This window comes from Mobula hypostoma, chromosome 24 (assembly GCF_963921235.1).
Source record: "Mobula hypostoma chromosome 24, sMobHyp1.1, whole genome shotgun sequence".
In the NCBI taxonomy this organism is placed as follows: Eukaryota; Metazoa; Chordata; class Chondrichthyes; order Myliobatiformes; family Myliobatidae; genus Mobula; species Mobula hypostoma.
Window position 1 is genome coordinate 49,707,235 of NC_086120.1, and position 60,948 is coordinate 49,768,182.

A 60,948-nucleotide genomic window follows, 5' to 3' on the forward strand; every position below is an offset into this window, starting at 1 on the left:
ATGACTGGTACAAGGTGCCAGTGGAAGCGGCGGATGCCGGTTTGATTTCAGCATTTAAGATAAATATATTTAGATACATGAAAAGGAGGAACATGCTGTGCATTAGTCTAGGTGTAGGGCAATGATATGTGGCAGTTTCATAATTTGACATGCTGGAGATAGACAGGAAGAAATGTTTCTGAGCAGAACTGTTCTTTGAATCAATTCCTCTGCCGTCCATTGCAATTAAACAGGGATTTAAATCCCTATCCACAGATTGTCCACATCCCGCAATTCTCTCCACATTCATGTGCCCATCTGAGAGCTCCTTGAAAATCTCTTCTCATGTTTGACCCCACTACCATCCCTGGCAGTGCCTTCCAGGCAACTAACACTTTAAGATAAAAGGTTTGTCCTGGGCATAACACATTCTTACCCTACACATCTCCTTTGCACTTATGTACGCTCAACTGGAATTAATACACTTTTCTTTTGGACATTTTGACCCTGACAACACCCTCAGCATCCATGGTTTCAGCTCCACAGTTAGCCACACAATCCATTATGGTGCTCTGAAAGACTGCAAATTAGGACTGTAAACAAATTTAGGGAAATGCACAGGAAGTCATAGACAACAGGAGATCTGTAGGTTGATGCAATGTTGCAACAAACCCGTCGGCCACTCCAGTTTGTGGGACCATTCACTAATACTGCAGGAATCACATTAATTCTTTCCCCCATATTGTCATCAACTGAACGCAACTTCTCAAACTCCCTATTCACAGGGGCGCTTCACAGCAGCCACTTCACCAAAAATCTTTCCTTGTTGATTCAAGTTGAAAACTCCTTTCCTTCACAAGGTCCAACAGCATCCGAAATATTCCAATATTACAATGTCTGGCATCTTGACTAATCCTTCATTCAGCTATGTGATACAAATAAGTTAACAACACTGTATTTTTGAATTCACTGACATATATTTTTCCATTTTCCAAAACAGCCACATCACCAACACAGACCACTTCTTCAAGTTTGGAAGGAGGTCCTTTTGATTTTAACGTCACCTTCATTGCAAATAATTTGTCCCCGGTACCAGAATTGCAAGATCCCAATTCTCAATTCTTCAAATCTGCAGGAAGTAATATTACTTCCCAGGTCAGTAGACTAATGATTAATTCATATCCGACTTAATTGCTGCTCAATTCGTTTATCTAACTCTCCAACTCCTTTTTCACAGCTCAATAACGTGTTTAGCAGCAGCAGTATCAACAATACATTCATCAGCTGCAGTGTTCTCTCATTCAGGTAAGTAACTAAGTTATAATTGCCTTGATTAATATTTCTTTCAAAATTGATTGAAAATATTCTGGACTGGTATTTGCAAAAACATTGTGATGTCTTCAGTAACAGTACTAGTCACTGTGTGACTTCAAAGTCATTTCATCTTTTCCACAGCCCAGCCAACGTGCAGGACACCAGAGTGTTTGCAAACTGCATTTTCAGAAATGATTCAGACCCTCGGGAAGTTAACCGCGTCACTGTCTACCATGTGTTCAGAAACCAGACAAATGGCATCACCACCTTACCACCATATTCTCTGGACAGTAACAGCCTCTATGTGAACGGTATTTATCACTGACAGGAATATGCTATTCTCTGCTGTTTTATTACATACATGTGATCAAATATAAAGGCCTTCATGAAAGAATTGATATTTATTCATCATCTAGTGGTGACATTTCATCTAATATATGATGCCTTTTAAATTTTTCAGGTTACCATGAACCCACAGCATCAACCAGTGAGTACTGATTCTGTCTCATTAACTTTTCCATTCTTAACAGGGAATAACACCAATGAATAATTTGTGCTAAGTGCATGCAAAAAATTACAAAAATGCGGTCTCCATATCAGTGATGTCGTGATGGACGGCAATTGTCTGGCGATAAGTGGAACTTATTCAACAAAGCTGTCTTTGAGAACGACTGGTTCTTCGGCCCACAATGTTGTTTTGATGGATATACGTAGAGTTAAATATAGTAGGGTTTTGCATTGAGTTTACAAGAGCCTAGCACTAGAGGTCATGGGTTAAAGTGAAGTAGTGCAATGTTGAAGGGGAACATGAGGTGAAACTCATCACTCAGAGTGTTGATTATGACTGGTACAAGGTGCCAGTGGAAGCGGCGGATGCCGGTTTGATTTCAGCATTTAAGATAAATATATTTAGATACATGAAAAGGAGGAACATGCTGTGCATTAGTCTAGGTGTAGGGCAATGATATGTGGCAGTTTCATAATTTGACATGCTGGAGATAGACAGGAAGAAATGTTTCTGAGCAGAACTGTTCTTTGAATCAATTCCTCTGCCGTCCATTGCAATTAAACAGGGATTTAAATCCCTATCCACAGATTGTCCACATCCCGCAATTCTCTCCACATTCATGTGCCCATCTGAGAGCTCCTTGAAAATCTCTTCTCATGTTTGACCCCACTACCATCCCTGGCAGTGCCTTCCAGGCAACTAACACTTTAAGATAAAAGGTTTGTCCTGGGCATAACACATTCTTACCCTACACATCTCCTTTGCACTTATGTACGCTCAACTGGAATTAATACACTTTTCTTTTGGACATTTTGACCCTGACAACACCCTCAGCATCCATGGTTTCAGCTCCACAGTTAGCCACACAATCCATTATGGTGCTCTGAAAGACTGCAAATTAGGACTGTAAACAAATTTAGGGAAATGCACAGGAAGTCATAGACAACAGGAGATCTGTAGGTTGATGCAATGTTGCAACAAACCCGTCGGCCACTCCAGTTTGTGGGACCATTCACTAATACTGCAGGAATCACATTAATTCTTTCCCCCATATTGTCATCAACTGAACGCAACTTCTCAAACTCCCTATTCACAGGGGCGCTTCACAGCAGCCACTTCACCAAAAATCTTTCCTTGTTGATTCAAGTTGAAAACTCCTTTCCTTCACAAGGTCCAACAGCATCCGAAATATTCCAATATTACAATGTCTGGCATCTTGACTAATCCTTCATTCAGCTATGTGATACAAATAAGTTAACAACACTGTATTTTTGAATTCACTGACATATATTTTTCCATTTTCCAAAACAGCCACATCACCAACACAGACCACTTCTTCAAGTTTGGAAGGAGGTCCTTTTGATTTTAACGTCACCTTCATTGCAAATAATTTGTCCCCGGTACCAGAATTGCAAGATCCCAATTCTCAATTCTTCAAATCTGCAGGAAGTAATATTACTTCCCAGGTCAGTAGACTAATGATTAATTCATATCCGACTTAATTGCTGCTCAATTCGTTTATCTAACTCTCCAACTCCTTTTTCACAGCTCAATAACGTGTTTAGCAGCAGCAGTATCAACAATACATTCATCAGCTGCAGTGTTCTCTCATTCAGGTAAGTAACTAAGTTATAATTGCCTTGATTAATATTTCTTTCAAAATTGATTGAAAATATTCTGGACTGGTATTTGCAAAAACATTGTGATGTCTTCAGTAACAGTACTAGTCACTGTGTGACTTCAAAGTCATTTCATCTTTTCCACAGCCCAGCCAACGTGCAGGACACCAGAGTGTTTGCAAACTGCATTTTCAGAAATGATTCAGACCCTCGGGAAGTTAACCGCGTCACTGTCTACCATGTGTTCAGAAACCAGACAAATGGCATCACCACCTTACCACCATATTCTCTGGACAGTAACAGCCTCTATGTGAACGGTATTTATCACTGACAGGAATATGCTATTCTCTGCTGTTTTATTACATACATGTGATCAAATATAAAGGCCTTCATGAAAGAATTGATATTTATTCATCATCTAGTGGTGACATTTCATCTAATATATGATGCCTTTTAAATTTTTCAGGTTACCATGAACCCACAGCATCAACCAGTGAGTACTGATTCTGTCTCATTAACTTTTCCATTCTTAACAGGGAATAACACCAATGAATAATTTGTGCTAAGTGCATGCAAAAAATTACAAAAATGCGGTCTCCATATCAGTGATGTCGTGATGGACGGCAATTGTCTGGCGATAAGTGGAACTTATTCAACAAAGCTGTCTTTGAGAACGACTGGTTCTTCGGCCCACAATGTTGTTTTGATGGATATACGTAGAGTTAAATATAGTAGGGTTTTGCATTGAGTTTACAAGAGCCTAGCACTAGAGGTCATGGGTTAAAGTGAAGTAGTGCAATGTTGAAGGGGAACATGAGGTGAAACTCATCACTCAGAGTGTTGATTATGACTGGTACAAGGTGCCAGTGGAAGCGGCGGATGCCGGTTTGATTTCAGCATTTAAGATAAATATATTTAGATACATGAAAAGGAGGAACATGCTGTGCATTAGTCTAGGTGTAGGGCAATGATATGTGGCAGTTTCATAATTTGACATGCTGGAGATAGACAGGAAGAAATGTTTCTGAGCAGAACTGTTCTTTGAATCAATTCCTCTGCCGTCCATTGCAATTAAACAGGGATTTAAATCCCTATCCACAGATTGTCCACATCCCGCAATTCTCTCCACATTCATGTGCCCATCTGAGAGCTCCTTGAAAATCTCTTCTCATGTTTGACCCCACTACCATCCCTGGCAGTGCCTTCCAGGCAACTAACACTTTAAGATAAAAGGTTTGTCCTGGGCATAACACATTCTTACCCTACACATCTCCTTTGCACTTATGTACGCTCAACTGGAATTAATACACTTTTCTTTTGGACATTTTGACCCTGACAACACCCTCAGCATCCATGGTTTCAGCTCCACAGTTAGCCACACAATCCATTATGGTGCTCTGAAAGACTGCAAATTAGGACTGTAAACAAATTTAGGGAAATGCACAGGAAGTCATAGACAACAGGAGATCTGTAGGTTGATGCAATGTTGCAACAAACCCGTCGGCCACTCCAGTTTGTGGGACCATTCACTAATACTGCAGGAATCACATTAATTCTTTCCCCCATATTGTCATCAACTGAACGCAACTTCTCAAACTCCCTATTCACAGGGGCGCTTCACAGCAGCCACTTCACCAAAAATCTTTCCTTGTTGATTCAAGTTGAAAACTCCTTTCCTTCACAAGGTCCAACAGCATCCGAAATATTCCAATATTACAATGTCTGGCATCTTGACTAATCCTTCATTCAGCTATGTGATACAAATAAGTTAACAACACTGTATTTTTGAATTCACTGACATATATTTTTCCATTTTCCAAAACAGCCACATCACCAACACAGACCACTTCTTCAAGTTTGGAAGGAGGTCCTTTTGATTTTAACGTCACCTTCATTGCAAATAATTTGTCCCCGGTACCAGAATTGCAAGATCCCAATTCTCAATTCTTCAAATCTGCAGGAAGTAATATTACTTCCCAGGTCAGTAGACTAATGATTAATTCATATCCGACTTAATTGCTGCTCAATTCGTTTATCTAACTCTCCAACTCCTTTTTCACAGCTCAATAACGTGTTTAGCAGCAGCAGTATCAACAATACATTCATCAGCTGCAGTGTTCTCTCATTCAGGTAAGTAACTAAGTTATAATTGCCTTGATTAATATTTCTTTCAAAATTGATTGAAAATATTCTGGACTGGTATTTGCAAAAACATTGTGATGTCTTCAGTAACAGTACTAGTCACTGTGTGACTTCAAAGTCATTTCATCTTTTCCACAGCCCAGCCAACGTGCAGGACACCAGAGTGTTTGCAAACTGCATTTTCAGAAATGATTCAGACCCTCGGGAAGTTAACCGCGTCACTGTCTACCATGTGTTCAGAAACCAGACAAATGGCATCACCACCTTACCACCATATTCTCTGGACAGTAACAGCCTCTATGTGAACGGTATTTATCACTGACAGGAATATGCTATTCTCTGCTGTTTTATTACATACATGTGATCAAATATAAAGGCCTTCATGAAAGAATTGATATTTATTCATCATCTAGTGGTGACATTTCATCTAATATATGATGCCTTTTAAATTTTTCAGGTTACCATGAACCCACAGCATCAACCAGTGAGTACTGATTCTGTCTCATTAACTTTTCCATTCTTAACAGGGAATAACACCAATGAATAATTTGTGCTAAGTGCATGCAAAAAATTACAAAAATGCGGTCTCCATATCAGTGATGTCGTGATGGACGGCAATTGTCTGGCGATAAGTGGAACTTATTCAACAAAGCTGTCTTTGAGAACGACTGGTTCTTCGGCCCACAATGTTGTTTTGATGGATATACGTAGAGTTAAATATAGTAGGGTTTTGCATTGAGTTTACAAGAGCCTAGCACTAGAGGTCATGGGTTAAAGTGAAGTAGTGCAATGTTGAAGGGGAACATGAGGTGAAACTCATCACTCAGAGTGTTGATTATGACTGGTACAAGGTGCCAGTGGAAGCGGCGGATGCCGGTTTGATTTCAGCATTTAAGATAAATATATTTAGATACATGAAAAGGAGGAACATGCTGTGCATTAGTCTAGGTGTAGGGCAATGATATGTGGCAGTTTCATAATTTGACATGCTGGAGATAGACAGGAAGAAATGTTTCTGAGCAGAACTGTTCTTTGAATCAATTCCTCTGCCGTCCATTGCAATTAAACAGGGATTTAAATCCCTATCCACAGATTGTCCACATCCCGCAATTCTCTCCACATTCATGTGCCCATCTGAGAGCTCCTTGAAAATCTCTTCTCATGTTTGACCCCACTACCATCCCTGGCAGTGCCTTCCAGGCAACTAACACTTTAAGATAAAAGGTTTGTCCTGGGCATAACACATTCTTACCCTACACATCTCCTTTGCACTTATGTACGCTCAACTGGAATTAATACACTTTTCTTTTGGACATTTTGACCCTGACAACACCCTCAGCATCCATGGTTTCAGCTCCACAGTTAGCCACACAATCCATTATGGTGCTCTGAAAGACTGCAAATTAGGACTGTAAACAAATTTAGGGAAATGCACAGGAAGTCATAGACAACAGGAGATCTGTAGGTTGATGCAATGTTGCAACAAACCCGTCGGCCACTCCAGTTTGTGGGACCATTCACTAATACTGCAGGAATCACATTAATTCTTTCCCCCATATTGTCATCAACTGAACGCAACTTCTCAAACTCCCTATTCACAGGGGCGCTTCACAGCAGCCACTTCACCAAAAATCTTTCCTTGTTGATTCAAGTTGAAAACTCCTTTCCTTCACAAGGTCCAACAGCATCCGAAATATTCCAATATTACAATGTCTGGCATCTTGACTAATCCTTCATTCAGCTATGTGATACAAATAAGTTAACAACACTGTATTTTTGAATTCACTGACATATATTTTTCCATTTTCCAAAACAGCCACATCACCAACACAGACCACTTCTTCAAGTTTGGAAGGAGGTCCTTTTGATTTTAACGTCACCTTCATTGCAAATAATTTGTCCCCGGTACCAGAATTGCAAGATCCCAATTCTCAATTCTTCAAATCTGCAGGAAGTAATATTACTTCCCAGGTCAGTAGACTAATGATTAATTCATATCCGACTTAATTGCTGCTCAATTCGTTTATCTAACTCTCCAACTCCTTTTTCACAGCTCAATAACGTGTTTAGCAGCAGCAGTATCAACAATACATTCATCAGCTGCAGTGTTCTCTCATTCAGGTAAGTAACTAAGTTATAATTGCCTTGATTAATATTTCTTTCAAAATTGATTGAAAATATTCTGGACTGGTATTTGCAAAAACATTGTGATGTCTTCAGTAACAGTACTAGTCACTGTGTGACTTCAAAGTCATTTCATCTTTTCCACAGCCCAGCCAACGTGCAGGACACCAGAGTGTTTGCAAACTGCATTTTCAGAAATGATTCAGACCCTCGGGAAGTTAACCGCGTCACTGTCTACCATGTGTTCAGAAACCAGACAAATGGCATCACCACCTTACCACCATATTCTCTGGACAGTAACAGCCTCTATGTGAACGGTATTTATCACTGACAGGAATATGCTATTCTCTGCTGTTTTATTACATACATGTGATCAAATATAAAGGCCTTCATGAAAGAATTGATATTTATTCATCATCTAGTGGTGACATTTCATCTAATATATGATGCCTTTTAAATTTTTCAGGTTACCATGAACCCACAGCATCAACCAGTGAGTACTGATTCTGTCTCATTAACTTTTCCATTCTTAACAGGGAATAACACCAATGAATAATTTGTGCTAAGTGCATGCAAAAAATTACAAAAATGCGGTCTCCATATCAGTGATGTCGTGATGGACGGCAATTGTCTGGCGATAAGTGGAACTTATTCAACAAAGCTGTCTTTGAGAACGACTGGTTCTTCGGCCCACAATGTTGTTTTGATGGATATACGTAGAGTTAAATATAGTAGGGTTTTGCATTGAGTTTACAAGAGCCTAGCACTAGAGGTCATGGGTTAAAGTGAAGTAGTGCAATGTTGAAGGGGAACATGAGGTGAAACTCATCACTCAGAGTGTTGATTATGACTGGTACAAGGTGCCAGTGGAAGCGGCGGATGCCGGTTTGATTTCAGCATTTAAGATAAATATATTTAGATACATGAAAAGGAGGAACATGCTGTGCATTAGTCTAGGTGTAGGGCAATGATATGTGGCAGTTTCATAATTTGACATGCTGGAGATAGACAGGAAGAAATGTTTCTGAGCAGAACTGTTCTTTGAATCAATTCCTCTGCCGTCCATTGCAATTAAACAGGGATTTAAATCCCTATCCACAGATTGTCCACATCCCGCAATTCTCTCCACATTCATGTGCCCATCTGAGAGCTCCTTGAAAATCTCTTCTCATGTTTGACCCCACTACCATCCCTGGCAGTGCCTTCCAGGCAACTAACACTTTAAGATAAAAGGTTTGTCCTGGGCATAACACATTCTTACCCTACACATCTCCTTTGCACTTATGTACGCTCAACTGGAATTAATACACTTTTCTTTTGGACATTTTGACCCTGACAACACCCTCAGCATCCATGGTTTCAGCTCCACAGTTAGCCACACAATCCATTATGGTGCTCTGAAAGACTGCAAATTAGGACTGTAAACAAATTTAGGGAAATGCACAGGAAGTCATAGACAACAGGAGATCTGTAGGTTGATGCAATGTTGCAACAAACCCGTCGGCCACTCCAGTTTGTGGGACCATTCACTAATACTGCAGGAATCACATTAATTCTTTCCCCCATATTGTCATCAACTGAACGCAACTTCTCAAACTCCCTATTCACAGGGGCGCTTCACAGCAGCCACTTCACCAAAAATCTTTCCTTGTTGATTCAAGTTGAAAACTCCTTTCCTTCACAAGGTCCAACAGCATCCGAAATATTCCAATATTACAATGTCTGGCATCTTGACTAATCCTTCATTCAGCTATGTGATACAAATAAGTTAACAACACTGTATTTTTGAATTCACTGACATATATTTTTCCATTTTCCAAAACAGCCACATCACCAACACAGACCACTTCTTCAAGTTTGGAAGGAGGTCCTTTTGATTTTAACGTCACCTTCATTGCAAATAATTTGTCCCCGGTACCAGAATTGCAAGATCCCAATTCTCAATTCTTCAAATCTGCAGGAAGTAATATTACTTCCCAGGTCAGTAGACTAATGATTAATTCATATCCGACTTAATTGCTGCTCAATTCGTTTATCTAACTCTCCAACTCCTTTTTCACAGCTCAATAACGTGTTTAGCAGCAGCAGTATCAACAATACATTCATCAGCTGCAGTGTTCTCTCATTCAGGTAAGTAACTAAGTTATAATTGCCTTGATTAATATTTCTTTCAAAATTGATTGAAAATATTCTGGACTGGTATTTGCAAAAACATTGTGATGTCTTCAGTAACAGTACTAGTCACTGTGTGACTTCAAAGTCATTTCATCTTTTCCACAGCCCAGCCAACGTGCAGGACACCAGAGTGTTTGCAAACTGCATTTTCAGAAATGATTCAGACCCTCGGGAAGTTAACCGCGTCACTGTCTACCATGTGTTCAGAAACCAGACAAATGGCATCACCACCTTACCACCATATTCTCTGGACAGTAACAGCCTCTATGTGAACGGTATTTATCACTGACAGGAATATGCTATTCTCTGCTGTTTTATTACATACATGTGATCAAATATAAAGGCCTTCATGAAAGAATTGATATTTATTCATCATCTAGTGGTGACATTTCATCTAATATATGATGCCTTTTAAATTTTTCAGGTTACCATGAACCCACAGCATCAACCAGTGAGTACTGATTCTGTCTCATTAACTTTTCCATTCTTAACAGGGAATAACACCAATGAATAATTTGTGCTAAGTGCATGCAAAAAATTACAAAAATGCGGTCTCCATATCAGTGATGTCGTGATGGACGGCAATTGTCTGGCGATAAGTGGAACTTATTCAACAAAGCTGTCTTTGAGAACGACTGGTTCTTCGGCCCACAATGTTGTTTTGATGGATATACGTAGAGTTAAATATAGTAGGGTTTTGCATTGAGTTTACAAGAGCCTAGCACTAGAGGTCATGGGTTAAAGTGAAGTAGTGCAATGTTGAAGGGGAACATGAGGTGAAACTCATCACTCAGAGTGTTGATTATGACTGGTACAAGGTGCCAGTGGAAGCGGCGGATGCCGGTTTGATTTCAGCATTTAAGATAAATATATTTAGATACATGAAAAGGAGGAACATGCTGTGCATTAGTCTAGGTGTAGGGCAATGATATGTGGCAGTTTCATAATTTGACATGCTGGAGATAGACAGGAAGAAATGTTTCTGAGCAGAACTGTTCTTTGAATCAATTCCTCTGCCGTCCATTGCAATTAAACAGGGATTTAAATCCCTATCCACAGATTGTCCACATCCCGCAATTCTCTCCACATTCATGTGCCCATCTGAGAGCTCCTTGAAAATCTCTTCTCATGTTTGACCCCACTACCATCCCTGGCAGTGCCTTCCAGGCAACTAACACTTTAAGATAAAAGGTTTGTCCTGGGCATAACACATTCTTACCCTACACATCTCCTTTGCACTTATGTACGCTCAACTGGAATTAATACACTTTTCTTTTGGACATTTTGACCCTGACAACACCCTCAGCATCCATGGTTTCAGCTCCACAGTTAGCCACACAATCCATTATGGTGCTCTGAAAGACTGCAAATTAGGACTGTAAACAAATTTAGGGAAATGCACAGGAAGTCATAGACAACAGGAGATCTGTAGGTTGATGCAATGTTGCAACAAACCCGTCGGCCACTCCAGTTTGTGGGACCATTCACTAATACTGCAGGAATCACATTAATTCTTTCCCCCATATTGTCATCAACTGAACGCAACTTCTCAAACTCCCTATTCACAGGGGCGCTTCACAGCAGCCACTTCACCAAAAATCTTTCCTTGTTGATTCAAGTTGAAAACTCCTTTCCTTCACAAGGTCCAACAGCATCCGAAATATTCCAATATTACAATGTCTGGCATCTTGACTAATCCTTCATTCAGCTATGTGATACAAATAAGTTAACAACACTGTATTTTTGAATTCACTGACATATATTTTTCCATTTTCCAAAACAGCCACATCACCAACACAGACCACTTCTTCAAGTTTGGAAGGAGGTCCTTTTGATTTTAACGTCACCTTCATTGCAAATAATTTGTCCCCGGTACCAGAATTGCAAGATCCCAATTCTCAATTCTTCAAATCTGCAGGAAGTAATATTACTTCCCAGGTCAGTAGACTAATGATTAATTCATATCCGACTTAATTGCTGCTCAATTCGTTTATCTAACTCTCCAACTCCTTTTTCACAGCTCAATAACGTGTTTAGCAGCAGCAGTATCAACAATACATTCATCAGCTGCAGTGTTCTCTCATTCAGGTAAGTAACTAAGTTATAATTGCCTTGATTAATATTTCTTTCAAAATTGATTGAAAATATTCTGGACTGGTATTTGCAAAAACATTGTGATGTCTTCAGTAACAGTACTAGTCACTGTGTGACTTCAAAGTCATTTCATCTTTTCCACAGCCCAGCCAACGTGCAGGACACCAGAGTGTTTGCAAACTGCATTTTCAGAAATGATTCAGACCCTCGGGAAGTTAACCGCGTCACTGTCTACCATGTGTTCAGAAACCAGACAAATGGCATCACCACCTTACCACCATATTCTCTGGACAGTAACAGCCTCTATGTGAACGGTATTTATCACTGACAGGAATATGCTATTCTCTGCTGTTTTATTACATACATGTGATCAAATATAAAGGCCTTCATGAAAGAATTGATATTTATTCATCATCTAGTGGTGACATTTCATCTAATATATGATGCCTTTTAAATTTTTCAGGTTACCATGAACCCACAGCATCAACCAGTGAGTACTGATTCTGTCTCATTAACTTTTCCATTCTTAACAGGGAATAACACCAATGAATAATTTGTGCTAAGTGCATGCAAAAAATTACAAAAATGCGGTCTCCATATCAGTGATGTCGTGATGGACGGCAATTGTCTGGCGATAAGTGGAACTTATTCAACAAAGCTGTCTTTGAGAACGACTGGTTCTTCGGCCCACAATGTTGTTTTGATGGATATACGTAGAGTTAAATATAGTAGGGTTTTGCATTGAGTTTACAAGAGCCTAGCACTAGAGGTCATGGGTTAAAGTGAAGTAGTGCAATGTTGAAGGGGAACATGAGGTGAAACTCATCACTCAGAGTGTTGATTATGACTGGTACAAGGTGCCAGTGGAAGCGGCGGATGCCGGTTTGATTTCAGCATTTAAGATAAATATATTTAGATACATGAAAAGGAGGAACATGCTGTGCATTAGTCTAGGTGTAGGGCAATGATATGTGGCAGTTTCATAATTTGACATGCTGGAGATAGACAGGAAGAAATGTTTCTGAGCAGAACTGTTCTTTGAATCAATTCCTCTGCCGTCCATTGCAATTAAACAGGGATTTAAATCCCTATCCACAGATTGTCCACATCCCGCAATTCTCTCCACATTCATGTGCCCATCTGAGAGCTCCTTGAAAATCTCTTCTCATGTTTGACCCCACTACCATCCCTGGCAGTGCCTTCCAGGCAACTAACACTTTAAGATAAAAGGTTTGTCCTGGGCATAACACATTCTTACCCTACACATCTCCTTTGCACTTATGTACGCTCAACTGGAATTAATACACTTTTCTTTTGGACATTTTGACCCTGACAACACCCTCAGCATCCATGGTTTCAGCTCCACAGTTAGCCACACAATCCATTATGGTGCTCTGAAAGACTGCAAATTAGGACTGTAAACAAATTTAGGGAAATGCACAGGAAGTCATAGACAACAGGAGATCTGTAGGTTGATGCAATGTTGCAACAAACCCGTCGGCCACTCCAGTTTGTGGGACCATTCACTAATACTGCAGGAATCACATTAATTCTTTCCCCCATATTGTCATCAACTGAACGCAACTTCTCAAACTCCCTATTCACAGGGGCGCTTCACAGCAGCCACTTCACCAAAAATCTTTCCTTGTTGATTCAAGTTGAAAACTCCTTTCCTTCACAAGGTCCAACAGCATCCGAAATATTCCAATATTACAATGTCTGGCATCTTGACTAATCCTTCATTCAGCTATGTGATACAAATAAGTTAACAACACTGTATTTTTGAATTCACTGACATATATTTTTCCATTTTCCAAAACAGCCACATCACCAACACAGACCACTTCTTCAAGTTTGGAAGGAGGTCCTTTTGATTTTAACGTCACCTTCATTGCAAATAATTTGTCCCCGGTACCAGAATTGCAAGATCCCAATTCTCAATTCTTCAAATCTGCAGGAAGTAATATTACTTCCCAGGTCAGTAGACTAATGATTAATTCATATCCGACTTAATTGCTGCTCAATTCGTTTATCTAACTCTCCAACTCCTTTTTCACAGCTCAATAACGTGTTTAGCAGCAGCAGTATCAACAATACATTCATCAGCTGCAGTGTTCTCTCATTCAGGTAAGTAACTAAGTTATAATTGCCTTGATTAATATTTCTTTCAAAATTGATTGAAAATATTCTGGACTGGTATTTGCAAAAACATTGTGATGTCTTCAGTAACAGTACTAGTCACTGTGTGACTTCAAAGTCATTTCATCTTTTCCACAGCCCAGCCAACGTGCAGGACACCAGAGTGTTTGCAAACTGCATTTTCAGAAATGATTCAGACCCTCGGGAAGTTAACCGCGTCACTGTCTACCATGTGTTCAGAAACCAGACAAATGGCATCACCACCTTACCACCATATTCTCTGGACAGTAACAGCCTCTATGTGAACGGTATTTATCACTGACAGGAATATGCTATTCTCTGCTGTTTTATTACATACATGTGATCAAATATAAAGGCCTTCATGAAAGAATTGATATTTATTCATCATCTAGTGGTGACATTTCATCTAATATATGATGCCTTTTAAATTTTTCAGGTTACCATGAACCCACAGCATCAACCAGTGAGTACTGATTCTGTCTCATTAACTTTTCCATTCTTAACAGGGAATAACACCAATGAATAATTTGTGCTAAGTGCATGCAAAAAATTACAAAAATGCGGTCTCCATATCAGTGATGTCGTGATGGACGGCAATTGTCTGGCGATAAGTGGAACTTATTCAACAAAGCTGTCTTTGAGAACGACTGGTTCTTCGGCCCACAATGTTGTTTTGATGGATATACGTAGAGTTAAATATAGTAGGGTTTTGCATTGAGTTTACAAGAGCCTAGCACTAGAGGTCATGGGTTAAAGTGAAGTAGTGCAATGTTGAAGGGGAACATGAGGTGAAACTCATCACTCAGAGTGTTGATTATGACTGGTACAAGGTGCCAGTGGAAGCGGCGGATGCCGGTTTGATTTCAGCATTTAAGATAAATATATTTAGATACATGAAAAGGAGGAACATGCTGTGCATTAGTCTAGGTGTAGGGCAATGATATGTGGCAGTTTCATAATTTGACATGCTGGAGATAGACAGGAAGAAATGTTTCTGAGCAGAACTGTTCTTTGAATCAATTCCTCTGCCGTCCATTGCAATTAAACAGGGATTTAAATCCCTATCCACAGATTGTCCACATCCCGCAATTCTCTCCACATTCATGTGCCCATCTGAGAGCTCCTTGAAAATCTCTTCTCATGTTTGACCCCACTACCATCCCTGGCAGTGCCTTCCAGGCAACTAACACTTTAAGATAAAAGGTTTGTCCTGGGCATAACACATTCTTACCCTACACATCTCCTTTGCACTTATGTACGCTCAACTGGAATTAATACACTTTTCTTTTGGACATTTTGACCCTGACAACACCCTCAGCATCCATGGTTTCAGCTCCACAGTTAGCCACACAATCCATTATGGTGCTCTGAAAGACTGCAAATTAGGACTGTAAACAAATTTAGGGAAATGCACAGGAAGTCATAGACAACAGGAGATCTGTAGGTTGATGCAATGTTGCAACAAACCCGTCGGCCACTCCAGTTTGTGGGACCATTCACTAATACTGCAGGAATCACATTAATTCTTTCCCCCATATTGTCATCAACTGAACGCAACTTCTCAAACTCCCTATTCACAGGGGCGCTTCACAGCAGCCACTTCACCAAAAATCTTTCCTTGTTGATTCAAGTTGAAAACTCCTTTCCTTCACAAGGTCCAACAGCATCCGAAATATTCCAATATTACAATGTCTGGCATCTTGACTAATCCTTCATTCAGCTATGTGATACAAATAAGTTAACAACACTGTATTTTTGAATTCACTGACATATATTTTTCCATTTTCCAAAACAGCCACATCACCAACACAGACCACTTCTTCAAGTTTGGAAGGAGGTCCTTTTGATTTTAACGTCACCTTCATTGCAAATAATTTGTCCCCGGTACCAGAATTGCAAGATCCCAATTCTCAATTCTTCAAATCTGCAGGAAGTAATATTACTTCCCAGGTCAGTAGACTAATGATTAATTCATATCCGACTTAATTGCTGCTCAATTCGTTTATCTAACTCTCCAACTCCTTTTTCACAGCTCAATAACGTGTTTAGCAGCAGCAGTATCAACAATACATTCATCAGCTGCAGTGTTCTCTCATTCAGGTAAGTAACTAAGTTATAATTGCCTTGATTAATATTTCTTTCAAAATTGATTGAAAATATTCTGGACTGGTATTTGCAAAAACATTGTGATGTCTTCAGTAACAGTACTAGTCACTGTGTGACTTCAAAGTCATTTCATCTTTTCCACAGCCCAGCCAACGTGCAGGACACCAGAGTGTTTGCAAACTGCATTTTCAGAAATGATTCAGACCCTCGGGAAGTTAACCGCGTCACTGTCTACCATGTGTTCAGAAACCAGACAAATGGCATCACCACCTTACCACCATATTCTCTGGACAGTAACAGCCTCTATGTGAACGGTATTTATCACTGACAGGAATATGCTATTCTCTGCTGTTTTATTACATACATGTGATCAAATATAAAGGCCTTCATGAAAGAATTGATATTTATTCATCATCTAGTGGTGACATTTCATCTAATATATGATGCCTTTTAAATTTTTCAGGTTACCATGAACCCACAGCATCAACCAGTGAGTACTGATTCTGTCTCATTAACTTTTCCATTCTTAACAGGGAATAACACCAATGAATAATTTGTGCTAAGTGCATGCAAAAAATTACAAAAATGCGGTCTCCATATCAGTGATGTCGTGATGGACGGCAATTGTCTGGCGATAAGTGGAACTTATTCAACAAAGCTGTCTTTGAGAACGACTGGTTCTTCGGCCCACAATGTTGTTTTGATGGATATACGTAGAGTTAAATATAGTAGGGTTTTGCATTGAGTTTACAAGAGCCTAGCACTAGAGGTCATGGGTTAAAGTGAAGTAGTGCAATGTTGAAGGGGAACATGAGGTGAAACTCATCACTCAGAGTGTTGATTATGACTGGTACAAGGTGCCAGTGGAAGCGGCGGATGCCGGTTTGATTTCAGCATTTAAGATAAATATATTTAGATACATGAAAAGGAGGAACATGCTGTGCATTAGTCTAGGTGTAGGGCAATGATATGTGGCAGTTTCATAATTTGACATGCTGGAGATAGACAGGAAGAAATGTTTCTGAGCAGAACTGTTCTTTGAATCAATTCCTCTGCCGTCCATTGCAATTAAACAGGGATTTAAATCCCTATCCACAGATTGTCCACATCCCGCAATTCTCTCCACATTCATGTGCCCATCTGAGAGCTCCTTGAAAATCTCTTCTCATGTTTGACCCCACTACCATCCCTGGCAGTGCCTTCCAGGCAACTAACACTTTAAGATAAAAGGTTTGTCCTGGGCATAACACATTCTTACCCTACACATCTCCTTTGCACTTATGTACGCTCAACTGGAATTAATACACTTTTCTTTTGGACATTTTGACCCTGACAACACCCTCAGCATCCATGGTTTCAGCTCCACAGTTAGCCACACAATCCATTATGGTGCTCTGAAAGACTGCAAATTAGGACTGTAAACAAATTTAGGGAAATGCACAGGAAGTCATAGACAACAGGAGATCTGTAGGTTGATGCAATGTTGCAACAAACCCGTCGGCCACTCCAGTTTGTGGGACCATTCACTAATACTGCAGGAATCACATTAATTCTTTCCCCCATATTGTCATCAACTGAACGCAACTTCTCAAACTCCCTATTCACAGGGGCGCTTCACAGCAGCCACTTCACCAAAAATCTTTCCTTGTTGATTCAAGTTGAAAACTCCTTTCCTTCACAAGGTCCAACAGCATCCGAAATATTCCAATATTACAATGTCTGGCATCTTGACTAATCCTTCATTCAGCTATGTGATACAAATAAGTTAACAACACTGTATTTTTGAATTCACTGACATATATTTTTCCATTTTCCAAAACAGCCACATCACCAACACAGACCACTTCTTCAAGTTTGGAAGGAGGTCCTTTTGATTTTAACGTCACCTTCATTGCAAATAATTTGTCCCCGGTACCAGAATTGCAAGATCCCAATTCTCAATTCTTCAAATCTGCAGGAAGTAATATTACTTCCCAGGTCAGTAGACTAATGATTAATTCATATCCGACTTAATTGCTGCTCAATTCGTTTATCTAACTCTCCAACTCCTTTTTCACAGCTCAATAACGTGTTTAGCAGCAGCAGTATCAACAATACATTCATCAGCTGCAGTGTTCTCTCATTCAGGTAAGTAACTAAGTTATAATTGCCTTGATTAATATTTCTTTCAAAATTGATTGAAAATATTCTGGACTGGTATTTGCAAAAACATTGTGATGTCTTCAGTAACAGTACTAGTCACTGTGTGACTTCAAAGTCATTTCATCTTTTCCACAGCCCAGCCAACGTGCAGGACACCAGAGTGTTTGCAAACTGCATTTTCAGAAATGATTCAGACCCTCGGGAAGTTAACCGCGTCACTGTCTACCATGTGTTCAGAAACCAGACAAATGGCATCACCACCTTACCACCATATTCTCTGGACAGTAACAGCCTCTATGTGAACGGTATTTATCACTGACAGGAATATGCTATTCTCTGCTGTTTTATTACATACATGTGATCAAATATAAAGGCCTTCATGAAAGAATTGATATTTATTCATCATCTAGTGGTGACATTTCATCTAATATATGATGCCTTTTAAATTTTTCAGGTTACCATGAACCCACAGCATCAACCAGTGAGTACTGATTCTGTCTCATTAACTTTTCCATTCTTAACAGGGAATAACACCAATGAATAATTTGTGCTAAGTGCATGCAAAAAATTACAAAAATGCGGTCTCCATATCAGTGATGTCGTGATGGACGGCAATTGTCTGGCGATAAGTGGAACTTATTCAACAAAGCTGTCTTTGAGAACGACTGGTTCTTCGGCCCACAATGTTGTTTTGATGGATATACGTAGAGTTAAATATAGTAGGGTTTTGCATTGAGTTTACAAGAGCCTAGCACTAGAGGTCATGGGTTAAAGTGAAGTAGTGCAATGTTGAAGGGGAACATGAGGTGAAACTCATCACTCAGAGTGTTGATTATGACTGGTACAAGGTGCCAGTGGAAGCGGCGGATGCCGGTTTGATTTCAGCATTTAAGATAAATATATTTAGATACATGAAAAGGAGGAACATGCTGTGCATTAGTCTAGGTGTAGGGCAATGATATGTGGCAGTTTCATAATTTGACATGCTGGAGATAGACAGGAAGAAATGTTTCTGAGCAGAACTGTTCTTTGAATCAATTCCTCTGCCGTCCATTGCAATTAAACAGGGATTTAAATCCCTATCCACAGATTGTCCACATCCCGCAATTCTCTCCACATTCATGTGCCCATCTGAGAGCTCCTTGAAAATCTCTTCTCATGTTTGACCCCACTACCATCCCTGGCAGTGCCTTCCAGGCAACTAACACTTTAAGATAAAAGGTTTGTCCTGGGCATAACACATTCTTACCCTACACATCTCCTTTGCACTTATGTACGCTCAACTGGAATTAATACACTTTTCTTTTGGACATTTTGACCCTGACAACACCCTCAGCATCCATGGTTTCAGCTCCACAGTTAGCCACACAATCCATTATGGTGCTCTGAAAGACTGCAAATTAGGACTGTAAACAAATTTAGGGAAATGCACAGGAAGTCATAGACAACAGGAGATCTGTAGGTTGATGCAATGTTGCAACAAACCCGTCGGCCACTCCAGTTTGTGGGACCATTCACTAATACTGCAGGAATCACATTAATTCTTTCCCCCATATTGTCATCAACTGAACGCAACTTCTCAAACTCCCTATTCACAGGGGCGCTTCACAGCAGCCACTTCACCAAAAATCTTTCCTTGTTGATTCAAGTTGAAAACTCCTTTCCTTCACAAGGTCCAACAGCATCCGAAATATTCCAATATTACAATGTCTGGCATCTTGACTAATCCTTCATTCAGCTATGTGATACAAATAAGTTAACAACACTGTATTTTTGAATTCACTGACATATATTTTTCCATTTTCCAAAACAGCCACATCACCAACACAGACCACTTCTTCAAGTTTGGAAGGAGGTCCTTTTGATTTTAACGTCACCTTCATTGCAAATAATTTGTCCCCGGTACCAGAATTGCAAGATCCCAATTCTCAATTCTTCAAATCTGCAGGAAGTAATATTACTTCCCAGGTCAGTAGACTAATGATTAATTCATATCCGACTTAATTGCTGCTCAATTCGTTTATCTAACTCTCCAACTCCTTTTTCACAGCTCAATAACGTGTTTAGCAGCAGCAGTATCAACAATACATTCATCAGCTGCAGTGTTCTCTCATTCAGGTAAGTAACTAAGTTATAATTGCCTTGATTAATATTTCTTTCAAAATTGATTGAAAATATTCTGGACTGGTATTTGCAAAAACATTGTGATGTCTTCAGTAACAGTACTAGTCACTGTGTGACTTCAAAGTCATTTCATCTTTTCCACAGCCCAGCCAACGTGCAGGACACCAGAGTGTTTGCAAACTGCATTTTCAGAAATGATTCAGACCCTCGGGAAGTTAACCGCGTCACTGTCTACCATGTGTTCAGAAACCAGACAAATGGCATCACCACCTTACCACCATATTCTCTGGACAGTAACAGCCTCTATGTGAACGGTATTTATCACTGACAGGAATATGCTATTCTCTGCTGTTTTATTACATACATGTGATCAAATATAAAGGCCTTCATGAAAGAATTGATATTTATTCATCATCTAGTGGTGACATTTCATCTAATATATGATGCCTTTTAAATTTTTCAGGTTACCATGAACCCACAGCATCAACCAGTGAGTACTGATTCTGTCTCATTAACTTTTCCATTCTTAACAGGGAATAACACCAATGAATAATTTGTGCTAAGTGCATGCAAAAAATTACAAAAATGCGGTCTCCATATCAGTGATGTCGTGATGGACGGCAATTGTCTGGCGATAAGTGGAACTTATTCAACAAAGCTGTCTTTGAGAACGACTGGTTCTTCGGCCCACAATGTTGTTTTGATGGATATACGTAGAGTTAAATATAGTAGGGTTTTGCATTGAGTTTACAAGAGCCTAGCACTAGAGGTCATGGGTTAAAGTGAAGTAGTGCAATGTTGAAGGGGAACATGAGGTGAAACTCATCACTCAGAGTGTTGATTATGACTGGTACAAGGTGCCAGTGGAAGCGGCGGATGCCGGTTTGATTTCAGCATTTAAGATAAATATATTTAGATACATGAAAAGGAGGAACATGCTGTGCATTAGTCTAGGTGTAGGGCAATGATATGTGGCAGTTTCATAATTTGACATGCTGGAGATAGACAGGAAGAAATGTTTCTGAGCAGAACTGTTCTTTGAATCAATTCCTCTGCCGTCCATTGCAATTAAACAGGGATTTAAATCCCTATCCACAGATTGTCCACATCCCGCAATTCTCTCCACATTCATGTGCCCATCTGAGAGCTCCTTGAAAATCTCTTCTCATGTTTGACCCCACTACCATCCCTGGCAGTGCCTTCCAGGCAACTAACACTTTAAGATAAAAGGTTTGTCCTGGGCATAACACATTCTTACCCTACACATCTCCTTTGCACTTATGTACGCTCAACTGGAATTAATACACTTTTCTTTTGGACATTTTGACCCTGACAACACCCTCAGCATCCATGGTTTCAGCTCCACAGTTAGCCACACAATCCATTATGGTGCTCTGAAAGACTGCAAATTAGGACTGTAAACAAATTTAGGGAAATGCACAGGAAGTCATAGACAACAGGAGATCTGTAGGTTGATGCAATGTTGCAACAAACCCGTCGGCCACTCCAGTTTGTGGGACCATTCACTAATACTGCAGGAATCACATTAATTCTTTCCCCCATATTGTCATCAACTGAACGCAACTTCTCAAACTCCCTATTCACAGGGGCGCTTCACAGCAGCCACTTCACCAAAAATCTTTCCTTGTTGATTCAAGTTGAAAACTCCTTTCCTTCACAAGGTCCAACAGCATCCGAAATATTCCAATATTACAATGTCTGGCATCTTGACTAATCCTTCATTCAGCTATGTGATACAAATAAGTTAACAACACTGTATTTTTGAATTCACTGACATATATTTTTCCATTTTCCAAAACAGCCACATCACCAACACAGACCACTTCTTCAAGTTTGGAAGGAGGTCCTTTTGATTTTAACGTCACCTTCATTGCAAATAATTTGTCCCCGGTACCAGAATTGCAAGATCCCAATTCTCAATTCTTCAAATCTGCAGGAAGTAATATTACTTCCCAGGTCAGTAGACTAATGATTAATTCATATCCGACTTAATTGCTGCTCAATTCGTTTATCTAACTCTCCAACTCCTTTTTCACAGCTCAATAACGTGTTTAGCAGCAGCAGTATCAACAATACATTCATCAGCTGCAGTGTTCTCTCATTCAGGTAAGTAACTAAGTTATAATTGCCTTGATTAATATTTCTTTCAAAATTGATTGAAAATATTCTGGACTGGTATTTGCAAAAACATTGTGATGTCTTCAGTAACAGTACTAGTCACTGTGTGACTTCAAAGTCATTTCATCTTTTCCACAGCCCAGCCAACGTGCAGGACACCAGAGTGTTTGCAAACTGCATTTTCAGAAATGATTCAGACCCTCGGGAAGTTAACCGCGTCACTGTCTACCATGTGTTCAGAAACCAGACAAATGGCATCACCACCTTACCACCATATTCTCTGGACAGTAACAGCCTCTATGTGAACGGTATTTATCACTGACAGGAATATGCTATTCTCTGCTGTTTTATTACATACATGTGATCAAATATAAAGGCCTTCATGAAAGAATTGATATTTATTCATCATCTAGTGGTGACATTTCATCTAATATATGATGCCTTTTAAATTTTTCAGGTTACCATGAACCCACAGCATCAACCAGTGAGTACTGATTCTGTCTCATTAACTTTTCCATTCTTAACAGGGAATAACACCAATGAATAATTTGTGCTAAGTGCATGCAAAAAATTACAAAAATGCGGTCTCCATATCAGTGATGTCGTGATGGACGGCAATTGTCTGGCGATAAGTGGAACTTATTCAACAAAGCTGTCTTTGAGAACGACTGGTTCTTCGGCCCACAATGTTGTTTTGATGGATATACTTAGAGTTAAATATAGTAGGGTTTTGCATTGAGTTTACAAGAGCCTAGCACTAGAGGTCATGGGTTAAAGTGAAGTAGTGCAATGTTGAAGGGGAACATGAGGTGAAACTCATCACTCAGAGTGTTGATTATGACTGGTACAAGGTGCCAGTGGAAGCGGCGGATGCCGGTTTGATTTCAGCATTTAAGATAAATATATTTAGATACATGAAAAGGAGGAACATGTTGTGCATTAGTCTAGGTGTAGGGCAATGATATGTGGCAGTTTCATAATTTGACATGCTGGAGATAGACAGGAAGAAATGTTTCTGAGCAGAACTGTTCTTTGAATCAATTCCTCTGCCGTCCATTGCAATTAAACAGGGATTTAAATCCCTATCCACAGATTGTCCACATCCCGCAATTCTCTCCACATTCATGTGCCCATCTGAGAGCTCCTTGAAAATCTCTTCTCATGTTTGACCCCACTACCATCCCTGGCAGTGCCTTCCAGGCAACTATCACTTTAAAATAAAAGGTTTGTCCTGGGCATAACACATTCTTACCCTACACATCTCCTTTGCACTTATGTACGCTCAACTGAAATTAATACACTTTTCTTTTGGACATTTTCACCCTGACAACACCCTCAGCATCCATGGTTTCAGCTCCACAGTTAACTACACAATCCATTATGGTGCCCTGAAAGACTGCAAATTAGAACTGTAAACAAATTTCGGGAAATGCACAGGAAGTCATAGACAACAGGAGATCTGTAGGTTGATGCAATGTTGCAAAAATCCGTCGGCCACTCCAGTTTGTGGGACCATTCACTAATACTGCAGGAATCACATTAATTCTTTCCCCCATATTGTCATCAACTGAACGCAACTTCTCAAACTCCCTATTCACAGGGGCGCTTCACAGCAGCCACTTCACCAAAAATCTTTCCTTGTTGATTCATGTTGAAAACTCCTTTCCTTCACAAGGTCCAACAGCATCCGAAATATTCCAATATTATAATGTCTGGCATCCTGACTAATCCTTCATTCAGCTATGTGATACAAATAAATTAACAACACTGTATTTTTGAATTCACTGACATATATTTTCCCATTTTCCAAAACAGCCGCATTACCAACACAGACCACTTCTTCAAGTTTGGAAGGAGGTCCTTTTGATTTTAACGTCACCTTCATTGCAAATAATTTGTCCCCGGTACCAGAATTGCAAGATCCCAATTCTCAATTCTTCAAATCTGCAGGAAGTAATATTACTTCCCAGGTCAGTAGACTAATGATTAATTCATATCCGACTTAATTGCTGCTCAATTCGTTTATCTAACTCTCCAACTCCTTTTTCACAGCTCAATAACGTGTTTAGCAGCAGCAATATCAACAATACATTCATCAGCTGCAGTGTTCTCTCATTCAGGTAAGTAACTAAGTTATAATTGCCTTGATTAATATTTCTTTCAAAATTGATTGAAAATATTCTGGACTGGTATTTGCAAAAACATTGTGATGTCTTCAGTAACAGTACTAGTCACTGTGTGACTTCAAAGTCATTTCATCTTTTCCACAGCCCAGCCAACGTGCAGGACACCAGAGTGTTTGCAAACTGCATTTTCAGAAATGATTCAGACCCTCGGGAAGTTAACCGCGTCACTGTCTACCATGTGTTCAGAAACCAGACAAATGGCATCACCACCTTACCACCATATTCTCTGGACAGTAACAGCCTCTATGTGAACGGTATTTATCACTGACAGGAATATGCTATTCTCTGCTGTTTTATTACATACATGTGATCAAATATAAAGGCCTTCATGAAAGAATTGATATTTATTCATCATCTAGTGGTGACATTTCATCTAATATATGATGCCTTTTAAATTTTTCAGGTTACCATGAACCCACAGCATCAACCAGTGAGTACTGATTCTGTCTCATTAACTTTTCCTTTCTTTACAGTGAATAACAGCAATGATTAATTTGTGTTAAATTCATGCAAAATGTTATTGAATGCAGTCTCCTTATTGGTGATGTAGTGATGCTTATTTTGTGGCAAAATATGTAACTTAGAAAACAGGGCTGTATATCACAACAACAGGCTCTTCAGCTTACAGTGTTGTGCTGATGGGTGCACGTAGAGTAAATCCAAGCAGGCTTTTTGCAATAGATTCTTTGAGACTAGAACTGGAAGTCATGGTTTAAGGGTGAAAACTGAAATGTTTAAGGGGAACATGAGGGCAACTTTCACTCAGAGCATGTTGAGATTGCATTAAGCTGCCGGAGGAACTGACAATCCTTCGTTGTAGATTAATGTTGAATGCTCCTTTCTATCGTAAGTTACAACATGAACACAAATATTCCAATGTTACAGTATCTAGAATCCTGGCCAATCTGTCTTTTGGCTGTGTGATACAAAAAGTTCAACTACGCAGAATTTGTCAGAGTATTTTGTTTCTCTGTTTTCTTAGCAGCTGCATCACCAATACAAACCACATCTCCAAGCCTGCAAATAAATCCTTTTGATTTTAACGTGACCTTCATTGCAACTAACTTGGTCTCATCAGCAAATTTTCTAGATCCCAATTCACGACTGTCCAAATCTGCAGCAATTATTATTGCTTCCCAGGTTAGTTGGCAAACTAATGATTGATGCAATTAATTAATTACTGGTCAGTTAGTGTATCTAACTCTCCAACTCCTCCTTTTCCACAGCTCAATAACATGTTTAGTAGAAGCAATATCAGCAATACATTCATCAGCTGTAGTGTCCTCTCGTTCAGGTAAGTAATTAACTAAAAATCACCGTGATTATTATTTGCTTCAACATTGCTTGTAAACTATCCTGACTGGTATTTGCAAAAGCATTGTGTGTGTCTTCAGTAACAGTACAGGTCACTGTGTGACTTCGAAGTCTTTCCATCTTTTCCACAGCCCAGCCAATGTACAGGACACCAGAGTGTTTGCAAACTGCACTTTCAGAAATGATTCAGACCCTCGGGAAGTTAACCGTGTCACTGCCTACCATGCATTCAGAAGCCAGACAAATGGCATCACCACCTTACCACCATATTCTCTGGACAGTAACAGCCTCTATGTGAACGGTATTTATCACTGACAGGAATATGCTATTCTCTGCTGTTTTATTACACAAATATGATAAATATAGAATACTTCATGAAACAATTCAGTTTCAGTTTTATTCTTCATTTAATGGTGACTTGTCATCTGATACATGATGTCTTTTAAATTTTTCAGATTACCATGAACCCACACCATCAGCCAGTGAGTACTGATTCTGTCTCATTGACTTTTTTCTTTATTTACAGTGAATAACAGCAATGAATAATTTGTATTAAATACAGGCAAAATATTATTGAATGCGGTCTCGTTATTGGTGAAGTTCTGATGTTAATTGAGTGACAATAAATGTAACTTAAAAAACAGAGCTGTATATCGCAGCAACAGGCTATTCAGCCAGCAATGTTGTGCTGATGGGTATACGTAGAGTAAATTCAAGCAGGCTTTTTGCAATAGATTGTGTGAGACTAGAGCTGGAGTTTATGGTTTAAGGGGAACATGGAGCAGCATCTTAACTCAGAGTGTGGTGAGAGAATGCATCGCGCCACCAGAGGAAATGGCAACTCTTTGTTGTAGGTTAATGTTGAATGCTCTTTTCCATCACAAGTTCCAACAGGAACACAAACATTCCAATGTTACAATATCTGGAATCCTGGATAATATTTCTTTCGGCTGTGTGATACGAATAAGTTAACAATAAGTTAAGTATGTAAATTTACCTACAATTTTTTTCTCACTTTTCTTAATAGCCTCATCACCAATACAAACCACATCTCCAAGCTTGCAAACAAATCCCTTTGATTTTAACGTGACCTTCATTGCAAATAACCTGGCCTCATCAGCAAATTTTCTAGATCCCAATTCACAACTGTACAAATCTGCAGCAAGTATTATTACTTCCCAGGTTAGTTGGCAAATTAATGATTGATGGAATTAATTAATTACTGGTGGTTTATTTTATGTAATACTTCAACTCTTTCTTTTCTACAGCTGAACAATCTGTTTAGCAAAAGCAATATCAACAGAACATTCATCAGCTGTAGAATTCTCTCATTCAGGTAAGAAACATTGGCAATCAACCTGAATTATGTTTCAGCATTATGCGTGACTTCACAAAATGTACATGACAAGGCAAAGCTTTCACTTGGCATCTAGTGCAACGTTTCACAACACCTGTGATCTAGGTTCAATTCGTGCCACTGCCTATAAGGAATTTGTAACATCCTCCCTGTGACAGCGTGGGTTTCCTCTGGGTGCTCCTGTTTGCTCCCACATTCCAAATACATACGGGTTAGTAGGTTAATTGGTTATATGGGTCTCATTAAGCAGTGTGGGCCTTTTGGGCCAGAAGGGCTTGTTACTGCACTGTATCTCTAAATAAAAAAAAATAAAATATCCCCATAACTCTGACACTAGCAGGGTTAATATCACATAAGGATTTGCTTTCACTAAAAAAAATTCCAAAGCAAAATCTTGGATATCAAAAGTCTCCATGGCATCCTTCGTGGTGATTCTAATTGTTCCAAATGCTAGATGCAACACCATGAGGAAGCATACATCAGAACTTGTCTTTGAGATTTGAGTTTATCTGTAAGGATCATCTGTTGACAGACAGACATTATGTTCTACTCCAGCAGATGTTGATTCTAGCATTTCCCAGAGAGGACCTGTTGAACAGGCCCCAGGCCATCAGATACCATGGTGGGAACATCAAAGTTCAAAATAAAGGGAATCATGGAGAGAGTTTGATATCTGATTACTGTTTATTCAGTTGTTTATTGCCATTTGACTCTCATTAAAGATACCAGGGTACTCTCAAACAACAGCTGTAGAAAGGATTTGGACAAAGTAACAACAGTTTTGGAGTTTTCATCTCCAGCACTTTGCAACTGAAAGGAACGTATGGGAAGATGTTGTGGAGAATTTCAAAATAGCAATTCATAATTTATTTAATTCTCTCTCCATCTATTCTACAGCGCTGCAAATATACAGGACACGAGAGTGCAGGCAAACTGTACTTTTGGAAATGATTCTGACCCCCAGGAAATTAACAGGGTTTCTGTGTACCATGTGTTCAGAGATGAGACAAGGGACATCTCCTCCTTGGGAATATATTCACTGGACAGGAACAGCCTCTACGTAAATGGTATTTATCACCCACAGTAATATTGTAGTCTATTTTATTGCATAAATGTGATCACACACAACAGTTATGAAATAATTCAATTTTAGTCCATTATTTTATGATTGCTTTCCATCACATAAATTGTGCTTTTATGATTTTTCAGATTACCATGAATTGACGTTGACACCAACGGCGGGTGAGTACATTTGTATTTGGTGAAAGAAGATGAAACAGAACATAGAGCAGTACCACACAGGAACATGCTGACGACACCTGAGTAAACTAATTCCTCATGCCTGCAGCTAAGTCCATATCCCTCCCATTATGTGCCCACCTAAGCACCTCTTGAACAACCTCTTTACAGCACCTGTGACCTGGGTTCAATGCCCACTGCTACCAGTGAAAAGTTTGTGACCACATGGCTTTCCTCCAGGTGCTCTGGTGTCTCCTACATTCGAAAAACATACAAGTTCGTAGGTTAATTGGACACATGGGTATAATTGTGTATTATGGTAGGGGCTGTTATTATGCTGTACCTCTAAGTTAAAAAAATTAAAAGTAAGATATTCTGCTGTCCTTTCTACATTCCTGGTTAACCTCCCATAACTCTAGAGTTCACAAATTATAATAAACCCTTCTGGCCCAAGAAGCCCATGCCACCCAATTACATCTCCCAAAGACACTGCCCAAAAGTAGACAATGAAAAAGCCTCTTTAGTAGAAAACATTGCCAAGAACAATCACAGTCAAGGAGATACTATGATCACCCAAGACATACAACATGGTGCATAATGAACAAACATACAAGTGGTTAAGCAATAGGAATTCTTTAAGCTCACTAGTTGTTTTTTCCTGCATTTTTCTTCACATCAGCTGAACCACACCGCCATCCACTAACCCACCCCTTCACAACACCAACCACCACTACTTAGTCATTTCCTGTCAGAGTCACCTTATGTACAGACACTCCTGTCCCTAGTATCACTTGATGGACATACAATCAAACTATGCATATAAGCTATCATATGTATTTATAGAGTTCTGTGTATTTTTATTATATTGTATTCTTTATCTTATTGTGTTTTTTTGTGTTACATCGGATCTCTAGTAACAATTATTTCATTCTCCTTTACACTTGTGTACTGAAAATGACATTAAACAATCCTGAATCTATGTTCGTGGTTAAGCTCCCATAATTCTAGGGAATACAAATGATTCAGCAACGTGAATTCCTCAAACTCAGTTAATATTTTTCGGCATTTTTCTTCACAGCAGTGGCACCGACCCAGCCCACAAATTCCTTTGATTATAATGTGACCTTCACTATAACTAACTTGGCTTCTACGGCAAATTTACTAAATCCCAATTCACCACTACACAAGTCTGCAGCAAGTATTATTACTTTCCAGGTCAGTTGGAAAATTGAATAACTGATACAATTAATTAATTACTTGTGATTTATTTTATCTAACACTCCACCTATTGCTTCCCTAACAGATGAATAAATTGTTCAGCGAAAGCAAGATTAAAAATACATTCTCTAACTGCAAACTGCTCTCTTTCCGGTAAGGAACGTTGATTTGTTTCAACACTGTGTGAGTGACTTCAGTGGAAGCTCAGGACAGGCCATTGTAGATAAAGGCACATCTATCAATCACAAATGATTGGGAAAAAATAATGTGGATATATCACAATAGAACATGCACAATTCCCCACTCTGACTCATAGCTCTTCTCTTCACCTGCCTATCACTCCCCTCTGGAGCCCCACCTCCTTCCCTTTCCCCCATGGTCCACTCTCCTCTTGTGTCAGATTCCTCCTTCTCCAGCCCTTTTCCACTTACCACGTCCCACCTTCTTACTTCATCCACACCCCCCCCCCCCCCGCCGCAACCATCTGGCTTTACCTATCACCTTCTAGCTTGTTCTCCTTCCCCTCCCCCTACCTTCTTATTCTGGCATCTTCCCCCTTCCTTCCTAGTCCTGATGAAAGGTCTCAGCCCAAAATGCTGACTGTTTATTCACTTCCATGGATGCTGCCTGGCCTGCTGAGTTCCTCCAACGTCCTGTGTGTGTTGCTCTGGATTTGCAGCATCTGTAGAATCACTTGTTTTAATCATTATAATTGATTTTCTCTCCATCTAATTCCAGCTCAGAAAATGTACAGGACACCAGAGTGTTTGCAAACTGCTCTTTCAGAAGTGATTCCAATCCTCAAGAAGTTAACAGAGTCAATGTGTACCATGTGTTCAGAGACCAGACAAAGGGCCTCTCCTCCTTAGTAATGTATTCATTGGACAACAGTAGCCTCTATGTGAATGGTACTTATGATTTATAGGAATATTCTGTTTTGTTCATTTCAGTTAAATGATTATGATCAAACTGATCATGTTGTTTTCATCAAAACAATCACAATCATAAAAAGAATTATAATCCTCGCAATGACTTGCCTTGTTTTAAATTAAGCTTTTCTCTTTTTTTCAGATTACCATGAATCTATACTTGCAACCAGTAAGTACTGTTATTGTTTCTATGTTCAACTAACATTTATTTTTATTTGACTTTGTAAAAATGGTAAATATTATTTACTGAAGGTGTACTAAATGCTGCCGAAAGCAGTCTCCTTAGTATAATGCAGTGTTGAATGTCATATAACAACTTTGTCAGAGTGAGATGTGACCAGTCAACAACGGTTTTGGCAATACTCTTAGTCACACCATTTCACAGCATCAAAGTTCAGTCTATGGTACTAGTCTACTAAAATGCAGTATAGCAGTTACCCATGCCACGCTTTTTTAGAATCAGGTTTAATATCACTGTGAAGTTTGTTGTTTTGAAGCAGCAGTACATTGCAAAGCATAATGATAAAAAAAACTATAAATTACATTAAGAATATATATAAATTAAACAAGTGGTACAAAAAAGAGGGAAAAATTAATAAAGTAGTCTACATGGGTTCATTGTTCTTTTAGAAATCTAATGGCAAAGGAGAAGAAGCTGTCCCCAAAACACTGAGTGTGTATTTTGATACACACCGTGTATCAGAAAGCTAGGTTAGTAGGCAGAGGGGGTGGTGTGCCTCTGTGTATAAGAAATAATATTAAATCATTGGAAAGAGATGACAGAGGATTGGAAAGTGTAGGGTCTCTATGGGTTGAGTTAAGAAATGGTAAGGGTAAAAGGACCCCAATGGTCGTTGTATACAGGCCTCCAAACAGCAGCCAGGATGTGGATTACAAATTATAGCAGGAGGTAGAAAAGGCATGTCAGAAAGGCAATGTCATGATAACCATTGGGGATTTCAACATGAAAGTGGGTTGGGAAAACCAGGTCAGTACTGGACCTCAAGAGAGAGAGTTTGTAGAATGTCTAAGGGATAGCTTTTTAGAACAGCATGTTGTTGAGCCCACTAGGGGATCGATCGGCTGTGCTGGATTGGGCATTGTGCAATGATCTAGAGGTGATAAAAGAGCTTAAGGTTAAGGAACTCTTAGGGAACAGTGATCACAATATGATTGAGTTCACATTGAAAGTTGAGAGGGAAAAAGTTAAATCCAATCTGTCGGTATTTCAGTGGAGTAAAGGAAGTTTCAATGGCATAAGAGGGGAACTGGCCGAAGTTGACTGGAAAAGGACATTTGCAGGAAGGACGGCAGAACAGCAATGGCTGGAGTTTCTGCGAAAAATGAGGGAAGTGCAAGACAGATAGGTTCCAAATTAGAAGAAATTTTCAAAGGGAAGAAGGACACTACCATGGCTGACAAGTGAAGTCAGAGCCATAGTAAACGCAAAAGAGAGGCCATACAAGGAAGTCAGAGCTAGTGGAAAGATAGAGGATTGGGGAGCTTTTAAAAACTTTCAGAAGGAAACTAAGAAGGTCATTCAGAAGGAAAAGATGAATTATGAGAGGAAACTGGCAACTAATATCAAAGAAGATACTAATAGCTTTTTTAAGTATATCGGAACCAATACAAGATGACACTGGAGATATTGTAATGAGAGATGCAGAGATGGCAGAGGAACTAAATGCGTATTTTGCATCAGTCTTCACAGTGGAAGGTGACTGAAGTATACCGGATATTCAAGAGAGACAGGGAAGTGAAGTTTGTGCAGTGAAAATTAAAACTGAGAAACTGCTCTGGAAGCTTAATGGTCTGAGGTTAGATAAATCTCCTGGACCTGATGGAATGCACCCACAAGTTCTGAAGGAAGTAGCTGGAGAGATTGTCGAGGCACTAATGATGATCATCCAACAATCGATAGATTTTAGAATTGTACCAGATGATTGGAAAATTGCAAATGTTACTCCGCTATTTAATAATGGTGGGAGGCAGCAGAAAGGAAACTATAGACCTGTTAGCCTGACATCAGTAGTTGGGAAATTGTTGGAATCGACTGTTAGGGATGAGATTACGGAATACCTGGAGGCACATGACAAGATAGGCCAAAGCCAGCAGGGTTTCCTGAAAGGAAAATCGCGCCTGACAAACCTATTGCAATTCTTTGAAGAAATTACAAGCAGGGTAGACAAAGGAGATGCAGTAAATGTGATGTACCTGGATTTTCAGAAGGCCTTTGACAAGGTGCCACACATGAGGCTGCTTAGCAAGATAAGAGCCCATGGAATTACAGGGATGTTACTAGCATGGGTGGAGCATTGGCTGGTCAGCAGAAAACAGAGAGTGGGAATAAAGGGATCCTATTCTGGCTGGCTGCCAGTTACCAGTGGAGTTCCATAGGGGTCGGTGTTGGGACCGCTGCTTTTTACAATGTATGTCAATGATTTGGACTACAGTAATAATGGAGTTGTGGCTAAATTTGCCAATGATACAAAGATAGGTGGAGGAGTGGGTAGTGTTGAAGAAACAGAGAGCCTGCAGAGAGACTTAGATAGTTTAGGGGAATGGGCAAAGAAGTGGCAAATAAAATACAATGTTGGAAAGTGTATGGTCATGCACTTTGGTGGAAGAAATAAACGGGCAGACTATTATTTAGATGGGGAGAGAATTCAAAATGCAGATATGCAAGGGGACTTGGGAGTCCTTGTGCAAGATACCCGAAAGGTTAACCTCCAGGTTGAGTTGGTAGTGAAGGCGAATGCAATGTTGCATTCATTTCTAGAGGTATGGAATATAAGAGCAGGGATGTGATGTTGAGGCTCTATAAGGCACTTGTGAGACTACACTTGGAGTATTGTGTGCAGTTTTGGGCTCCTTATTTTAGAAATGATATACTGACATTGGAGAGGGTTCAGAGAAGATTCACAAGAATGATTCTAGGAATGAAAGGGTTACCTATGAGGAAAGTCTGCCAGCTCTTGGACTGTATTCCCTGCAGTTCAGGAGAATGAGGGGGGATCTCATAGAAGCAATCCAAATGGTAAAAGGCCTGAACAGATTAGATATGGCAGTTATTTCCCATGGTAGGGGATTCTAGGACAAGAGGGCACAACTTCAGGATTGAAGGACGTCCTTTTAGAACTGAGATGCGGAGAAGTTACTTTAGTCAGAGGGTGGTAAATCTGTGGAATTCGTTGCCAGGAGCAGCTGTGGAGGGCAAGTCATTGGGTGTATTTAAGGCAGAAATAGATAGGTTCTTGATTAGCCAGAGCATCAAAAGGTATGGGGTGAAAGCAGGGGAGTGGGGATGACTGGAAGAATTGGATCAGCCCATGATTGAATGGTGGAGCAGACTCGATGGGCCGAATGGCCTACTTCTGCTCCTATATCTTATCGTCTTCAGGCCCCTGTACTTTCTCCTTAATGGTAGCAATGAAAAGAGAGCAGGTCCTGGTGATGGGGGTCTTTAATGATGGATGATGACTTTTTGAGGCATCATATTTTGAAGGTGTCCTCGATGCTGGGGAGGCTAGTGCCCATGATGGAGCTGGCTGAGTTTACAACTTTCTGCAACTTTTCCTGACCTGTGCCATGACCCCTCCATACCAGATGGTGATGCACCCAGTTAGAAAGCTCTCCATGGTACATCTGTAGAAATTGCGAGAGACGTAGGTAAAGGGGAGTGACCGATAGAAATTAGAGTCATAATCCAAGTATCAAGCTCAATGAACCAGGATTACTTTGATTAGCATAAAACAGCAAAGTGGAAGTTTACTGATGAGGGCAGCTCTGGTCCCAGTGATGTTGGTAATTGACAAAACTGTTGTTGCCAATAATGTTGAATGCTCCTTTCAATCAAGGCTGGTCACAGTCTGTCATTTCTACATTACTGTTCAACCTACTTTCAGTCTGCTTGATCCAAATGATTCAACCACAAGAATGTGTAACATTTTTTTCCTGCTTCTGTCAACAGCTGAGGCACCAGTTCAAAGTCCATTTGATTTTAATGTGACCTTCACTATAACTAACTTGGCTTCAACAGCAAATTTACTAAATCCCAATTCACCACTGCACAGATCTGCAGCAAGTATTATTACTTTCCAGGTCAGTTGGCAAACTAATGATTGATACAATTAATTAATTACTGGTTGGTTTATTTTACCTATAAATCTTACCTTTGTTTTCCAACAGCTCAACAAACTGTTTACCAACAGCAACATTCACAAGACATTCTCCAGCTGCAAAGTTTTCTCATTGAGGTAGGGAGCATCATCCCAATTAGTATTTACTGCTACTCTGTGTGACTTCAGTTATATACATAACATCACCGAAATACTTGCATTTTACTTGTGAGAACAATTGCACCACCAAAACCACCTTTTTGGTCAAGAAAGAACAGAAGCATTTCCACTTCCTGAGGAGATCAAGGCAAGTGAGGCTTCCCCACCCCCACTATGCCCAAATTCTAACTAATTTTTACAGGAACACCACTCAAGTTAACCAGTTACGTCACCGTATGAAACGGGAGTTGCAAGGCATCTGACCACAAGCCCCTACAAAGGATTGCAAGGATTGCTGAGAGGATCATTGGGGTCTCCCTTCCACCCATTGGAGATATTTATCCAGACTGCTGCGTGCAGAGAATTTTTAGCACTGTCAGTGATTCCTCCCATCCATCCAACAATCTCTTTGACCCTCAACCATCAGGCAGGAGGTACCGTGGCATTAGGACAAGAACTGTTATAATGGGAAACAGCTTCTTCCCCCAGGCTGTGAGACTACTGAACTCCCTGCCACCACCAAGGTCTCATCATGCATGAAGCAGCAGTAGAGTTATACAGTTTACTTTCTAATTTGTGGTGTAATCTATGTTAACTTTTTATTTGTACTAATATTATTTGATGTATTATGAGTGTGAATTACAGCACATGAACTGTGTGATGCACTTTGGTCCGGAGAAACATAGTTCCGTTGGGCAGAATACATGTGTACAGTCAAATGAAAATAAACTGATCTTGAACTTGAACTTCAAAAGGAATGTTGAAATATCTCAAAGGGACTTTTTTTTTTGTTAAAGATCATTCCCATAGGAAAATACTAGGTTTGTGAAGAGTTCCATACATCCACAGTGGTGTTCTTAAATCTTCTATGTACCGGATGTAAAACCATGCCTCACATCCCCATTGCCCTCAAACACTCTTGTCTACACACAGAGAGATGGGTTCCTGGAATGCACTGCCAGGGCTGGTAGTGGAGACGAGTACAATGGAGGAATTTAAGAGATTCATAGATAGCTACATGAATGTGCAGAGAATGGATGGATATGGACACTGTGTAAACAGAAGGGATTAGTTCAGCTAGGTGTTTAGTTACTAGTTTAATTGGATCGGCGATCACAGCGCCAAGTGATCACTGATCGCGGTTCAATTCCTGTCGCTGTCTGTAAGGAGTTTGTGTGTTCTCCTTGTGAGCAGGTGGGTTTCCTCTGGGTGCCCCAGTTTACTCCCACATTACAAAGATGTAGGGATTAATTAGTTGTTGCATGCTGTGTTGGCACTGGAAGCATAGCAACACTTGCGGGCTGTACCTACTACATCCTCAGACTGTGTTGGTCATTGACATAAATGACACATTTCACTCTATGTTTTGATGTAGATATGGCAAATAAAGCTAATCTTTTTTTAATTAATCTTTATATTTTTTATCACATTACCTTAAACAAATATTTCAGGACAAATTAATTTCTCAGCAACACTACAACAGCTTGAGTAAATTTGACTCATTTTGAACAATTTTATTCCAAATAATCATCGTAACTAATTGACAGGTTGGTGTACACACAACTGTAACTGCTAATATCAGCTTTAACAGTTTAAGATTAGACAGAGAAATGGATAACTCGAATTTCCCAAGTAAGATATCAAAATATTGTTCCCTGATACACTCTATTATCCATTTGTTTTGCTTTACCCTTGCAAGTATAGAACATAGAACCATAGAACATACAAATCATACAGCACAATACTGGTCCTTCGGCCCACAAAGCTGTGCCAAACATGTCCCTACCTTAGAACTACCTAGGCTTTACCCATAGCCCCCTATTTTTCTAAAGCTCCATGTAGCCATCCAGGAGTCTCTTAAAAGACCTTATTGTTTCCGCTTCCACCACCGCCGCCGGTGGAATACTATGGATTCCAAAATGCTCTCAAACAACACTTTTGAAAGCAACTCACAAAATGCTGGAAGCCAGGCAGCATCCATGAAAAAGAGTAAGCAGTCGACGTTTTGGGCTGAGACCCTGCATCAGGATGAATTCTCGGCCCAAACTATCGACTGCTTACTCATTTCCAGAGATGCTGCCTGGCCTGCTGAGTTCCTCCAGCATTTTGTGTGGGTTGCTTTAGATTTCCAGCATTTGCAAATTTTCTCACGGTTATGATTTAACACTTGTTGAATGCTTTTGATTTTCAAATGGTTAACAGTAGGCTAAGCAGATTGTTTTGTACTTGTCAAACACTTTACTAACTCTCCTTTGTTTGGTTTTATTCCCAATGAATATAATTGCACCGGGTCAAATCAGTTCACTGATGCAGATGGGGTGTACACATAGTAGCGGTTTGGGTTTGCTCCCACGGGGCTATTAGCATTGTCAATGATCCCTCCCATCCATCCAACAATCTCTTTGACCCCCTACCATCAAGCAGGAGGTACCATAGCATTAGGACAAGAACTGATAGAATGGGAAATGGCTTCTTTCCCCAGGCTGTGAGACTACTGAGCTCCCTGCCACTGCCCTGGAGTCATCCCATATAAAGTGCTAGTTTACTTCTTAATTTGTGTCATAAATGCACATTATTTGTTATTTTACTGGTGGTAATATCACTTCATGTGAATATATTTGAGTTATATGTATTGTGTTGTGCACTTTGATTCCAAGGGATGTTGTTTCATTTGGTGGTATGTATTCATGTGTAGGATCAAGTGACAATAAACTGAACTTGAACTTGAAATTTCAACCCCAACATTGTAAGTTATAGCACAGACATACATAGGAAGATCTGAAGAGGATTTCAAAATAATAATTTTTGATGTAATTGATTTTCTCTCCATCTATTTCCAGCTCAGAAAATGTACAGGACACCAGAGTGTTTGCAAACTGCTCTTTCAGAAATGACTCAGACCCTCAGCAAGTTAACCGTGTCACTGTGTACCATGTGTTCAGAGACAAGACAGAGGGCCTCTCCTCTTTAGCAATGTATTCACTGGACAACAGTAGCCTCTATGTGAATGGTACTTATCATTTATAGGAATATCCTGCTTTGTTTTCTTTATTATATTAATATGATTGGGCACCACAATAGTATATTGGTTAGCGTGATGCTATTCTAGATCAGGGCATCCAAGTTCAATTCCAATGCCTTCTGTAAGGCATTCTCCCCGTGACTGCATGGGTTTCCCCGGGTGCTCTGGTTTCCTCCCATAGTCTAAAGATGTACCAATTAGTATGTTAATTGGTCATTGTAAGTTGTTCTGTGATTGGGCTAGAGTTAAATAGGTGGGTTACTGACTAGCATAACTCGTAGGGCTGAAAATGTCTATTCTACACTGTATCTCTAAATAAATAATAAATAAATAGAAATTTTCATATCAACTTTTATTGTTAGTACATATAATGTCTTATTGCCTATCTGATTTTTCAGGTTACCATGAAGAAACACCTTCAGTCAGTAAGTACGGTTTCTATTTCCTTCTTCTTCTTACTTTGACATGGGCTGCCAACAGTAGCTCACCAGAGTCCTCTGTCCTGGGCCAGTCTTTCGAGTCGTCCCCAGGTGTAGCCTATCTTCTTCATATCCTTCCTCTCCCAGGGATGAGGTCTTTGAGCTTCTGTTGGAGTTTCTGCTGCTCTGGGCTAGCCCCCTGCCCAACCTTCCTCTTCTCGTAGCTGGGGCTTGGGGCCATCTATGGCAGAGTTTTCCATTTTACTAGTATACCTTTTTGTTGTTGGACTTGTCTGGTGACAGAAACCAGCAGTCTTCTTTGGTGATTTTTTTTTGGGGAGATTTGGCTGGTCAAATAAGACCAGCAATCAGTCAGTTCTGGCTGGGCAATGAGAGTTAAGTTAGAGGAGTGGAAGAAGTTTGTATAGCTACTGCATTTGTCTCACTGAGTATGAAACACACACACACTCTCACTCGCATACATACTATACCACTGTCAGCTCGCTTGTCCTTTCCAACTGAGTACTCAACATGTTACATTGGAATTGGTTTACTATCTTCGTATGCGGAGATACAGTGAAAAGCTTGTCTTGCATATTGTTCATACAAATCAAATCATTACACTCAGTATTTAGCCATTCTAAAGTAAAACAACTGTAATGCAGAATAAAGTGTAAATGTTACCGAAAAAGTGCAGTGCATGTAAACGACAATGTGCACGACATAATGAGGTAAATTGCGAGGCCAAGAGTCCATCATATCAAAGAAGAATCTGTTAACAGTGGGATAAAAGATCTCCTTGAGCCTGGTGGTACATGCTTTCAGACTTTTGTATCTTTTGCCTGATGCAAGAGGGGACAAGAGAGAAAGTCTGGGGTGGGTGGGGTCTTTGACTATGCTGGTTTCTTCACTGAGGCAGAAAGAAATATAAACAGAGTCCTTAGAGGGAATGCTAGTTCCCGTGATATGCTGAGCTGTGTCCACAGCTCACTACTGTTTCTTGTGGTCGAGTGCAGAGTAGTTGTCATACCAAGCCATTAAGCATCCAGACAGAATGTTTCCTATGGTGCATCAATTAAAAAAAAATGATAAGGGTAGATAGGGACATGTCAAATTTCTTTAGCCTCCTCAGGAAGTAGGAACATTGGTAGCCTTTTTTGTCCGTGGCTTCAATATTGTTGGACCAGGACAGACTTCACACCCAGGATGTTCTTGAAGATCTCAACCTTCTCTACCCCAACACCATCAATGTAGACAGGAGCATGTGTATCACCCCCCTTTTCTGAAGTCGATAACCAGCTCTTTTGTTTTATTGAGAGAAAGATTGTTGTCATGACACCACGTCACTAATCTCTCTATCTCCTTCCTGTACTCCTGTCATTTGAGATACAGTCCACTTGATTTACAACTAAGGTTATTTTCTTGGAAACTGATAAACTAATTGAAATTTAAATTATATGAAAAACTTCAGAAACTCTACAGTATGTGAGCTACATCATCCGGTCCACCTCATGCCAGGTACCATTAATGGGTTAATTTTACATTTGTGAGTATTGAGAACAAGAGTGGCAGATACCAGAAATTAGTGTTGGAATGAAAATTCAGACAAAGATTGTGAGACAGCAAAGTAGTGATAAGCCGAATGAGATATGGAGAACCACTTACAAGAGGATGCTACCAATGTGATGTTCTTTGATTGGCCCCAGTTTCATATGGAATTAAACTAGACGTCAACAATGTTGAATGCTCTTTTCCATCACACTGTCCGGGTCTGTGTTTTCTGCTTTCCTCGTTAACTTATCTCAACTCTGCAGAATACAAATGAATCATCAACATAAATTATTTTAGCTAAGTTTGATAATTTTTCTCATTTTTCATCACAACAGTGCCACCAATTGAAACCAGAAATCCCTATGATTTTAACGTGACCTTCTTTATAAACAACTTGGCTTCATCCGCGACCTTACTAAATCCCAATTCAGCATTGTACAAATCTGCAGCGAGTATTATTTCTTCCCAGGTCAGTAGGCAAATGAATGATCAAAACAATTAGTTATTTAATTAATTGTGATTTCTTTTGTCTTAAACTCCGACTCTTGCTTTCCTACAGCTGAACAGGGTATTTAGAAGCAGTAAGATCAAAAGTGCATTCACCAGCTGCAAAGTTCTCTCGATCAGGTGAGAGGGATTGATACCCTAACTATGTGTCTTTAGTAAAGTGTATGATACTGCAAAACTACTCAATGTACATTGATTTGTCTAACTTCCTGTAATTTCTCCCCCCTTCCCTTTCACCTTTTCTATTCCCCATTTTGGCTCCCCTTTTATCCCTTCACTTCTCCTCACCTGCCTCTCACCTCCTTTGGTTCCCGACCTCCTTCTCTTTCTCCCATGGATGCTCTTCTCTCCTATCAGATTCCTTATTCTTCAGCCCTTTACCTCTTCCACCTATCCCCTCCCAACCTCCACCATTCAACCGCATTCAACCTACCAATCTCCGCTTTAAACATATCCAATGAGCTGATCACCACAGCCACCTGTGGTGATGAATTTCACATATTCACCAGCCCCTAGCTAAAGAGTTAATTTATATATAGTCTTTAAATATTTATGTCATTTTTAGCCAGAGAGTGGTGAATCTGTGGAATTCACTCCCACAGGCAGCTGTGGAGGCCAAGTCATTGGGTATATTTAAAGCAGAGGTTGAGAGATTCTTGATTAGTCTGGGCATGAAGGGATACAAGGAGAAAGCAGGAGATTGGAACTGAGAGGGAAATGGATCAGACATGATGAAATGGTGGAGCAGACTCAATGGGCCAAATGGCCTAATTTTGCTCCTATATTTTATGGTCTCAGGATCTCAGCCCACATTGAAACCATAAGTCTTCCAAGCAAGAAATCTAAATATTCTTTCATGATTCACCTAATCTACTATCCATTTGTCACACAAATATCAAGGGGCTCTCAATCAGGCATGTTAGAAATAATTTTGATCTTCTGGAAAGGCTACAAATAACTGCACATTCTGTTTTGTACCAGTCAAACACTTCATGAACAGTCTTTTGTTTGATTCGGACATAATTGAATTGGTTCCAATCATGGAACGCACTCATAATTACAGTAATGGTTTCATAAAAATCATAATCAGGGTTATTATTACTGACGTATGTCATGAAATTTGTTGTTTTGCAACAGCAGTACAATACAATAGATATACAATAAATGCCAGTAAGAATTATACATATGTATTTAAATTAGGGCAAAAATAGTGAGGTAGTGATCATGGATTATTCAGATATTTGCTGGCAGAGGAGAAGCAGCTGTTCCTAAAACATGTGAGTAATTTCAGCCCCAGTATCTTATGTTAATGCAAAAGAACGTATGAAAAGATGGTGAGGAGGATTTCAAAATAACTCCTTATGTAATTGTTCATTCGCCTACTTTGCAGCAAATCAAATATACAGGACAGCAGAATTTTTGCAAACTGCACTTTCAGAAACAATCCCGACCCTGACGAAGTTAACCGGGTCACTGTATACCGTGAATTCCAAGACAGGACTAAAGGCATCACCGCTTTAGCAGCATATACACTGGGCAGTAACAGCCTCTACGTAAATGGTATTTATGTTTAATGGATTATTCTGTTCTTTCACATTTCACTGAATTTTATTATATTTTCATTTGAAATTTCTCCTAAATATCATGTTCTCTTTACAGATTACAACGAAGCAGCTCTTTCAGTCAGTGAGTATAGTTTCTCCAAACATTGTTGACCTCTTAACATCTGCTCAATTGCGTGGGGCATGATAGATTGGTGCTGCAATGTGTGGCAACACTCATGTGCTTCCCTCAGCACACCTTTAGGTTGTGTTGGTTGTTAATGCAAACGATGCATTTCACTGCATATTTGGATGTACATGTCATAAATAAATCTGAATCTGACTGGTTATTTTAATGCTAATATAGAAAATCTTTCTGAAATTGTGACAGAATAGGAACTGTAATCTCCACTGGAATCCAAAATTGGCTTAGACTTTTAGAGCAAAATTGAAATGAGGAAACCACTTGAAGTCAGCAACAGTCAGGAGAGCTAACTACTCACCAGAGCAGACGCTTACTTAACCGATGATTGGAGCAGCTGCTATCCCAAAAACTTGGTCGACACCGATAGCCTCTGCAGACTTCCCCTTAACCAAGGGTTATGGATCCTAATGGAGAGTGATAAATAAGCAAATTAATATTGGTTGAATGACTGGGATTTCAATTACAATCTTTAAAAGTGATCTCCTAAAAAACTGGATTGTGTTGTGCCCTCTTCTCACGTACCACAAAATTCAAGTTAATTGAGACCATTGGGCAGTTAGCACAACACTATTACAACTCAGAGTTCAGAGTTCAATTCCAGTGTCAACTGTAAGGTATCTGTGCATCTTCCCCTTGGAATGCATGGGTTTCTCTGGGTTCTCCCGTTTCCTCCCACAGTCCAAAGACGTACTAGTTAGTAGGTTACTTGGTTATTATAAATTGTCCTGTGATGAGGCTAGGACTAAATCAGGGGTTGCTGGAAGGTGCGGCTCAAAGGCCCAGAAAAGCCTATTCTTGGGATTTAAAATAGTTTGAGACTTTCCTCCCGGTTCCCTGTGAATTGGCCAATCCCAGGTATACAGGGCAGTGTCCAAAGGCATACAACACAAGGCTAGACATCAATCCACCATCATCATCTATACTTACAAGGGCTACCACAGGAACAGTCCTTCACAGTACATTTCAGCCTGATTCAGTGTTCCTTAAAGGGAATCTGTCTGAGGAGGTCCCACTCTGGTCATGGGAACCTTTTTAAGTAACTAATTTAACCCAGCTCTTTGATAGGCTCCCCAATCTTAACACCCACCCAAGATTTTGATCTATGCCTGACACCCTCCACCAACCATTATATCATCCTGAATAAACTGCAGCCACACCCAAGATAAGCCAGCTATCTATATGCCAGCCAGCTTGAACCATACCAAGATCCCAATCATGGCCGAACCCCTCTACCCCTGACAATCAACCATCATCTTCCCAATTCCTGACCATCAATGACTGATATTACGCTCTGTCCAGCACTGCCCCAGCTGCTACACTTTCTGAGAAATCCCCTGCTTCCTTTCAGTCTGAACCCTCTTTTCCCTGACTCTTTGGCCAACCATCTGCTCAACTCATCTTCACCAATCCCAACACTGAACTCTGTGCCTTTTGATCAACCTTATCTCTAAACTTCTGCCCCTCAGGGCCCCAGGAAGGTTTGCCTTTTATTTCTTGGACTTCTTCTGTCAGTGGATTTTCCGGCAGAATTAAATTTCCCAGGCATAAGACATTGCTGGCTAACCCTAACCAATTATTTACTGCATATACAGAGGTGTCTTTCAAATACTCGGCAAGTAGTTCTCTATTGATTTATATCAATTGATATCTAACAATGCTGAAAGTGCTGGAAAAGGACCAGCAACGTCATGAATGATCCCACCCACCCTGCTTGTGGGCTGTTTGTCCCACTCCCATCAGGAAGGGGGCTATGTAGTATCCACACCAGGATCACCAGACTCAAATAGACCCATTGCTTAACGAAGCCTGCCAAATAATCATGGGCACACTGTGCCCCACGCCCACTAGCATAATTTACAAACTTGCAGGCGTTGCTCCCCCAGAGATCCGAAGACACACTACAACAAAAATTGAAAAAAGTAAACAGATTTCGGATCCACGTCACCCACTACATCATGTGCCAGTTTCCAAACGCCTAAAATCGAGGAAAAGCTTTGCTACAGTGGAGGAACTACTGCATGGAACATCCCCCCAAACATACAGGATTGACCTCTGGCAACAAACAGAAGCCAGAACCCCACCAAACAATATAGTGCAAGACCCCACAGAAATATTACCAGACGGGGCACTGCTTGACAGACGGAAGTGGTGCGCTCTCAACAGAGCGAGAGCGGGAGTTTGTAGGACGGGAGACAATATGGTGAAGTGGGGTTTAAAGACCAGCGAATCCTGTGAGTGTGGCGAAAGGGTGCAGAACATTGAACACGTTCTGCGCAACTGCCCACTCTCACCTGATTTAGCGGACACAGACCTGCTCAACATCAACCAAACAACACTAGAGTGGCTGGCTGTCTGGTGTGACAAGCTATGATGATGACCAGACTCAAAAACAGTTACCTTCCTAACCAATAAGGCTGATCAACACACCCACCCAAATAACCCACCCCTCCGCACCCCAACCACCACTACTTTATCATTTCCTGTTCGAGTCACCTTATGTATCGACATTTCTGTGCCTAGTGTCACTTTATGGAAATACAGTACAATGAATCTATGTATATAAGCTATCTTACCTATCATATTTATTGTGTTTTCTAATTATTATTCTGTTCTTTATTTCATTGTGTTCTTTTGTGCTGCATCAGATCCAGAGTAACAATTATTTTGTTCTCCTTTACACTTGTGCATGGGAAATGACATTAAATAATATTGAAATGTGGTGTATTTTAAAAGCAGCTTTCATTTTTGTGTGTAAGCCTATGTTCACTACGATCAGTGTTTATGTGATTTCCTACAAAAAGTTAAAATATTTAGCAATTAAACAATCCAGATTTTTAAAAAAATAAGCAAAATCTACCTTGTAAATTCTCATTAGGATACTTCAGCATATGCACCAACAAATTGGTTTATTTATTTTTATTTAGAGATACAGCACAGAACAGGCCCTTCCGGCTGAATGTGCCATTCCACCCAGCAATCCCCAATTTAACCCCAGCCCAATTACAATGACCAATTAACCTACCAACCGGTACGTCTTTGGACCGTGGGAGGAAACTGGAGCACCCGGAGGAAACCCATGTGGTCACGAGGAGAATGCACAAACTCCTTACAGACAGCGGTGGGAATTGATCCCTGGTCGCTGGCACTGAAATCGCATTATGCTAACTGCTACATCACAATGCCTCCCCAGACGTGTTAATTGATATCCAAAAACTGCAAGGTAGAATTCTGCAAGGTAACACTTTGATCCAGAGGATAAACGGACAGTTCATTATAGAACTGCAATTCTTTATTCCAAAAGAAAGGAGATGGTGAAGTTACAAAGTGCTTCTCACATTCCAATTATAATGCTTTATTCTTTCTCTACAGCTGAAAGTCCCATTGTGGCAGAGACGGTACCAGTGAATCGAGAATCAATCCGCCCTAATTATAACATTACCTTCATTGTAACCAATTTGAGATTCACAGCTGATCTACAAAATCTCAACTCTCCTCAGTATAATACTGAATCAAACAAAGCTATCAGTCTGGTAAGTGCAATATGAATTTGATTGACATTGATCAGTGTACTGGTGTGTCCATATGTCTAAAACATGTCCTGTTGATTTTGATAGCTCAACAACGTGTACAATAACAGCAAGATAGCAAGAACATTCTCAACCTGTGACAGCATATCCTTCACGTAAGACTTTCCTACAGACCTTCTTTTATGCTACCTAATCTGTTTAAAAGTAAAAAGCGCCAACAGTAAGGTCTGTCAGAATCTCTGCAAAGAGCATTTATTTTTTTAACTTTTCTTTTTTCTTTCTTTTGTTCTCTTTTTGCATTACTTATTTAATTTAATATATATGTTTCTTAATGTAAATTATAGTTTTTGATAATTATGTATTGCTGCCACAAAACAACAAATTACATAACATATGCTAATGATACTAAACCTGATGCTGTTTCTGTTAACTTAGACCTAATTTTTCGAAAAAGTTGTTGTAAAATCAGACACTCTTACTTTCTACAATATGTAAATTATTTTTCGAGTCAGTATGTGAAAAGTCAGGTGGGGCTCGTCAGCCTTGGACGGCAGCCCACCTAGGAGAAGGAAAACTCTGATTTTAAACCTCGGCTGACTTGCAGCCATACTCACCCATGGGAAAGGCTTCAGGAAGAAACCCTGAGGAAGAAATCCCGAGCCGGGGTCCCTGAGGTAGTTTGATGTTGTTTACAACTTCACACTGGCAACCTCTGCGACGACACTGGTACCAAGCTTGGACAACATCGGTGACGTGGAGAGGGGGAACCCACTGCACGAGCAACAGCTGGTTCTTCAAATCGTCCTGCCCAGGCTTGCACCCTGGAGAGGACACAGTCCACCAGAGGCACAAACCCGTGATCCCCTGGGATCGACGGCTGCTTACTACAGCAGAAAATAATAGTAAATACTGCTAATGTGTTTATCATGAACCTTTCTCACTTGTTGAACTGTTCAGCATTGTAACCTTTGATCAATGATTGGCCGTCCCAGTTCAAACTCGTGGTACAGTTATTTGACACTTTATATGATCAACAATATTAAATATCCTTAGCCTACAATAATAGATTAATTTTAATACATCAATCCACATCATTACACTGTGATTATAAGAAAATGTGATCTATGTTAAATAAAATATATAGTTATGTACAATATCTAGAAATATTAATAAATACAAGAGATTCTGCAGATGCTGTAAATCCAGAATAACATACACAAAATGTTAGAGAAACTCAGCATCAGGCAGCATCTGTGGAAAGGAATAAAGAGTCGGCGTTTCGACATGTCAACTCTTCACTCTATCCTATAGATGATGCCTGACCTGCTGAGTTCCTCCAGCATTTTGTGCGTGTCATTCCAGAAATAATAACATTTCAGTTTAAATAAATTAATTTTGTATTTTATAAGAACTTTCACTAATTGTATGTTCCTCTTCTTCTTTCCAGTCCTACAGTCTCGGAGCATACTAAAATTGAAGCATTTTGTTCTTTTAAAAATGACCTCACTGTTGCAATCATTGATAAAATTGATGTCTACGATGAGTTCAGGGATAACACTGAGAAAATCACCCAACTGGGTCAATATTCACTGAACGAAAATAGCCTCTACGTAAATGGTATGCATAATTTCAAATTATTTAACAGAACTCATTAAACAGTCATTACTTAAGCTGAAAAGCTAAATTGGGCGCAAATAGCATTCTCAGTTATAGAGTTGTATGAATAATTTAAGGACAAATACCCTCAAAGCAACAACAAAAAAAATACAATGATCCGGTGTTTCCTGCAGCTCCTTTCCAAATATCCACAAAGATTTTTTAAGGATAGTTAAGACACAGGTTATGATTGCTTAATTAAGCCCATCACCCCCTCTGGGGCAGAGACCTCCAACAGCAACTCAACAAAGTCCTCTGTCCTGGGCCAGTCTTTCACGTTGTTCCCAGGTGTAACCTATCTTCTTAGTGCATCCTTTCTCTCCCAGGGATGAGGTCTTCAGAATTTCTGTTGGCATTTCTAGAGCTCTAGATTTTTACATGATGGGGTTGCTAGCTCTAAGTCAAACTCTTCTCCTTTCACAGCTGGGCTTGGGACCGTCCATGGCAGAGTTCAGGTCTTGGTTAGCTGAAGAAGAAAAAGTTCAGGGTGGACTATTCCAAGAAAATGAGAAAAAGATTAAATTCTCACTTTCAGTAAAAAATATGACTATGAACCTAATTGTAATTTTAAATTTGATGCATTCATAGGAGCTGATGTTCATTTGTAGTTTCCCTGAAATCACTGATAATATTTTAATGTTACCCGTTTTAGGCTATCAAGAACCACAACAACCTGAAACACAAACAAATGTACCAGCATTTGAAGGCAGAGAAGGAGACTTGCCATTTGAACTTAATTTCACAATAATAAATAGAAATTTTACTGAAGAATTTAATGACCCAAATTCCCCAGAATACCGAAGCTTGGTTAACGATATTTCTGAAATGGTAAGGACCATCTTCTTGACACAGTTTGAAATTTAAACCTGTACTAAACAGGACCAGATGAATGAAACATTGATGAAGAAACTTGGGCACTAGACTGCCTGTAAGCATTGACACAGCACTGATGACTCACTTTCTGGGATTCTGCAGTTAATGTTATTCGTGTACTTCTTATTGTTTGTGTGATTTGTTTTTTTTTTACACATTGGGTGTTTGATGATCTTGCTGTGTGCTGATTTTCTTTAAACGGGTTCTATTGTGTTTCTTTGTTTTGTAGCTGCCTGCAAGAAGTCAAATCTCCCGGTTATGTACTGTGTGCATACTTTGATAATAAATGTACTGTGAAATTTTTGAATTATTAAATATATATGGCATTTCCATTTTTTAAAGTTTCACACAGTTAATTGCCTGCACAATTTTTATAAAAATTCTGCTTTATAAAATTCTTTCAACATATTCCACAAAATTAATTTTATATTATGATAAGTTTTCAATCAGTTTGATCTATTATATTGTTACAGCTCACAAGATTATACAGAAACAGTCAACTTAGAGATAGCTACCGTGTCTGTAAAGTTACAGGACTCAGGTAAGAGGATTTCTTCTTAATAATTCGACTCAATAACAGTATTTAAAACTGATTTAACAAAGCACAGTACAGGCCCTTTGGCCCGTAGTGTTAATGCTGACCAATATAAACCTCAAACAAGAGAAAATTTGCAGATGCTGGAAATCCAAGCAACACACACAAAATACTGGAGGAACTCAGTAGGCCAGGCAACATCTATAGAAAAAAGTACAGTCGAAATTTCTGGCCAAGACCCTTTGGCAGGATCTACTCTGTGATCAATGTAACATTTCTCTCCTACACAGCCCATATCTCTCTATATTTCTTCCATCCATGTGCCAATCTAAGAGGGTTTTAAGTATCTGTATTGTACCAGCCTCTCCACCATCTAGAGCAGTGACACAAACAACACATGTTATGACATATATAAGACCATAAGCATTCAAAGCAGAATTACACCATTTTGTTCAACTCGGCTCTACCATTTCATCATGAGTGGTCCATTTTTCCTCTCAGCCCCAGTCTCTTGTCTTTTCTCCTTATCCCTTTACGACTGGACCAATCAAGAATCTATCAACTTCTGCCTTAAATATTCATAAAGACGTGGCCTCCACAGCAACCTGTGGCAATGAATTCCACAGATTCACCACTGTCTGGCTAAAGAAATTCCTTCTCATCTCCATTCTAAAAGGATGTCCTTCTGTTCTGAGTCTGTGTCCTCTGGTCACAGACACTCCCACCATAGGAAACATTCTTTTCACATCCATTCTATCAAGATTTTTGACCATTTGATAGGTTTCAATTAGGTCACCCCTTGTACTTCTGAATTCGAGTGAAAACAGGCCCAGACTATCAAATGCTCCTCATATAACAAGCCTTTGAATCCTGGAATCATTTTTGTGAACTTCTTTTGAACCCTCTCCAGTGTCAGCACATTCTTTCTAAGATAAGGGGCAGAAAACTGCTCACAATACTCCAAGTGAGGCCTCACCAGTGCTTTACAAAAACTCAACATTACATCCTTGCTTTTATATTCTAGTTGTCTTAAAATGAATGCGAACATTGCATTTGCCTTTTCCTCATCACAGACTCAATCTGCAAATTAACCTTTTGGGAATCCTGCACAAGGACTCCCAAGTCCCTTTATAGCTTAGATTTTTGAAATTTCTCTCCATTTAGAAAATAGTCTACCCTTTTTTTTACCAAAGTGTATGACCATACAATTTCCAACACTGTATTCCATCAACCACTTCTTTGTCCATTCTCCTAATCTGTATAAATCCTTCTGTTGACTCTCTACTTCCTCAAAACTACCTGCCCCTCCATATGTCTTCGTAGCCTCCGCAAACTTTGCAATAAAGCCATCAATTCCATCATTTAAGTCATTGACATATAATGTAAAATGAAGCAGTCTTAACCAGTTACCAGCAGCCAACTAGAAAAGGTTCCCTTTATTCTGACTCTTTGCCTACTGCCAACTAGCCACTGCTTTATCCTTGCTAGTATCTTTCCTGTAACACCATGGGCTCTTAGTTTGATAAGCAGCCTCATGTGTGGCACCTTATTTATCAGAGGCCTTCCAAAAATCCAAGTACACAATATCAACCAATTCCCCTTTATCTATCCTACTTGTTATTTCTCAAAAGAATTCCAATAGATTTGTCAGGTGATATTTTTGCTTGAGGAAACCATACTGACTATGGCCTATTTTATCATCTGCCTCCAAGTACTCCAAAACCACATCCTTAATAATCAATTCAACATCTTCCCAATCACTGAAGTCAAGCTAACTGGCCTATAACTTCCTTTCTTCTGCCTCGCTCCCTTCTTAAAGAGTGGAGTGACATTTGCAATTTTCCAGTCTTCCAGTCTTCCAGAGCCATTCCAGAATCTAGCGATTCTTGTAAGATCATTAATAATGGCTCCACAATCTCTTCAGCCCCCTTTCTGAGAACCCTGGGGTACACATCATTTGGTATTGGTGATTTAACTACCTTCAGACCTTTCAGTTTCCCAAGAACTTTCTCTCTAGTAATGGCAACATCACACACTTGTGACCTCTGACACACTGGAGCTTCCACTAGACTACTAGCGTCTTCCACTGTGAAGACTAATGCAGAATATTTATTCAGTTTGTGTGCCATTTCTTGTCTCACTAGTATCATTTTCGATTGGTCTGATATCTCTTTTATACTTTATGTATTTGAAGAAACTTTTGGCATCCTCTTTAATATTATTGGCTAGCTTACTTTTGTATTCCATCTTTACCTTCTTAATGACTCTTTACCTGCCTTCGGTTTGTTTTTAAAGCTTCCCAATCCTCTAACTTCCCAGTAATTTTTGCTCTATTATATGCTGTCTTTGGCTTTCATGTTGGCTTTGACTTATTTTGTTAGCCACGGTTGTGTCATTTTGCCTTTAGAACACTTCTTCCTTTTTGGGATGTATACATCCTGTGCCTTCTGAATTGCTTCCAGAAATTCAGACCTTGCTGGTCTACCATCATCCCTCCAGTGTTCTTTTCAATAGGTACGTTTAATTTCAGAGAGATGTATACAATATACATCTTGAAATTCTTCTTCTTCACAAACATCCATGAAAACAGAGTAGAGCCCCAAAGAATAAATGACAGTTAAGTGTGAGAACTCCAAAGCCCTCTCCCAGCTCCCCACTCCCATGCATAAGCAGCAGCAAAGCAACAAACCCCTCCTCCTCCACCAGCAAAAAAGCATCAGTACCCTCCACCAAGCACTCAAGCATGTGGCAAAGCAATAATAAAGACACAGACTTGCAGTACCCCAAAGACTACTTGTTGACCCGGTATTCAACATACCACAGGCTCTCTTTCCCCCTAATAAGGGAAAAAGAGGTGTCCCCGTTTCACAGTGAGAGGGGAGACATAACAAAGCAGCTCACTGATTTATGGTGCTAAAAGCCTGTTGTGTCTTCCAAGGTCTGTGCCTGAAGAACGTGGGTCTCCGGGCATATAGTCAGCAGCCAGCTCACTGCTTACAATCTTCCATCTCCCACAATGCATCAGGCAGTGGTGGCACCAGCCTTGAATCTGCCCGCCTCCAGAGCCACGAATATTCGGCACCCTGAAGGTGCACTAGTCTTCCAGGCCACATCCTTGGTATATCGAAAAGTGGCCGGTTGTGAGGCCCCGAGAGCTTTTCCAATCAATTCTGGCCAACTCCTGCCTCATGCCTCTGTAATTCCCTTTACCCCACTGTAATACGGATACATTTGACTTTAGTTTCTCCTTCTCAAGTTGAATTCAATCATATCATGATCACTTGCCCTTCAGCTCTTGAATCAATTCCAGTTCATTGCACAACAGCCAATCCAGAATAGCTGATCCCTTAACGGGCTCAACCATAAGCTGATCTAAAAAGCCATTTCATAGGCATTCTAAAAATTTCTCCTCTTGGGATCCAGCACTAACCTAATTTTCCCAGTCTACTGGCGTATTGAAATTCCCCATGACTATTGTAACATTGCCCTTTTGGCATGCATTTTCTATTTCCCAATGTAATTTGTAGACCACATCCTTTCACTGTTTGGGGATCTCCCATTAGGATCTTTTTACTTCTACAGTTCCTTAGCGGCACCCATAACGATTCAACACCTTTCGACCCTGTGTCACTTCTTTCTAACAACCTGATTTCATTTTTTACCAACAGATCCATCCAACCCCCTCTGCCTGCCTGCCTGTCCTTTTCATAGAATGTGTATCCTTGGATATTAAGCTCCCATGTACATGTGACAAATAAAGCAAATCTTAAAATCTTTGAAATATCTCTAAGAATTTCCTCCATATTTATGTTTCATTTACTGAATAATATACTTAATGAGTTGCTTTAATTAAAACTCAATATTTGCAACAGATAGTTACAGCTGTTGAGACTAGGTCATTGGCTATATTTAAAGCGGAGGGGGTTAGGTTTTTGATTAGTCAGGGTGTCAAAGGTTATGGAGGGAAGGCAGGAGAATAGGGCTGAAAGTGATCATCAATCAGCCATGATGGAATGGTGGAGCAGACTTGATGAGCTGAATGATCTAATTCTGCTCCTATGTTTTACTTGATTTTGCACTGGAATTTTATATGTATGCTTAAGTCTCAGGTAGGTCCTTTTCCTTTTACAACTTCCTCTTCCCCCTTCTCTCTTCTTCAATTCCCCATTGTGGCCCCCTACCTCTTCTCGTCACTTGCCTATCGTGTCCCCTTTTTTCCCTTTCCCTACTTTCCCTTTCTCTCACGATCCACACTCCTCTCCTATCAGAATCTTTCTTCCCCAGCCTTTTGCCTTTTCTACCTATTAACTCCCAGTTTCTTACTACATCACCTCTCCCCCACAAACTTGGCTTCACCTATCCCCTTCTAGCTTGTCCTCCGTCCACTTCCCCCTACTTTCTTATTCTGTCATCGTCCCCCTTCCTTTCCAGTCCTGATGAAGGGTGTTGGCCCGAAACCTTGACTGTTTATTCCTCTCCATAGATGCTGCCTGGCCTGCTGAGTTCCTCCAGCATTTTGTGTGTGTTGGTCCTTTTACAACTGATGTTGTTCTTTCCCCCCAATAGATTGGGATCCATTAAATGTACCTGCATGTGTTACTTCAACCCGGCTGCTAGCAATGAGTCAGTGATAGCCGAAAAAGTCAAAGCAGAATTTGACAGAGGAACGGGTGGAACAAACTTGCTTGGAAACATCTACCAGTTGCGAAAGGACAGCTTGTCAGTGGGTAAAGTATCAACATCCATGTTCATTATTTCTAAATTTTCCATCTTTCCACACTGATGATTTTGTTAGGTTTTCTAAGTTCAAGTTCAGTATATTGTCATTCAATTGTATACACGTACACCACCCAACAAAACAATGTTTCTCCCAACTAAGACACACAGCGCAGTACATATAACTTACACACAACACATGAAGTAATATTACCACAAGTAAATTCACAAATAATAGGTTGAATTTAAACTTAAGTTAAAAAATAAACAGCGTAATGCTTTCACTGCACTATACGTGGTAAGACCCGTGTGGTAGCAGGGAGTTCAGTAGCCTGGGGGAAGAACCTGTTTCCCATCTTGACAGTTCTTATCCAAATGCTTTGGCACCTCCTGCCTGATGGTAGGGGGTCAAAGAGATTTCTGGATGGATGGGAGGGATCACTGACAGTGCTGATGGCCCTGTGTATGCAGCATGCATGATAAATATCTCTAATGGGTGGAAGAGAGGCATTTTCAATTTGATCTCTGGCAAATTAGTATTAAGAATTGAAATCAGCTTGTGAATTGTTAAAACAATAAATAATCGGCCTGTGTAAAGTTATTATAATCAATGTTCGAGTGCATTGCTTCATCTCAGGATGGGATTATCATGAATCCAGTTGTTCTGATTTAATATTTTGCCATAATAATAAGGCAGAAGTTCTTTAAGGGTATATAGACCATGTGCTAGAGCAGGTGTGACTTCTACAATACGACTTCCCTTTCATCAGCAAATCTTTATCCCAACAGAGTTTAACAGGCAGGTACTGGTATAACCTGAGAGAGTTTGCCGTTTTCTGGCTTAGAAACCAACCGGTTTGGAACAATGACTTCAGTAATACAATGTGCAGAATTATTTATCATTTCAAATTTTGACTAAATTTTAACAGCACATTTTAAATGTGAATTTTCTCATGGAATCTAAGACAAATCGGTCTTACCTTTGTGATTTACTATCAGGAAACCTTTTTCTGTTCACTTGTCCATGAGTTGAATATACAATTTAAAAACAAACGTGTGCCTTAACAAAAGTGCAAAAGAATGTTTTTTGTAACATTTGAAGTGTTTGGACACATTTCCTGTTAAATTCCCACCCCTACCGCTGCTGTTCACCTATTGCTGATGTCATCGCATGCTCACGGTAACAAAACCAATGTGTGTACAGCATGTTTCTGACTTACCAACAGAAACAAATGATTATGCAGAATTGAAGCAATTAAATGTATATTTAAGAAAGTAAAAGGTGTATTCATCTTCACTGACCTCAACAATGACTTCAAACTGCTGCATTCTGCAGACAGGCAAGAATTATAAGGAAAACATGTCAGCTGTATTTCTGAGATGTGACCCCTGGTGAATGAGCTGGGACCACTCAGTCACAGTATGAACCTAACCAGACCACACCAGTAAGACAGTAGAACCACAAATTTCCCCTCTTTCCCTATCCCACTCTGCTTATCTCCCTTCCCCCATTCCCAATTTCTCGCAACTGTGTCACAGCCTACATGCGGACATCGAGGTCACTTCATCGGCACTGACCCACGCCCCCACGGCAAGTCACCAATGAGACTGCAGCAGCCACCAGCTGCGAACACACACATCACTAGTAAGGTTTTTAAAACAAGAAAAAAATCCACAACAGAGATTTCTTAAAGTTAAGATACACAACTCAGATAATATTTGTTTCTGTGACACTTTCTCTTGAGTTAAGGTGAAGCAGAGCAGCTATTTAGCATATTCACCCAATAATGGATGAACCGGAATTTCTAACCATCTATCAATATATACAGTAAACCTCTGAATCTATAGACCCACTTTGAGGATCAGGAGTGTCCATTGTTGCTGCAGTGTTGGGTTCTGATCTTTTTTCACTGCAGTGGTCCCAAAGTAAACACACGTTACAGAAATCCACAACCTAGTTCCATAGTCATTTCCTAATCGGATCAAACAATTTAAGTTAGAGTTACAGAGGTATACAATTGAAGTGAGTTACGGAGGTGTACAACACAACACAGAAAAAGGCCTTTGGACCCACCATGCTATGCTAAGGATTTTGCCTGTCTAATCTCATTTGCCTACATGAGGGTTGTATCCATGTGGTAGCCTCCAAAACGATGGTTGAACATCAATTTCTCCAACTTCTGGTAATTTTTCCCCCTCTTTTTCCATTTCCTACTCTGCCCCCCCCCCCACTCTGGAATACTTTCTAATACTTTCTGCCATGGTCCATTCTCCTCTCCATTTAGAATCCTTCTTCTCCAGCCCTTTGCCTTTTCCACCCATCACCTCCCAGCTTCTTAGTTTATCCCCCCACCCCTCTTCTACTCTCCTGGAATCACCTATCAGTTTCTAGTTTGTACTCTTTCCCTTCCCCCCACCTTCTTATTCTGGCATTCATCTCCTTCCTTTGTGGTCCTGATGAGGGGGCTCAGTCTGAAATGTTGAGTTTATTCCTGTCCATAGATGTTGCCTGATGTGCTGAGTTCCTCCAGCATTTTGTGTGTGTTTCTCCTTCTACATCCCATCTATTTAAATGTCTGTCTAAATGCAACTTCAATATAGCCATTACTTCTCATTCCCCCACCTCCTTTGGCAACAAATTCCAGATAGATTTTGAACAAAATGTAAGAACAAATGTCGGAACAAAACTTGCCCTCTGGAACTCTTCGAAACTCTTTCCTCTCACCTGAAATCATGGTCCTTGAGAATCAGAATCAGGATTAATATCACTGGCGTATGTCATGAAATGCACTTTGTAATACGTAATTAAAAAACTCTCGATTACAATAAGAAATAAATAAGCAAAAAGAGTGAACAGAAATAGTGAGGTAGTGTTCATGGGTTCATCGTCTATTCAGAAATTTGATGGTGGTGGGGGTGGGGGGATAGGAGAAGCTGTTCCTGAAATGTTGAGTGGGTGTCCAGTCCTCCTTGTTGGTAGCAATAAAAAGAGGATGTGCGCAAGGTGATGGGGGGTCCTTAAGGATGGATGTTGCTTTCTTGAGTCATCACCTTCTGAAAGCATCCTTCATGCTGGGCCTTCTTGCATGGTAGGATGTGGAAAAATTGTGCTACCTAATCAATCTATGCCTCGTATATTCTTATATTTAATTCCAGCGTCATTGGTGATGAAGAATTTACATTATGCACTTGAGTTTGATGAGTTTGCTTTGTCTTTTCTTCCTGCAGAAGCTGGAGCCCCTGTCTCTTCAGGCACAGCAGAAATACCAGACTGGGGAATTGTACTCATTGTGCTGGGAATTCTGCTCTTCCTATTTGTCATTTTCCTCCTTTGCCTCTTGGTAAGTTCATCTCACATTTCAGTATTGTACAGTGTCACTCACTGTAATGAGAAGATCTAGAAATGCCCATCATAAATGAGAAAATAACTCAAACGTGATGCAGGTATGGCTGGAGCAAGAACCTGAGTTATTAAGGCAGCAATCATGTTAATGACCTGCTCAGCTTTAACATTAAAAACAACTGAAGACCCCACCGTCTCCAGGGTCCAAGTTCAGTGCAAGCATGTTGATGTATAACCTTTTACATACCCTGATTGAACCTGGCATATAGATGGGTCTATGAGACCATAGGACATAGGAGCAGAATTAAGCCATTCGGCCCATTGAGTCTGCTTCGCTGTTCAGTCATGGCTAATTTATTTTCCCTCTCAACCATGTTCTCCTGCCTTCTCCCTGTAACCATTGATGCCCTTTCTAATCAAGAACCTATCAACCTATGCTTTAAATATATCTAATAAACTGGCCTCCACATCCATCTGTGGCAATGAATCCATAGATTTAACATCAGCTGGCTAAAGAAATTTCTCCTCATCTGTTCTAAAGTAACATCTTTATATTCTGAGATTGTGCCCCCGGGTCCTAGACTCCCCACTATTGGAGACGGCCTCTCCATGTCCAGTCTATCTCAGCCTTTCAATTTTCGATATGTGTCAATGAGATCCCTCCCACCCCCATTTTAAACTCCAGTGAGTACAGGTCCAGAGCCATCAAATGATTATTTACACTTCTAATCCCAGGTTCATTCTTCTGAACTTCCTGTAGACCCTCTCCAATGCCAGCAAATCATTTCTTAGATAAGGGGCCTAAAACTGCTCACAATACTCCAAATGTGCTCTGGCCAATGCCTTTGAAAGCCTCAGCTTTATAAGGATCTCTCCAGGCTTGGGTAGGTTATCTGGATCAAAATCAAGTTTTGACATTAACTTTACTTGTCACATACAGTGAATTCCATCATAAAACATACAGTAAGACAGGCCTTTGGCCTATGACGTTGTGTAGATTTATATAAACCTATTCCATGATCAACCTAACCCCTACACAGCTCTCAACCCTCCATTTTTCTTTATCCATTGAGAGTTATGCATTATGTTGGAGAACCAGCCGGTCAGGCAGCATCTGCAGAGGGAAACTGGCAGTTAACTCTTCCAGCCAAGACTCTCAACTTGAAATGGAAAAAAGCTGGCAACTCAAATGTACCCATCTCCCAAATACTCAGCTCAATGTTCAGGCTGTGTGGAAGCCAGGAAAACCCCTGGTAGTGAAAGGGGGCTCTGGTATGGGTGCTGGAAGCTGTCATGTATGAACTGCAGCCCAGATCTGTGGTCTAGATCTTTTTATGAAAGAACACTTGGACCAGGATGCATTTGTCCATAATTGCTTAGGTAAAGATGTTGTATGCACTGTTGATCTGTCTCCTGAGCAACCAATGGTGACTCAGGAGAATTGCATAACCTGTGAATCATGCCACAGTAATGAATTATTTGTATGCATTCAACTTGATCACTGCCATTAGGACAGAGACTGCAATTTCCGGCTCCACTTCAGCGAAGGAGTGTTATGCTTTCAGAGAAAGATATTTTCTTCTTAATATCTCAGGAGCACCTCCCAGAACTTTAACTGATATGAATCAGCATTGACTGATGTCACATTGCAGGAATCTTTCACTTGCAGACTTTGGATTTGTAGGTCACATTGCAATTATTCCGTTTCGAACTTCAAATAAACGGAAGTTCAGGGATGGCATTTCACAGTAAATAATCTAGATCCTCAAGTCCTGGCTGCATCCATACTAACTTTCTGGTAGGTAAGGCAACCAGAATTGCACACAATACTCCAAATTTGGCCTCACCAACATCTTGTGCAACTTCAACATAACATCCTGATTGCTGTAAATACTCTGACTTATGAAGGTCAATGTGACAAAGTTCCCCTGTGAACAGGCTGGGGCTAAAGAGGTGGGTTGCTGGGCAACATGGCTTGTTGGGCTGGAAGGGTCTGTTCTGCACTGTATCTCCAGATAAATAGAAATCTATTTTAAAAGTAGAATTTTAAAATAATACAGTATATTAATCTCTACTTAAAGCATGCTAATATTTTAATCTTCCAGTTGGCATTATACGTGAAGAAGAGACAAGGATCATACAATGCAATGCAAAACCCAGCTGGATTGTACTTCCCGCATCAGAAATTCCTATAAGGAATACAAGGAATATTACAGACAATCATGCATATCATAGTGGATCTGAAGTAGAAAAGCATATATTAGTAACATTAAATTGTGATATTGATCTAAATTAAAACCTGAGTTGCCTTGAAACTGAAATGAATGCACTGTAGTCAAAATAATATTTTCTGGAATCTATGCACTGGAATAATATTTTCTGGAATCTATGTAAAGGAGTTTGGTTAGTAAAATCAGAATGCCTTGTGGGGAGAGGAGGGTCCAGATGTGATGGTGACAAGCATGATGGTATTAGTGTGACAGTTTCCTGCCTGATCTGGGCATAGATGATTTGGAAAGGCATCGACATCAGAAGGGCAAGTTTCTAAAGGCTGATAACATTCCAGGAAAGGACACTTTTTGCCTTGAAGCTTTTTCTCTTTGGAACAATTAAGCATGGCCATTATCACTGTGACAAGCCTCTTGAGACTTGGTCGAAAGGGCAGCGGCTCTCAAACCAGGGTATTACCCTTCTCAGTGACAAAAACATTGAATGTAAAGAGGGCCCAAAGCTGAGCATATGTGCAATTTGCCATAATGATAATAAATATTGATTTCTTAAATTATTTAATTTCACATTTTTTAAACTTATATTGCTATTGTGATGATTAAACTACAAAACTTCTGTAACTAGTATATATATGTAACACAATTTGTCTGAAATTGTCATATCTTTTTGTATTGCTGATTAACTGCTTTTTTAAGCTACTTTAATAACAGAATATCTGACTAAATGTTTATTGAATTAAGGTTACTCAATCCCCTTTCTTCATGAGAACTCTTCAAAAACCAAAGATTACAAACTTAAGATGGCCAGAGGGATAATATGCTCCTTTCTGTATTTCATACAATAAATAAATTAAATCCACTCAGTGACAAACAATGACTAAAGTTAAACAACATGTAGTAATACATTGGAAACAAGTGAAAGTTTGTGAGTTATGTGTTTCTCATATGAATTATTGAATTAATCTTTCATCATCAGTCAGATATCTTGGGATAGGAATGTATTCCATTTAACTTAAAATTAAAATTAATAGGTCTAAAACTCCAAAGTAGTGTGTACCATGTATTCAACACTTTATCTCTGTAACCAGGGACAACTTCCTCCACGTAGTCAAAAATCTGTAATTATCTACATTCTGACAAATCTTTTGATGCACTTTGTATAGAAACATAATATATTTTTAAAAGTAACTGTTTTGAAATAATTCAGAAATGTATACTTATAGTAATATTATTTTTCTGGGCCTGTTTTAGATATTATATTATAAGAATAAATTCATCATTTATGAATCGCTTTTTGTATTATTTTTTGTTAATGATCTTGTATTTCCAAATATTGACATAGAGCCATAGAGCACTACAGCACAGACACGGGCCCTTCGCCCATCTGATTTGGCCAGGCCTGGTCTTCTGACTAGTCCCATCTATCTGCACCCACACCAAAGAGTGCCAAACCGCTCCCATCCATGCACCCATCCAAATTTCTTACAGTTGTACTTGCATCTATCATTTACACAGACATCTCATTCCACACTCACTCTACCTCCTGAGTGACTATTTCACCTTTCATCCTTAACCTACGGCCTCTAGTTGTAGTTTCACTCATGCATTCACCCTATCCATACCCCTCTTATGTTGTTTGCTTATATGAAATCTCCCCTCATTCTCCTACACTCCAGGGA

At 39.8% G+C, this 60,948-nt stretch overlaps 1 protein-coding gene across 1 annotated transcript; it reads left to right on the forward strand.

Moving 5' to 3' along the window:
- Positions 1-24,704: 24,704 nt before the first annotated feature.
- LOC134337155 (mucin-16-like) lies at positions 24,705-60,502 on the forward strand. The gene is made up of 31 exons (XM_063031998.1): positions 24,705-24,746; positions 24,897-25,066; positions 25,216-25,242; positions 25,795-25,952; positions 26,039-26,106; positions 26,258-26,427; positions 26,582-26,608; positions 27,154-27,308; positions 27,395-27,462; positions 28,381-28,550; positions 28,693-28,725; positions 29,801-29,937; positions 30,026-30,093; positions 30,679-30,848; positions 31,012-31,038; positions 34,840-34,970; positions 35,058-35,125; positions 37,987-38,156; positions 38,567-38,593; positions 40,474-40,607; positions 40,698-40,765; positions 42,036-42,205; positions 42,305-42,331; positions 45,761-45,921; positions 46,006-46,073; positions 47,366-47,535; positions 48,227-48,402; positions 48,921-48,988; positions 53,549-53,709; positions 56,927-57,039; positions 59,147-60,502. The coding sequence occupies exons 5-31, from the start codon at positions 26,048-26,050 to the stop codon at positions 59,234-59,236; spliced, it is 2,886 nt and encodes a 961-aa protein (XP_062888068.1). The 5' UTR covers positions 24,705-24,746; positions 24,897-25,066; positions 25,216-25,242; positions 25,795-25,952; positions 26,039-26,047; the 3' UTR covers positions 59,237-60,502.
- The last annotated feature ends 446 nt before the right edge of the window (positions 60,503-60,948 follow it).

Coding starts and splice junctions, on each gene's coding strand:
- LOC134337155 (XM_063031998.1), top strand. CDS start 26,048: ATGTTTAGTAGAAGCAATATCAGCAATACATTCATCAGCTGTAGTGTC. Junction 40,608..40,697: donor CGAGTATTATTTCTTCCCAG/GTCAGTAGGCAA, acceptor GCTTTCCTACAG/CTGAACAGGGTATTTAGAAG. Junction 48,403..48,920: donor TTAACGATATTTCTGAAATG/GTAAGGACCATC, acceptor ATATTGTTACAG/CTCACAAGATTATACAGAAA.